At 36.0% G+C, this 72,089-nt stretch overlaps 3 protein-coding genes across 3 annotated transcripts; all 3 read left to right on the top strand.

Annotated features, from left to right (window-relative positions):
- Window positions 1–25,763: 25,763 nt before the first annotated feature.
- LOC311299453 (E3 ubiquitin-protein ligase TRIM39-like) lies at window positions 25,764–32,555 on the top strand. The gene is made up of 8 exons (XM_084423026.1): window positions 25,764–25,895; window positions 26,632–26,710; window positions 29,190–29,761; window positions 29,876–29,971; window positions 30,285–30,518; window positions 30,610–30,748; window positions 31,557–31,592; window positions 31,745–32,555. The coding sequence occupies exons 2-8, from the start codon at window positions 26,644–26,646 to the stop codon at window positions 32,290–32,292; spliced, it is 1,692 nt and encodes a 563-aa protein (XP_084279152.1). The 5' UTR covers window positions 25,764–25,895; window positions 26,632–26,643; the 3' UTR covers window positions 32,293–32,555.
- Window positions 32,556–48,059: 15,504 nt separating this feature from the next.
- On the top strand, window positions 48,060–52,210 carry LOC311299461 (E3 ubiquitin-protein ligase TRIM39-like). Its single transcript, XM_084423034.1, has 7 exons — window positions 48,060–48,262; window positions 48,833–49,404; window positions 49,515–49,610; window positions 49,926–50,159; window positions 50,251–50,389; window positions 51,197–51,232; window positions 51,385–52,210. Exons 2-7 carry the CDS (start codon window positions 48,835–48,837, stop codon window positions 51,930–51,932), a joined length of 1,623 nt encoding a protein of 540 aa, XP_084279160.1. The 5' UTR covers window positions 48,060–48,262; window positions 48,833–48,834; the 3' UTR covers window positions 51,933–52,210.
- Window positions 52,211–66,102: 13,892 nt separating this feature from the next.
- LOC311299459 (E3 ubiquitin-protein ligase TRIM39-like) lies at window positions 66,103–71,730 on the top strand. The gene is made up of 7 exons (XM_084423032.1): window positions 66,103–66,229; window positions 66,808–67,379; window positions 67,492–67,587; window positions 67,901–68,134; window positions 68,226–68,364; window positions 70,730–70,765; window positions 70,918–71,730. Exons 2-7 carry the CDS (start codon window positions 66,810–66,812, stop codon window positions 71,463–71,465), a joined length of 1,623 nt encoding a protein of 540 aa, XP_084279158.1. The 5' UTR covers window positions 66,103–66,229; window positions 66,808–66,809; the 3' UTR covers window positions 71,466–71,730.
- The last annotated feature ends 359 nt before the right edge of the window (window positions 71,731–72,089 follow it).

The raw sequence follows: 72,089 nt of genomic DNA, 5'->3' as shown, positions 1-72,089 counted from the left end.
TATCTATCTATCTATCTATCTATCTATCTATATTTCTTTCATTCTTTCTAACTAATCTATCTATCTTTCTTTCTTTCATTCTTTCTAACTAATCTATCTATCTTTCTTTCATTCTTTCTAACTCATCTATCTATCTATCTTTCCTTCATTCTTTCTAACTTATCTATCTATCTATCTATCTATCTATCTATCTATCTATCTATCTATCTATCTATCTATCTATCTATCATTCTTTCTAACTAATCTATCTATCTTTCTTTCATTCTTTCTAACTAATCTATCTATCTTTCCTTCATTCTTTCTGACTTATCTATCTATCTATCTATCTATCTATCTATCTATCTATCTATCTATCTATCTATCTATCTATCTATCTATCTATCTATCTTTCATTCTTTCTAACTAATCTATCTATCTATCTATCTATCTATCTATCTATCTATCTATCTATCTATCTATCTATCTATCTATCTATCTATCTATCTATCTATCTTTCTTTCTTTCATTCTTTCTAACTAATCTATCTATCTATCTATCTATCTATCTATCTATCTATCTATCTATCTATCTATCTATCTTTCTTTCATTCTTTCTACCTAATTTATCTATCTATCTTTCTTTCATTCTTTCTATCTATCTATCTATCTATCTATCTATCTATCTATCTATCTATCTATCTATCTATCTATCTATCTATCTTTCTTTCATTCTTTCTAACTAATCTATCTATCTATCTATCTATCTATCTATCTATCTATCTATCTATCTATCTATCTATCTATCTATCTATCTTTCATTCTTTCTAACTAATCTATCTATCTATCTATCTATCTATCTTTCTTTCATTCTTTCTACCTAATTTATCTATCTATCTATCTTTCTTTCATTCTATCTATCTATCTATCTATCTATCTATCTATCTATCTATCTATCTATCTATCTATCTATCTATCTATCTATCATTCTTTCTAACTAATCTTTCTAACTAATCTCTCTATCTATCTTTCTTTCATTCTTTCTAACTAATCTATCTATCTTTCTTTCTTTCATTCTTTCTAACTAATCAATCTATCTTTCTTTCTTTCATTCTTTCTAACTAATCTATCTATCTTTCTTTCTAACTAATCTATCTATCTTTCTTTCATTCTTTCTAACTAATCTATCTATCTTTCTTTCATTCTTTCTAACTTTATCTCTCTATCTATCTATCTATCTATCTATCTATCTATCTATCTATCTATCTATCTATCTATCTATCTATCTATCTATCTATCTATCTATCTTTCATTCTTTCTAACTAATCTATCTATCTATCTATCTATCTATCTATCTATCTATCTATCTATCTATCTATCTTTCTTTCATTCTTTCTAACTAATCTATCTATCTTTCTTTCATTATTTCTAACTAATCTATCTATCTATCTCTTTCTTTCATTCTAACTAATCTATCTATCTTTCTTTCATTCTTTCTAACTAATCTATCTATATTTCATTCTTTCTAACTAATCTATCTATCTGTCTATCTTTCATTCTAACTAATCTATCTTTCTTTCATTCTTTCTAACTAATCTATCTTTCTTTCTTTAATTCTTTCTAACTAATTTATCTATCTTTCTTTCTAACTAATCTTTCTTTCATTCTTTCTTTCTAATTAATCTATATTTCTTTCTAACTAATCTATATTTCTTTCTTTCTTATCTATCTATCTATCTATCTTTCTAACTAATCTATCTATGTAATGTTTCCTTCTAGCTAATCCTTCTTTCTTTCTAACTTATCTATCTATCTATCTTTTTCATTCTTACTAACTAATCTTTCTTTCTTTCTTTCTTTCTTTCTAAATAAGCTTTCTTTCTTTCTAACCAATCTATCTTTCTTTCTTTCTAACTAATCTTTCTTTCTTTTTTCAAACTAATCTTTCTTTCTAACTAATCTTTCTTTCTTTCTTACCAATCTATCTTTCTCTCTTTCAAACTAATATTTATTTATTTCTTTTTAACTTTTCTTTCTTTCTTTATAACTTTTCTTTCTTTATAACTAATCTATATTCTTCTAACTAATATTTCTCTTTTCATGCTTATCTTTCTTTCTTTCTTTCTTTCTTTCTTTCTAACTAATCTTTCTAACTAATCTTTCTTTCTTTTTTCAAACTAATCTTTCTTTCTAACTAACTAATCTTTCTTTCTAACTAATCTTTCTTTCATTCTTTCTTTTTTTCAAACATTTATTTCTTTCTAACTAACTAATCTTTCTTTCTAACTAATCTTTCTTTCATTCTTTCTTTCTTTTTTCAAACATTTCTTTCTTTCTAACTAACTAATCTTTCTTTCTTGTTTCTTCTAACTAATATTTCTTTCTTTCTTTCTTTCTTTCTTTCTTTCTTTCTTTCTTTCTTTCTTTCTTTCTTTCTTTCTTTCTTTTTTCTAACTAATCTTGATCTATCCATCCAACCATCCATGATCATGTTAAAACATGGTAAATCATGCTAGCAATGTGGTAAACCATACTAGAAACATGGTAAATCATGGTAAACCATGCTAGGCTTTTTCAAGCCAACTTAAAGTTTGTCTACGAACTTTACCATCTAGTTGTACTTAAAATTGATCTGATCATCATTGATAAAAATGTCAAATCAAGCTGCATTATCAGCATTAAACCTTTGTATCAGACCTTAACTTTTAAGGAACTCAGTGTCTCCATCAGTCCATCTTTCTACTGGATGAGTGTGGAAAGTCTGCAGTGAGAAACCTGTAGTAATTCTGCCATCAATAATTTTACCAAAGTACATAGTCATCATTAAGTTCTGCACTGCAAAAAAAGATGCTTTTCTTACTTTTGTCTAAAAATTCTTAAATCAAGATGCATTTACAAGTAGTAAAATGCCATACGATATTATGTCTTGTTTTCTGGGGATATAAATCAAAATTAAGTGAGTTTTTGCTTAAAACAAGCAAAATGATCTGCCAATGGGGTATGAAAAATAATCTTGTTTCTGTCTGAATTAAGATTATTTTTCTTCCACTGGTAGATAATGTTGCTTTTTTAAAACAACAAAACACTTAATTTTGATTTATATTCCCAGAAAACAAGACATAATATCTTATCAGATATCTTATCTTTCATTTGTTTTTAAAGTGAAAACATAATTTGACTTAACCTGAAATGATATTTGAAAGTTGTTGTTTTATGTATGTAACAAATATTTTATGAAAGGAAACGACAGCAGGAGCAGTTTTACAGAAGCCATTCATATGTAAAAATACATCAAACATTTAAAAACAAAGTTAAAGTATTCTTTTGAAAGCAACACAAATAGGAAGCCACCTGTTAAGTCATTATTATGTGAATATTTCATGTGAGAATTATTAAAAATGAATGGATAAAACACCAATGCATGTGCATTAAAATAATTCACTGTAAAATTCACTGTTTAATAACAACATTTTCTGTCCAGATTCTAATGCATCATTACATGATTCAATCCTGTCTCGCTGAACACACACCTCACATATTAACACTCAGTGTGTGTTTTGTTCAGATGTAAGTTTCATTGAGGAATGTTGATGTTGGAGGGAACTTAAAGGCCTGATGTTAATGCAAACACATGGAAAATTACTCAAACGTAAAATCAAAACTATGAGTCACTTTGCCATGAAACACATTCGGTTCAAATGATTTGAGTTTAAATGCATTTACCCAAATGTGTCATTCTAGTTTAAATATTTTTAACATACAGATTTAGGAGAATGTAACCTAAACCTTCATGTATATCATACATGTATAAATAATGTCAAACGTTTCATGAATGTGTGTCTATCACACAGCGGTCTGTTCTTCAGCACATCTACAGAAGCAGTTTTGAATTATTTGGCATTGCAGTTTTTGCAGAGAATCTTTGTCCCGTCGGGGAAGAATCCAGCGCCGACCAGAGACACCGAACACTCAGAACACTTAAAACACGACTGATGCCACTGACGATCCTCAAACGACACGTACTTCCCTTCTCCAAAACCTGACAAAAACATTGAAGAGTTTCATTTTGAGCAGCCGTTTCTAAAATCTCAATAACATTATCATAATTTCAAATGAACATCATTTAAATTGTTAATAAACATTGATAAGGACACTCTAAGAAAAGTCTGTAAAAATATGGATAAATGTTTTAATGAAGGAATTTTCCGTATTGATGTTTCACAGGTGTTTTACACGTATTTTGAATTCTGCATTGTGTGATTTATGGTTAATAGAAAAGTCTGTAAACTTTACTGTAAACAGAACTTTTCTGTTTTTTTTATGGATTTTTTTTTTTTACAGTGTTGTTCTGCTAAACATGATTTACTCAATGTTGTTCCAAACTGATATTGCTTACTTCTGTGTAACAAAAGAATTTCTTGAAGGTGAAAGTAAATGGAGACTGGGACTGTTGAGCTTTTTTTAAATGACAAAAAAAAAAAAAAAAAACATGGTTTATGTAACTTGTATTTTGTATGTTTAAGTCATGTTTTGCTTGACTACTTGTGTAATTTTTTTATGTGTCACTTTTAGAGCTTGACAGCCCCAGTCTCCATTCACTTTCATTAAATGAAAAAGAGCAGCATGGACATTCTGCGTAATATCTTCTTTTGTTTTCCATAGAAGAAGTCATTCGGGTTTGGACCGACATGAGGATGAGAAAATCGAAATAAATCTATGTATTATATATACAGTATATATATATATACATTTTTTAAATGGGCAATTTTTTATATTTTAACCCTTAAACAGGCAAGAGTAGAAAATGATAAGCAAAAAGTAATTTCATGTAATTTTTTATATCATCTGGACTTAAGTAAAACATATCCAAAAGAATTTTTTTAATATTTGATATATTTTGGATTTTATGAGTTGTGACTCCCAGGTCACGTTGCCTGATTAGGGTATAAAAAAAGGACCAAATCTATAACTGTAACTGCCATTGCATGTTTAAAACAATTATATCCTATACTTCTCCTGATCTAATGTTTACAAATTATATATCATTCGAAAGCTTACGAACTCAAGATTCAGCCTGTGAAAACTGTTTTGAAATCGGACCCTGCGTTACCATAAAAATGGTACTTTAACCCCTTAACTGTCACCCCCTTTTTAAGAATGGACATTAAAATGCACTATTCAAACTTAAATGGTTGTAATTCAAGAATGCTTTTGGGTATAGACCTAAGTTTGGTCTTGTTTTAAAGAAAACACTCTGCAGATTATTGCTGAAGTGAAAGCACTTAAAAAAATGAAAGTATGAAAAAGTTATGGAAGTTTAAATTTACAGTAAATCAAATATACTGTACTTAATATTCTTTTATATAAAATAACTATTTTACAAAATATTTTTTACTCTAAAATTAATATAAAATCAAAGCCATATATCTAACCATGTTTTGTTCTAAATTTGAAGTTGATATCACAAAACTTGAAGTTCCCATGAGATATTCTGTTTAGGCGTAATACCAGAAATAGCCACCGGTTGACATACATTCCATTGAATTTAATTGTATGCATTCTGCTGCAACAAATTAATTCATTTCTGTCCAAATATCACTTCTGTCACAAAATATCAAACCTTGAGACTCAGGCCTTTCTGACAATATTTTGTCAAGATTAGAAAAGGTTTTGATCATAAATTATGAAACATGATTACGCCCAAAAGGGGTGGAGCCAGAGAAAATAATTTAGACTACCGTTTCTATGGTAACGCAAGTTTGTAAGTTTGTATTCTGAGTTTGTAAGCTTTCAAATGATACCTAATTTATGATAACTACTAAAATATGTGATGTAATAAAAAAGGTGATAAAAAGATAATATTATATTTTAGAGGATAATATATATATATATATATATATAGCCTATGTTATGCTTTTTAGAGGATAATATCATTTTTTATTGACAAATACTAGATTTTATGTTTTATTATGAACTTTTAGCATGAAAACCAAAGTTTCAATTATTAAATGTGTGTGCATCGACTTTTTGTGACAAACGCCAGAACTCCTGTTATGATGTAGATTTTTTGAGGTGCACTCTTGTCATAAATCCATCTATTACTGTTCCTACATAATTCGTAACAAAAAACAGAGCTAGAATATCTATTTAGGAGTCTTAGACCTTTCCAACGATATATAGTTTGTCATGATTAGATTAGGATTTAATTATAATATAGTGAATTAAAAACTCAAAATACACAGATAGTCAAAATTATAGTTAATCCCTTTTTTATACCCTAAACAGGCAACGTGACTCAGGAGTCACATATATTTCAAAACGTGCTAAATAACAACATGAACAACATATTAATTAATTTTCTTCTTCAGCACTTTAAGACAATGTAAGAATTGATAAATTAGGAAATTCCAGACGGTCTGTTTTGGGGGTGACCAGGCCCTGAGAGAACAAAAGGACCTCTCTGGAGATTAGCATTTGAACTGGCTCTCATGCACCATCGAGACGAAAGTCTCACCCCCGAGTCATCTAATCTGCATCTCCTTCCCTCTCCCCTCACCCCCTCTCTCTCATGCTCAGGTGACTACCTGATTTCACCCAAGAAAATGTACAGTTTAATGTGAATGATTATGACAGAGTATATTCATGTTTGGTATCGTTTAAAATGTCACAGTGCGACTGGTACAATTCTCTCATCTCAGAATAAGTAAAACACAAGGTAATAAGGTTTTTGAAGGTTTATGGATAACTAGCATACAAGGAGGGGTTGATCTCTCAAGCAAATGGTCACACCCCCCCAAGAGGTACAGTGTACCTCAGAATGCAAATTTACTATTGTTAGCACATGTTTACATGTGAAAGAGGTCTGGCTATTTAATGGAGTACAGCAGGCAGATCGGGGCCTTTTCTGTACTTCAGATCGGTCCGTTAGGCTGGGAGATATAGATCTCTCAGCCTAACGTATTTCTTAATGTTGGGTTTGCATCTTCTCTCTATTCCAGAGCATTTGATGTTTTGTATCGATTATCTTTGAATTGATTATGAAATTGGCATGATACATTTACCTGACATAATAAATTGTTACATTTGATTATTCTCACTGACTTTGATATTATTTTCATTGAAGAGTTAAACGGAATAGTCAAACACTCACTCACTTTTAGTGAGGCACAGATATTATTAAAACCTTTTTCTTTATGGAGTCAGATAAATTAACGAGTAAATACATATGATTAATGTATTACAAATTTAACCACCAATACTTCGCATGAGGAAAGGACAGAGCACGTGAGACCTTCCCTGTGTTATTGGAAAACCTCCATTGGACCAATTTCACGGGCCTTACAAAGTGGTGACCTCGACGTGATCTCTAAACAGATAAAAACAGTTTCACGAGAAAACGTCCTTTCCAGCAAGTATTTGGGATTCTAAAATCAGCATGAGGTTTTGAAACATCTTCTCTTTCTTCCGCTGGTATGGTAAGTAAACCTTTTCTGCCCTTTATGGAAGTGTTGAAGAAATGTTTGCATTGTTTACTGGTCGGAATTAAAGCCCTGCTTTGTTTAGAAATGTGATGCGGCAGCCAGATGAAGATTGAAAAACCTTGTGTATTAGATTTTAAAGATCGCTTTGTTTTGCCTAAGCAACAAGAAACGAAACCTAAAGTGAGAATAACATCTCCCAAATAATTAATAACTCGATGAAGAGCTGAAAAAGTAAAGCCTAAAAAGTTTTAAAATCAGAAGCATGTTTTCTGGCCATTGTTGTGTTGGCTTTGTTTAAACACTAGCAACACTTGATGACAATGAGCAAACAAGAGAAAGACAAATCTAAGTTTGTAAACGATCGGAAAACACGTGATTTTATAAATAAAAAGGCAGATCAATGCATTGTTTATGAAAGGAAAATTTTGGGAAAACAGGATGATATGATTTACAGACTAAAAAACTCAAATATCAAGGCTAATGCTAAATGCTATTGTCCATGTTGTTTTCAAAACGCTCAAGGCTATGCTAAATGCTAAAGCCATGCTGCGCTCAAGGCTAATGCTAAATGCTATTGTCCATGTTGCTTTCAAAACGCTCAAGGCTACGCTAAATGCTAAATGCTAAAGCCATGCTGCATTCAAGGCTAATGCTAAATGCTAGAACTTTAACATTGATGGAATTAAATTAAGATATTCAATTTAATTTGGCTTATTTCAGTTCCTCTGAAAAGTAAACATCTAAAGTATTTGATATGCTATCTAGTCAAAAATTCACGAAAATTAGAAAATTTTGCTTGGTTATCACTGTTAGGTGCACTGTAAAAACAAACCTATAGAATCTACCCAATAAAATTGAGGTAACAATTTGCACTCACTTTGTTTGGGTAGATTTCAACCCAAATTTTTGAATAAAGAGTACCTACATTTAATGGCTATGACATACTAAACAAAATTAGGTAAAGTCTACCTAATAATTCTCAATACATTACACAACTAATTACTGAGTAATAATTACTCTATTGTTAGCAGGCAAAAGTCCATCTACTAAATTTGTATTAATAATAATAATAAGTCAATAGAAATAATTAAACATTACTTATTCAGAGATGGTTAAATTTACCTAAAAATGGCCAGACACAGGATATTTCATCTATTACTTTTTTATTGACCAAAAAACTAACATTTCAAACTAACAAAGGAACTACAAAAGAGCCCTCTTACATTCATATAACATACAACTTCTTCAACACTTTCCATTTAAAAATAATGGGAAGTCAGAATATACATTAAAAGCAACAGTCTTAAATCTCTCTCACATTTTGTTATTTCAAACAGATCTCATTTACCTTAATGGACTGACATGTAATATGGATAACAAAAATTAAATTTGTTATAAACTTAACACAAATTACTGTAGGTAAAAAAATAACCATTATTCATCACCAATTTTAAGCAACATACAACTTAATTTCACTCACGTGATAACACTTTACAATAAGGTTTCATTAGTTGAATGGTTATTCACCCAAAACTTTTAAATTCTGTCATCATTTAGGCTACCTTCATGTCGTTCCAAACCGTAAGACTTACGTTCACAAATAAAGATCTTTTTGATGAAATCTGAGAGATTTCTGACCCTCCATTTGCAGTCTACACAACTACTGTACCACTTTGAAGCTTCAAAAAGTTCATAAAGAGATCGTAAAACTAATCCGAATTAAGTGGTTTAGCGCAAATGTTCTGAAGAAAGACAATCACTTTATATGATGAACAGATTAAATGTAGTCTTTTATTCACATATAAACATTCATCAACTCAACATCAGTTGTGGTAAACGGAAGCTCAAACATGTTCCCTTGATGTGCGAGAATCAATGAGGTTCATTCTCGTACACGTTTGAGCTTAAGCAAGAACCAATGAGCTACTATTTGTTCGCTGAACAATGTATAATAAATTTAATATGTTTATCATAAAAAGGATCGTCTCTCTTCAGAAAATTTGAACTAAACCACTTCATTCATATGGATTCGTTTAACAATATCTTCATGAACTTTTTGAAGAGTCAATGGGGTGGTTGTAGACTCAATGGAGGGAGAGAAATCTCTCAGATTTCATTAAAAATATCTTTATTTGTGTTCTGAAGATAAAAGAAGGTCTTACAGGTTTGAAACGACATGAAGGCGAGTAATTAATGACAACTTTCATTTTTGGGTGAACTATCACTTTAACTACTTTAGTTAACATGAACGAAGAATGAACAACACTTCTACTTCATTTATTAATCTTAGTTCATGTTAATTTCAGCATTTATCAATTAATTATTATTATAAAAAGTTGTTAACATTATAATGCACTGTGAACTAATATGAACAATGAACGACTGTAGATTAGTAAAGATTAATACTGTATTGCTCATTAATAGTCCATCTTAATTAATGCATTAACTAATGTTAACAAATGAAACCTTATTGTAAAGTTTTACCACTTACGTTATAAAACTTCTTCAACACTTCCCATTCAAAATAAACGCCTTCATGGGATGAAACAGTCTGTGGCTGAACTTTCTTCTTGCACGGTCTTCAAATGTTTTCATAAAGATCTTTCTGTGGAAGAAAAAGAAAGTAAGAAATGTTTTAATTATACATTTTTGATTATAGATTTAATCCAGACATAAATTAACTGCATTTAGGCTTAAATCACTGTAAGCTGCATCTTGCTTAAAAAAACAACAACAACACTGCTATTGCATGATGCATAATTACATCTGCACGATGCAAAATCAAAAGAGGAGAGCAGCAGTTAAAGCTAGGTGATATGCTAGCATAATATGTGAACAATTTTGTGTACGTTAAATGAGGATATGGATAACGAATTAAGCACATCGCGAACCCAAGCGAAAACATGCACAAATTGCCCAAATATATTAAAATAACTATATTAAGTAATTTGTAAAATAATGCCTATTATTAACACAAAACCGTTTTTGACATAAGTGAAAGAACCCAACATAAATGCACATCATATCTCCGTAAAAAATAACAATAATAAAAGTACTTTATGATTTGATCCCTTCTAACACAGAGATCATCATATAAATGCAAGGAAACCTTAAAATTAATTATCCAGCAAACCACAAACAGTTTTACTCTGCCTTGATCGCCTAACGTTACCCTGTCATCAGGACGTCAACTCGTCAACGTCTCTCTCTGTCAAACACACAGATGCAATGCGCGCTGCTCTTTGTTCACTAATTTTAGCCATGTACATAACACTAATATTCTACTCATGAATGTAGATTTTTACTCGCATTTGCAGGTGTATATGACCCTGGAACTACGCGAAATCGACCATCCTCAGCTATGGTTGTGGCGCCGCGCCGACAAGATAACAGAAGCGAGCACATTACAAATCTTTTGGTAGGCTACAGTAAATCTTACCATTAAATAAGTTAACATATGCGTTATGTTATATCAACACGATAAACAACAACAATAACAAAACTTACCTTGAGCTCAAAGCTTCGTGGTCCCGCTAGAAGACGTTGAATTTGAATTCCGTGATTCCCGCCTGGACGTTGAAGTTGGCGCATGTGCAATTTGCGACCACTGAACCAATAAATTGGGGTATGTTTTACTCATTATTTTAAGGTTGCCGATATTACTGTTAAAAAATAGGTAGTGTAGTTAGAATGTACCCATTTTAATATATTTTTCTTGCTAACTAATATACTTAAGTAAAATATATATGATTTGCACAGGTTGAATTTAACACCCTCCTGCATAATTTTTTACAGTGTGGTTGGGGATATGGCGAGACTGTAAAAACGATGGCAGAGTAATCTCTAAAATATATCCAACACAACTGACAGGAGCTGTTAGATGTGGCGAGTCTGTAAAAACGATGGCAGAATAAACTTCTAAAACATTGTAACACGCTGGGGTAATACAAGTATAAAAAGGCGTCGTTATAACTAGCTATGATCGCGCGCATCCTGATTTTGACTGTCAAGCTGTTCAAATATTTGAGGATACTATTCTGAGCGATGAATAATTCTGTTAATTTTCAAATTTGTTTGTGCTACAACATGCACATAGGCTAATTTAAAGTTTATTCTTTAAACACAGGATTACTTTACTGTAAGTGTAGTTGAAACACTTAGGCAAAGGTGATATAGATGTTGTATTCTATTGCTTTGCTGTGAGTGTATTTGGAACACTTAGGTAAAAGGTTGTTGATGTTGTATTCTAGGCCATGGTGTCCTGTGTATTTAACTGAATTAAACACGCGTGTCTATGCTGAATTTGGTGGCTATAGTGTGACTCACAATGAATTTGCAGAGAACTAAATATTGTTACGTTTGAACTCATTCTGGATTGCTCTGCAATTATTTTTCCCAAATAGATTACCGGATTCGTATATTTCCACAAGTTTGCGCCAGACATTAGTGACGACTAATACTGGATATCAGATTCAAGTGTACTTGAATGAGTGGGGACGAGTTAATTTCCGTCCTGAATCAGCTAATGCTGTTTGATCAACCTGGATTCGGGTGCGTTCCATAACCTCTGTTCTAATTAATGTTCTTTTAGATAAGTGTACGTGGATATCCCACGGGCTTGACTAAACCAAAGCCATTTTAAGAAAAGTAGTTGATCGGCTAACGTCTTTTAATGGTGGTCTTGACCTCTACTAATTGAAACGATTGAATTAAGTTCCTGAGGTGGCATTCAAGGGGGCTATTTAAGTGTCTGTTATTTTGTACGTGTGAATACGGCAGATTCCAGATATTTAGCCAATTACCTCTGTTTTGGTAAGCCAGACTGGCGAGATTGTGTCGTGCATCCTTAGGAGAAGGACTGCAAAGCGATATAGTTTCCTAATTTATAAAAAGAAAATATAAGTAAGAGCAAATAGAATAATCAAACATTAAAATGGCCATTAAAAAGACTAAATGAGAAGAAAAGGTATTTGAAACCTAGCAAAGAAAAAAGAGAAACAGCAAATGTACATCTTATCAGCCCTGAGCCAGAAAAGCCTTTTTCATATTCAAATGTATTGACATGAGAACAAGTAGAGATTTGACCATGCGTTAAGTTGTTCCAGAGACTCTTCAGAGACTGAAAACAATATAATTTGACTTGTATTGTTAAAAGAATATAATTATATTATAACCTGAATTATAATAAACATTATATTACACTTACAGAGTAGGATAATAATTGGAGAAGTGTGACTTTCGTCATTAAAACTGAATTTCTGAAACAGAATTTCATTTGTGTGCTACCCAGTGCCAAAAGCGGAGGGTATGCCTTTATTTTTCACCGTTAGAAAACACGGCTAGAATTGTGGCACAGGTATAGCAAACCAAATTGCGCAACAACTAAATGTAATCTAATCAGAGAAGTAAATTTACAAGGAGGGTACCACAGTTTTTTGCAGCGTCAAAAAATATCTGCACTAACTAAAATGTGTGAACGACACCATAACAGATCTGGCTGTAGTGAGAGAAAGCAATGAGCATTGCAACATGCAGCGGACTGAAGGCTGAACTGGAAAAGCAGCTTCAGGGTGTCAAAACACACTGAAACAACAGCAACAATTCAGACTTGGTCAATGAAACTCGGTTTCATGTGACATCTGGAATTAAAATTGCAACTTACATGATAATGGAACAAGTAAAAGAATTCACACGTCTGAATTTAATGTTTTTTGAAATATTGGAATTATCTGTGGTTCGCTCTCCTCTGTTTTCTGTCTCAGGCTTAGGCTACTTCTGCAAAATGGTGGAGCCCACCTGGAGCAAATCCAGGACAGCGGAATTGTTCGAACATAACCTGAGACTCGGGAGATGGGTGAAAAGATATTATAAAAGGCCTTTTCACACGTCACACTATCACATTAACTGCATAAATATGGCCTCCCAGTTTAGAACTGGATCGAAATTTGCAACACAATTGTTATAGATTATATTCCACCCATCTCCTAGACATGAACACTGAACACACCCCTCCATCACTATACCCTCACAGCATCATCACCTGGGGTAGATGGTCTATCCAGGCTGAACACTGCACATCAGACGAAGATGTGTCATCTTCACACTACAGATCCAGATAGCTTCACACACACAGGGTGGAGCTGATCTCATGATCATTGTCTAACAGAGACACAGAGAATAGCATACGCTATTCACAACAAACTGCCAACTAATGTAACACACATGGACAACTGAATGGCTACAGTCACAAATCAGACAAATTCTAAGGCAGACCTGCCATTAAATTTCAACTCCATGATTGTTGGTGGGAGTTGGAAGATCAGAGGGCCCCTGATTCTGATTTCTCAACTTACCACTAATAACAGAAACATAATTAAAATGGATAAATCTGAAGTGAGACCGCTTCAATTAATAACAAAAATTTACAATTTAAACCGTCTCGACTGCGACTTAGCCATATCTCTCTTCCTCTCTCTCTCTCCTCTCTCTCTCTCTTCATCCTCCTCTCTCTCCTTCTCTCTCTCTCTTCTCTCTCTCTCTCTCTCTCTCTCTCTCGATCTCTCTCTCTCATCTCTCTCTCTCTCTCTCTCTCTCTCTCTCTCCTCTCTCTCTCTCTCTCTCTCTCTCTCTCTCTCTCTCTCTCTCTCCTCTCTTCTCTCTCTCTCTCTCTCTCTCTCTCTCTCTCTCACTCTCTCTCTCTCTCTCTCTCTCTCTCTCCTCTCTCTCTCTCTCTCTCTCTCATCCTCTCTCTCTCTCTCTCTCTCTCTCTCTCTCTCTCTCTCTCTCTCTCTCTCTCTCTCTCTCTCTCTCTCTCTCTCACACTCTCTCTCACCAACACAAACACACATACACACACACACACACACACAACACTGTTGCAATGAATTAACAATCTCCATTCTTATATGCCTAAACATGTTCCAAGTTACTTCTTAGATCTGCATATGTGGCTTGCATTGGAAGATTCATGAACAAACAAAGTGATTATTATATATATATATATATACGTGCACTTCAACTGTTATTACAAGATTTATTGATGCATACCATTGATTTTATTATTTAGGTTACACCGACCTCTTGCTGCATTTCCTTTGAATAATTCAGATCAAGAATATTTAAATTCCACTACCATTTAATATCACAGTGGTAGTGAAGAATTGGATATTTAAAACAAGACCATCCTATTTGAACCTTGAGAAACACTTGAGACCAGATGTACCATTCGCACTCGCTGACATGAACATGATATTTATATTAGACATGATATGATTTTGTTTTGTTGCATTATGTGTTCCCATGCATTTCCATACGACTTCAAGTTCATAAGTGCTCAATCGTGAAGTGGACATTTAAGATGCTTTTCAGGTGTCTCAGGCTTTTCACACAAAGCAGTGTGAACTAAGGAGAAGCCCTTCATCCACTGAGGTCTGCCCAGACAACCGCACGCTGGAGGTGACAGGATTGGTCAAGAAGGGTCAGATCATCATCGTGGAGAAGGTGCCAGAGAAGCAGAAGTTTCTCCATGGAGGAGTGACACATCAACTGAACAAGTCACAAAGGTCCAGATTGACTCTGCTCACGTCCCAGGATTACAGGAAGAGAACCTGAATGCATTCATCCACCTGCTGGACTCAAGCAACATACACCTGGTGAGACCAGGTGTTCTGCAGGTGAACACAGCCCTCTGCAAGCTCATTTGAATTTGACCCACGGAGTCAAGGAGGGAAAACTGTAAGAATTGATAAATTAGGAAATTCCAGACGGTCTGTTTTGGGGGTGACCAGGCCCTGAGAGAACAAAAGGACCTCTCTGGAGATTAGCATTTGAACTGGCTCTCATGCACCATCGAGACGAAAGTCTCACCCCCGAGTCATCTAATCTGCATCTCCTTCCCTCTCCCCTCACCCCCTCTCTCTCATGCTCAGGTGACTACCTGATTTCACCCAAGAAAATGTACAGTTTAATGTGAATGATTATGACAGAGTATATTCATGTTTGGTATCGTTTAAAATGTCACAGTGCGACTGGTACAATTCTCTCATCTCAGAATAAGTAAAACACAAGGTAATAAGGTTTTTGAAGGTTTATGGATAACTAGCATACAAGGAGGGGTTGATCTCTCAAGCAAATGGTCACACCCCCCCAAGAGGTACAGTGTACCTCAGAATGCAAATTTACTATTGTTAGCACATGTTTACATGTGAAAGAGGTCTGGCTATTTAATGGAGTACAGCAGGCAGATCGGGGCCTTTTCTGTACTTCAGATCGGTCCGTTAGGCTGGGAGATATAGATCTCTCAGCCTAACGTATTTCTTAATGTTGGGTTTGCATCTTCTCTCTATTCCAGAGCATTTGATGTTTTGTATCGATTATCTTTGAATTGATTATGAAATTGGCATGATACATTTACCTGACATAATAAATTGTTACATTTGATTATTCTCACTGACTTTGATATTATTTTCATTGAAGAGTTAAACGGAATAGTCAAACACTCACTCACTTTTAGCACAGATATTATTAAAACCTTTTTCTTTATGGAGTCAGATAAATTAACGAGTAAATACATATGATTAATGTATTACAAATTTAACCACCAATACTTCGCATGAGGAAAGGACAGAGCACGTGAGACCTTCCCTGTGTTATTGGAAAACCTCCATTGGACCAATTTCACGGGCCTTACAACAATGTTCACAATTAATGTTAGCAGTATTATTATTATTTTTCCAGAAGAAAAGTAAGTTTAATATATATTTACTTTCCTCAAAATCTGAATGTCCTGCACCACCGGTAGCCATGTTGGATTTAGGTCAGGCTGACTAATTTATCACAAAAAACTCGAAGCAAATCATGTGACCAGCATACTCAAGACAGACCAGGCTGTGATAAATGATACAAGGATTTGATGAAAAAATCATTCTTAGGCCCCAAAAAAGACAATAAAAACTATGTGACTCGTGAGTCACGTTGCCTGTTTTAGGGTTAAAATCTCTTTTTTTTTTTGATATGTGCTTTTTTTTTGTTGAATGTCATACTCGACACAATTTTATGGCTACTAGTATGATTAGTGAGAATATGAAGCTCATAGTTGGAGGAAAAAAAACACCTCAATTTTATTCAAAGGTCCAAACTGAGAAAAAACATGCAATTTGTTGTTGCTGATATTTATATGCCCCATAAATTGATTAAATTCTAATTGTTTGCAATGTAAATCATTGAGATCTATATAACAATATAGCAGACTTCAATGCATGTAAAAATCAGTTGTCACTCTATATCCCAATAATGTCTTAGTTAGATGATATTTAAATGCTTAGTTTTATGATCAGATCTCTGTAGTTTTTATTGTGGGAGGCAAAACATATAATGCAAAATAATGATGACTGAGAGATGAACAAATAAATGTAACAAATAAAAGTTGCTTTCCAGTTTATCTTGAAATATTAATAACAATATAAACGTTATTCTTACATTTACATAAAAACAATCAAGATTTCACAGCAAAAAGACACGTGAATCACAACCTGAAGGGGGACGTTTAAGTTAAATTTACACTAAAAGGCCTTTTACTTACTAAAAATGTATAAACTATCACTCATACAATAGATGGCATGTAGTAGATCGTGTACAAGTTTTCAGCAAAGTTTTGATAATATTTTAGAAATGTGCGTATCAAATATGATACACTAGGCTTTGGGTTAAAACAGTCTGATAATATTGATATTTGAGTCAGATATTATATTCTCATAGGTCATGACCCGGTGGATGAGAGACTCTTGAGTCCCGATGAACAAGCAGAACTTTATTCACACACACTCAACAGCCTCCAAACACACGACCCTGTTTATGTGCCAACTGTCTCTTGTTTCTGACAGTGTTTCTGTTCTCAGCTGAAGGAACTGCTAATGAAGAGCGCTCTTGTTATAAGGACACATTAACACACACTGACCTGTGATGGGTTTGTCGCAGGCGGCACATGTTTGGGCGTACAGGTTACTGAAGCACTTCACACAGAACGGCCAGCTGGACTTTACAACCCGAACACAAGAAACATTCTTTATGCCAGGGCTCGTCTCTGTACGTAACGCCACCCTGAACCAAGATCTGGAAGAGACGAGACCAAACACACTGTCATTCACTGCGTACAACTTAACGAGGTTAGAAATGAAATAAAAGCAGTTAATACTCAGTATTTAGATTAATCTTCAGATGTGTGTAGTTTACACTCTTAAAAGTAAAGTTTCCAAAGGGGGTTTTCACAGTGAAAATAAGAACATTTCAGTGAACAATTTTGAAAGCAAGACTTTTTTAACAATAATAAATATCACCATACTTCCTGTGTTGATTGAATACATTAATAATTCCAAACATTTTTGTACGTTTTTGGAAATATTATGTTTAAATATGCAAATGAGGCATTTTCTAATTAACTATGCACTCATTTGCATAAACTCCAAAACAAAAATCTGAATATTAGATGAAGTCATGATCAAAATTCTTGTTTCATTTTGTTGACATATTAGAACTGTAATGTTTGGTATATGTAAGTGCTACTGAACTGGAGAAAAAACTAATTTTAAGAAAGCAACCTTTAAAGAAATGAATTGTAATTGAAATCTAGAGATGTAAATAGATAAAGTACCATAAAGTAAACACTTAAAAGTGTATAATGGTATAATAGTATAAATGTATAATAGTCTTTCCACTAGTCTGAAACAACACGTTATGAAAAGCCAAATAGAACAAAATCTCAAAATTGAGCAGTGCATGAAAAAAAATGTAGCCTTAAAAGTAGGCTACATTTCTTTCTTTATGTGAAGAATATTCAAATCATAATAAAAATTATATATTTTTGTCTTTTATCAGCAGTTTCTCGGCAGGAGAATGTCCAAATGTAATGTAATTTATATTTTCAAAAAAAATTGAAAAGTGTTCTATCAAATGATACCTACCCAGATAGCATGTAACCATTGAAACACTGTTGAGTCAGTGTTGATGCGTCAACGCTGATTACATTGAAATGACGTTAGAAAGTGATGTTGCTTTAGCGTCACTCTTGCACCCTCAGTTAATATTGAAATAATGTTCAGATTTCAACCACAAATCAATAGTGTTAATATTGCTTCAACATTAAAAAGTGATGTTTTTGCATCACTCTTGCACCCTCAGTTAATGGTGAAGCAATGTTGAGATTTCAACCAAAAATCAACGGTAATAGTATTGATTCAACATTACAAAGTGATGTTTTATCAACATCACTTTTGCACCCTCAGTTAATGTTGAAACTGTTGAACAAAAAAATCAATAATGTTACTGAATCAACATTACACTATGATTGATTCTACATCACCGATGCTTATTCAATACTGAAATTAACAAAAATAATCAATGGTAATATTGAATCAATATTACACTATGATGTTGAATCTACATCACTGCTGTTGAATCAACACTGAAATTAACTCAAATAAATCGATGGTAATATTGTTGAATCAACGTTACACTATGATGTTGAATCTACACTGAAATTAACAGAAATAATCTTTGGTAATATGGTTTGATCAATGTTACAATGTGATGTTGATTCTAAACACATTTTGTTGAAACACTGAAAATACAACTGAAAAGGAACGTCAAACAATGTTGCCATCTGATGTAGCAAGTTAATGTTGAAACAACATTAATATTTCAACTACACTTCAATGATGCGTCAACAAATTCCTGACCATTTAAAAATTTGGCAAAAACCTTTTAAAATATAAATGACACCTTTCCAGCAGTTGAGTTAATTTATTTTATTCAATCAATCAATGACAAAAATATATTAAAAGATCATTCTTTAAAAAAAGAAACCTTTAAAAATAAAATTGGCTTCAGAAGTCTGATGTCATAACTACAGGTGGTCCAACGGTTCAGGTTTTTAAAAATCTGTCTTACATCAGACTACTGCCTCTTTTCCTTTGAGTTCCTTTGGGTTCTCTGATATCTGAAAAAGAAAGCATGATGTTACTCGAGAACCAGTCAATTCAGTTGCCACATTCAAGAATGTTAATATACTAAACACAATATGATTCACTTTTTTAAAAAAGTTGCTGAACACAAAAAAAATCTAACTATGATTAAAGTATCGTTAAATTCTGATTATACCATTTATTTTTCTAAAATCTATTAATGCTTCAATATCAAAAGAAATCACTATGGCAGGGGTGTCCGATTTTATCTCCAGCCCTAATTAAACACACCTGAGGCAGCTAATCAAGCTAATCAAGGTCATTAGAATCAATGAACACTTGCAGGCAGAATGATGACAGAATTTTCATTTCGGGCTGAACTATCCCTTTAAAGCTGCAGATTCACCTTATGTAGACCTTAATCTCTTTAAATATCACAAAATAGCCATGTCAGTCACTTTCTTAATAAACACAAGATGTTTTTGTTATTGTGTTTCAGTGGAAACAAGCTAAACTGAATGGAAATCAATTACATTTCTCAAATTTATTACAGATTCAGGAATATGAATGATTACCTGATTAAGCAGTGATGAGGCACAGGATATGTTTTCTCTCTAATGAGGAAGAGTTACACTACTGAGAAGTGCGCATGCAAAACCAAAATGGGCGTTTACCAATCAGTGGCCAATTTCAAACTACAGTAAATGTTTTTCAACCATTTTTCAACAGACTTGCTAAACCGTCCCACCCCTAAACCAAGCCCCCAGTGGATTAGAGCAAATCAGGTAAAGCGGTTGAAAATGCCCATTGTGGTTTGAAACGCCCCACTGATAGAGAAACACCCACTAGTGTTCTGCAGAGATACATGCCTGAATGATCTTGTGCTCATCAACTACAAATCACTGTTAGTTCAATGTCACGGTCTCCACCCATGTGTGCTGTTGGCTTACATCAAAATTTCAATGCTGATCCAACACACTGAAATGTCAATCTCAACCAAAATTATGGTTTGGATCAAAACTCAACATTGTATCAATGTCCCCATGCTATCTGTGCGATTTATTTCAACACTTTACTTACTTTGAAAATAAATGTATGTTAGTAGATTTAGTAACAATAAATAAAATGCAAGTAAAAAGCATGCTAAAAGCAGAAATACATTATATGCACCATTGTTTGAAACTCAGAGAGTTCATGCATGTCAAACACACAAGACTTCCGTATAGGACGCACCTTGTGTTTTCTCTCTAATAAGGAAGCATTAAAGGGTTAGTTCACCCAAAAATGAAAATTCTGTCAGTAATTACTCACCCTCATGTTGTTCCAACCATGTAAGTCTTTCGTTCATCTTCGGAACACAAATTAAGATATTTTTGATGAAATCTGACAGAATTTTGACTCCTCCATAGGCTTCCAGTGTGACCGAAACTCACCGGCCCAGAATAGTTATTAAAACATCGTTAAAATAGTCCAAGTAACTACAGTGGCACTACATTAAGTTTATCATGCGACGAGAATACTTTTTGTGCGCAAAAACAAACAAAAATAACGACTTTATTCCACTTTTCATTTCCTTCTCTCTGGGCCTCGTAGTGTGTTTGCGCTGCGCGTCTGTGTTGCACGTCATCACGCAACACACACATGACCGGCGTCGGCCAATAGTGAGCCTACGTGGTGACGTGTAACACAGACGCGCTGCGCAAAAACACTACGCAAACCAACTAGACATCCAGAGAGAAGGAAATGAATAGTGGAATAAAGTCGTTATTTTTGTTTGTTTTTGCGCACAAAAAGTATTCTCGTCGCTTGATATACTTAAGATTGAGCCACTGGAGTCACTTGGACTATATTAACGATCTCTTTAATAACTTTTCTGGGCCAGCAAGTTTCGGTCACACTGGAAGCCTATGGAGGAGTGAAACATGGCTCAGATTTCATCAAAAATATCTTAATTTGTGTTCCGAAGATGAACGAAGGTCTTACGCGGTTGGAACAACATGAGGGTGAGTAATTACTGACAGAATTTTCATTTTTGGGTGAACTAACCCTTTAATTAACTACTGAGAAGTCCACATGCAAAACCAAAATGGCCGTATACCAATTAGTGCCAATTTTCAAACTACAATTGGTGTTTTTCAAGCATTTTTCAAAAGACTTGCTAAAATCATGAGGGCCCACCCCTAAACCAAACCCCCAGTGTATTAGAGCAAATGAGGTAACACCATTGAAAGTGCCCATCGTGAACTGAAACGCCCCACTGATTGGGTAACACCCAGTAGTGTTTTGCACAGATACATGCCTGCAAGATCTTGTGCTCATAAACTAAGACTCACTGTTAGTTCAATGTCACTGTCTTCACCCATGTGTGCTGTTCCCTTTCATCAACATTTCAATGCTGATCCAACACACTTTAAACATTGAAATTCTGATGTCAACCAAAATGATGGTTTGGATCAAAACTCAACATTGAATCAATGTTACCATGCTGTATGGGTACCTTTTGACTCTCCTTGCTATAGTTTTGGAGTTATGAGTCTTTACTTTTGTGTGTGTCACTCAGACAAAACAACTCTAAAAATGCCTTTATGTTTTTGCTGTTAGATCATAATTGCTGTTCCCTTCTGAAGTTTTATTACCATTTATAGAATTAAACTGAACAAAATACCAATTAATTGCAAAATGTCTGTATAAAGTTTTGAATTATCACTATCCATCCCTTATTTTGTTTGATTTTTTAATGATCAAATACTGAGTAACAAAAATGCTTGCATTGTGTTCCCTTTCTAACCAAATGTTATTGTTTGATTGTAATCATAATGCAAAACCTGATACTTATCTAACAAAAATATCTAAATCTTGACAAAAAGTAGTCTTTTAGAATGTCTAAATATATATCTAAATAAAATAAAAACGAATAAAATGGGGAAATCATGTCTAAAAAACAAAACAAACAAAAAAACAATGCGAATCAAAAAGCCTCTCTATGTATTTATACAGGATCTACAGTACAGCCTACAGGCGGTTACACGACATTACACAAGTTTTTATTTTGTAACGCCACTGGATGGCGCTTTTCTCACTTCAAAAACTCTATCTTAATGAGAAATGTTGCATTTATTGAAAATAATAATAATAATAATAATAAAATAAAACAAAAAATATAATTCTAATGGAAAAAATAGCTCATAAAAATTGTATAATTATTGCATAGTACCATTAGCCTGGACAGGGCAGGCCTTGTGGGGCTGCGGGCCCCTGGGCTTGAGTTTATGTTTGGGCTCTACTTACGCAACAAACATCATTATGGAGTATAGCACAAATTACACAAACATTTAAATATGCTTTGAGTTTCCTAGAACAATTATGCAATATGCCTATAGTCAAAGTTTAGTGGTAGGCTAATGTTAAATAGTTATTAAAATTATAATACAATATAATGCAGGATGTGCTCTATCGGTTGAGAGAAGATCAAAACTCTAATAATAAAGCCAAGAGATGAACAGTATTTTAAAATTCATTGTCATATCGGTGTCCTCTTACGTCAGATTCTTAAATTTAGTCAACAAATTCAATCAGAACAAAAGACAAGATTATTACCAAATAAAAGGAAGTCAGTTATAATTGTAATTGCATAAATTATGTTAAGAGATGCATGTTTTACAGGTTTTTTTTATTCACTTTGGTACTATTTTCACAAGTAAGGTGTATATTTTCATAACTCTTAGTGCTAATATTACAACAGATCATCAAAAGTGCACTTTTATCAAACATTTCATCATGTTTCCAATTGTGTAGTTCAATACTCAAAATCACAGAGTATCATTTTCACAACACAAAATAACTGTTTCATCTATATAAATGATTCATTCACAGTAGCCGCCATTACTATCAAACTTTTGATTTGCATCTCTTCTTGTTCAGTTTAATACATTTGTCCATTATTTAATCCAACTGATCTTAATGATTAATCAATGAATCATTTCCTATAGATTTCTATAGATACAGATTCTATAGATATAGTTTGAACTTTGTGTGCAATTTCTGATACAGATAACCAAATGTAATGAATTATTTTTACATTTTAAGTGATTTTTCTCAGATTATGACCACTATGTTCAAAGTGTGTGTGTGTGTGTGTGTGTGTGTGTGTGTGTGTGTGTGTGTGTGTGTGTGTGTGTGTGTGTGTGTGTGTGTGTGTGTGTGTGTGTGTGTGTGTGTGTGTGTGTGTGTGTGTGTGTGTGTGTGTGTGTGTGTGTGTGTGTGTGTGTGTGTGTGTGTGTGTGTGTTTTCTGGTAAACTTACATTATGGGGACAAAATGTCTCTACAAAGATGGCAATATCTGAAATCCTTGTCCTTGTAGGGACATATACTGTAAGATAACATGAGGGAAACATATTATAAATCATACTACTGTAAGTGATGTTTGTTGAAAATGTCAAAATCCAGAAAAATCCATTTTTGTAATGAGTATATTTAATACAAATAGATTTGCAATTTGGAACAAAGCAGGATAGAGTAAAGGAGAGGAAACAGGCAATGACTGTATAACATCAGATTGATCATCAGAAGAAGGGGGACAGGTGGCATCAAATATAGTACATTATGTGATACTCTAAACTGATTACCATGGTAGAGTTACCACATTACTGTAACTCACCCTTCATCTGTAAAGGTCAACTACAGTATACAGTCATAATGCACAGTGAAAACATTTACTGTATTGCCAGCAAACTCTGTTCTAGCACAAAACCTCATGACAGTTTCATAACTTCATCACAGCTTTTGATAACACACTAGATAGACACTATTACAAACACTGAGAAAACATGAGAAAAAGATGAATAAAGACTGAGAGTCAATGTTCAGAAATGACTTATTATAAATATGTTTTGAACTATGTTGTATAGCTGTGTTTTTCTGTGTTCGTAGTCAAACTCAAAAATTAGTTTCTTTTTAATTATTAAAAAATGCCATTATTTTATATGAAAAAGTTAATAATTGTATTTTATTGAGAAAATATTTTAGTTTGTCTTGTATATAGATCAGCATTATAATCTGTCATATGGTCATGTTACAATGTACCCCACCTATGGGGCATGTTGTCAAATTTCACTTCCATTCGTTCGGGGTATATCAAGAAAAAAGAATATACTGTATTATTAAAACAAAACCATATAATTGTACTAGACGTGTGAAATTAATGTGGGGAAAAATAAATACTCTGAACCATAAGCAGATTTACACAAACGGAGAAAGTCAAAAAGCGTTACTTTACCCCGCTCTCCCTACAGCGCACATCTATAGTTTTAACTATGCCTGATCTGAGGAAAACTTATAAGGAATTTCAGAGTATATGTTGTGTAATATCTGTGTGCTATTTTATTTCAAGTTTATTTTCACATTTTATTGCACTTCACTGTGTAAATTACAAAATCACTGTAAACATTAATGACACCTTATATATTTATTATTTTAATCATTCCTCTGTAATAGTTAATAATTGTTTATTTTTGTGCATTATATAGTCTATTATAAAACATTTATTCCAATAAAGTAGTTTGAAGTTAAACCAACTACATACAGTACATTGTCAATCTCTGTATCCCATATTATTCAAGCCAACTCAAAAAACCAAACTCATAACAGTGATAACTTTTATTTCAAAACAAAGATGATAATTGTGTAAAAGAAATATGTACACATACAGATAATCACATATCTGTACATCAACAGACAGACAGACAGACAGACACACACACACACACACACACACACACACACACACACACACACACACACACTTCAAATCTACTCAGCTTGAAATTCCCCTCCATCATTGAAAAAACAATCAACGAGCAACAGCCCTCAACCTCCTTATCGAAACAAAGTCCACGCAGGACTCCCCTTCGGCCATCACCCATAGGTGGACAGTCCTTGTATATTGCAGTGCAGTGCAAGCACAGAGTCAGCGAGTACGACACCCAGAACTCTTGCTTATATTGTCTGGTAATGCACTCCAGTTCATTTAGATAAAATACAGAACAAACAATATTGAATCAATTTGAAGAAAGGCATTAACATGATACAGAGTCATACAAGGAATTTCTTTTTTAAATATTTTAAACATATTATAGAAAGATGTTGACAAAGATATGTTTGAGTGTTATTGGCTTTGTCTGTAAAGAAGACTTTGTTTATGAACAACATAAATTAGTCAAACTATTTTCTCCCAATAGAGGAATCATCCTGACAAAGATTAATCTGATAGAAACATCAGTCATGATTCACCGAATACAGGGACAAATGTAAATGTGTGAATACAGGAGGAGCTCTGACATCACTGTAGTTCAGAGAGATTCAGAGAAAGTGAAACTAACTTGATCAACAACAATATGGACTCCTGAAACGATCAACCTCTTTAAACAACAGAATATTTATTGATCCGTTCAAAGAGTCTTGTGGAAACATCTGATCCTCACAGGTAAGAGATAGAAATATAAGAGAGATTGTGCTGAACAGGTTTCTAATGGAAGTGAACTGGTTTAGTAGGGTTATGTCAAACTGGAATAAGTTGAACAGAACCAGGTTTAAGCATATATAATACTCAACTACTTTAGTTGTTTACTGCACTGAAATGGTATCAGAATTGTATTAAAAGTGTGTCATTTGATTGGTTGTAAAGCAAAGTTTGGTGTTTCTGTCATTTTGTCACACGACAGAAAGACTAAAGAAACAGGAAGTAAATGACCTGCAGATTCACTGAACACAAACCTGCTAAACTGCAGATGAAAATCACTTTTATAATAAAGTAGATTAAAACTACACTTAGTCATACAAACTACACTTGATCACACAATATGGCTGTTTATTTTGTGGAGATATATATTCACAAGTATATGACCTACTTTGCACTTGCTGTTTGTGATCTAAACAGACCATAGTTCAGATTGTTCAGTGAGATTGAGTCATTGACTGAATGAGTTTCCCTCACTGTCAGTGAGATTTTAACACTTCAATATAAATATTTATTAAGTGGTCATGAGATAATATGAAGTAACCCCAAATCTGACTTTTGAGGCGAGATTTTATTTAAACCCGAGTGACCAAATACAGTGTGTAAAACAAATGCATATTTCAAGGAGCAAATGGGATTAGATCGGTCTTTTCATTGGTCATAATTTATATTGTAAAATACAATATGTTTTTTAATGTCCTAGAGGGAAAGAACAATGGCAGAATCTTCACCAACAAGAACAAGAAAAACCAGGAGACAGAGTTATGAGGATAAACGTCCATGTAAGTCAATAACCCAGAGAAAAATGAATTAGCTCAAGAATGACTTTATTCTCATATGATATTTATATTTAAAATGTACTAGTTCAAATCACATCAAACTTTATTCATAAAGCGCTTTAAAACAACTGAAGTGGACCAAAGTGCTGTACAGAAAAAATAAACAAAAACATAAAATACATACTTTATGAAAAGCATAATGCAGATAAAACAAATCAAGAGACATAAAACATATGGAAAAATAAACATACCATTAAACAGTAAAAAATAAATAAATAAATAAACAAAATGTCCACGTCAGGTGTCAAAGGTCAAGGAGAAAAGGTTGGTTTAAGAAGTGATTTAAAAGCAGAGAGTGAAAAGGCTTGTCTAATGGGCAGAGGCAGATCATTCCTCAGTTTAGGAGCTGCCACAGCAAAAGCACAGTCCATGTTGTTTTGGGCACATTCAGGAGCAGTTGATCAGCTGACCTGAGAGAACGAGTGGGGGTGTAAGGGTGTAGCAGCTCCCAAATGTAGGGTGGGGCAAGACCGTTTAGAGATTTAAAAGCAAATAAAATAATTTTAAATTGGATCCTAAAATGTACACTCTAAAAAGTTTAACTATGATTTACTAAATTTTTTGGTGAATTTGAGTAAATTTTAAAGCTGTGAAATCAATTTTTATATTTATACTGTATGAATTGAGTAAATGCATGTAAAAAAATAAATAAATAAATCTGAGTAACTGCATCTGGTACATTAACAAATCAAATTGAGTAGAAATAATTTAACATTTAAACATTTAAAAAACAATATTTATGAGTAATATTAATTGTTTTTATTTATGAGTAATATTAACTTTTTATTTCCTCTGTAAATAGTACCAGTATACATGATATTAGCCTTTATTGTCGATGAGTAGGCTACAGCAATACAGCACATTTTACACTTTTTTAACATGTATACAATATTGCCTACATGCCTACAAATGGAACATTTAAACATTCAGGTAGCCCAATTCAAGTGCAATCAACCAGTCTGTTATCCAATATCCACCGGATCAGTGCTGGTTCTCGAGCCGGAGACAGACTCGCACTCTGCGGGTAAACATCGAACTTTAGACTGCCGTCCTGCGTTTAACTCACAGCTGAAAGACACTGCGAGCGACTGACTCCATAATAACCTGCCAATAAACAAACAGTTCTGTTCTGAGAACATTTTATCATCCAAATTAATTATATTCATTATCATTAGGAATAAAGTTGTGTGTTTTATGCAAGGCGTTTCAAACACACGAAAAGACAGACGCGACTCTCGGTTAGGTGTCACATTACGAGGGCGGGGGAGGGGTGCATCGTTTTAATTGAGTAAACTTACTAAATTTCTTAAGAGTGTGTTAAATATATTAATAATATTGATTTGAATTAAGTAATATTTTTGTTTCTTGAAACAGATCAGTTTAATTCTCCATTCTCAAATATTTTGATAGAAATTTCACAAATAGCCTATAGGCCTATTAAGTGTATTATAAATAAATAATTGGTTAGTCAAATACTAAATTATTTTAGTGAAAAAAACTTAAATATAACTGTAAATTTTAGATAAAATTAACTGTTGGATTTTTAGTCAAATATTTTGGTACAGTATGTGTAACTCAAACAATCAAGTAAATAAGTTACAGTTAAGTTAATAAAGTTTAATATTACTGTAATATTTACTAAGCCTTACTATTATTTTTTAGAGTGTATGGGCAGCCAGTGAAGTGAGGCTAACATGGGCGAAATGTGCTCGTTTTTATGTGTTCCAGTTAAAAGATGCGCTGCAGCGTATTATACCATCTGGAGACGGGCTACAGAAGACCCACTAACCCCCACATACAGTGCATTACAGTAATCTAGCCGAGTGGTAACAAAGGCGTGGATTACTGTCTCAAAATGTTGCCTTAGAAGATATGGCTTTATTTTGGCCAGCTGCCTCAACTGAAAAAAGCTTGATTAAACGACTGCCCTGATCTGACTGTCGAGCTTAAGGTCAGAATCAGTTTTAACCCCTAGATTAGTGATGGTTGGCTTGGAGTTCTGGGGAAACAAATAAAGAGAAAAGAGAAGAGGGCCTAAAACTGAAGGAATGTACAGCACTACTTCACATTAGGGTTCTGATCAGCTTGTCTGGGTTCATTTTGCAGTAATTACCAGCTTGTACATGATCTCATATATATTTGAGAAATCACGTTTGATTTCGTCAAAGTTGCTCTTTACATTCAACCAACTTCATGAGGGGAATCATGAGATTCTTTTAAACTTTTTCCTTCTCTATCTGCTCTAACTCATCAGTATAATAAATCATCACCATAGTCATCATCATAATTCCAATCATTTACACAGCAGCCCTTCAAACAAAATGTCTTTAAGATCATGAGAAACTTGAATTCAGTGTTTCAAGTGTCTCCAAACATTAGACTAGTAGTGCTGGTGATTTATCTTCATCATTTCTCTCTCCAGTGATGTCTTCCTCCAGCGGTCCACTGACTGAGGAGCTTCAGTGCTCTATATGTCTGGACGTGTTCACTGATCCAGTCAGCACTCCATGTGGACACAACTTCTGCAAGACCTGTCTGAATAAGTGCTGGGACAACAGCCAGACCTGCAACTGTCCATATTGCAAAGAAACATTCAAGCACAGACCTGATCTCAAGATTAACACCACACTGCGAGAGCTCGTAGATCACTGTAAAAAGAAAAGTCCTGAGAAAAAAGCTGAAGTTCTGAAAAAAGCTGAAGTTCTGTGTGACGTCTGTGGGGAAAGAAAGCTGAAAGCCCTGAAGTCGTGTCTGGTGTGTCAGAGCTCTTACTGTGAAACTCACCTGGAGACTCATTTGAGAGTGTCAGGTTTAAAGAAACACAAACTGATCAATCCTGTGAGTAATCTGGAGGACTATATATGTCAGAAACATGAGAGACCTCTGGAGCTGTTCTGTAGAGATGATCAGACATGTGTGTGTCCGATGTGTGCTTTGAAAGACCACAAGAACCACAACACTGTTTCTTTAGAAGAGGAGAGTGAAGAGAAGAAGGTAGAAGTTACTGACAAACTGATTTTAAATGGCTCTTATCATGAGGAATCACATGTTCTTTAATATAAATTAATCAATTATGAAAACATATTGTGTCTTGTTCTCCGTCTATAGACTCAACTGATGAAGACACAGAAAGACACACAGCAGATGATCCAGGACAGAATCAAGAAGATTCAAGACGTCAAACACTCGGCAGAAGTCAGAAAAGTGAGTATAAAATTATTTAATTTAATTAATTTAAATATCATTGTTTATTGAATTGTTGTATAAAATCAATTTCACACTCACAGTCACACTGCTGGTCTGAATATCGACACGTCTGTGATTTCCTGATCACTTAGTAAAGTAATAACACATCTCTCCTCAACAAGACACATGATTTGAGGAATCATTCAGTGCAAACGCTGCAGAATGAGGGATTTTGAAAACCGCCTAAAACACTGAAGTATGAGAAATAATAACACTGATTCTTCTCTTAACAAACACCACTAATAATGTGTTGATTGTCCTGGTTGAGCAGAGAAACACAGAGAAGGAGAAAGCAGCCCGTGTGGAGCTCTTCACTGATCTCATCCGCTCCATTGAGAGATGTCAGACTGAACTGCTGGAGATGATGGAGGAGCAGCAGAAAGCAGCAGAGAAACAGGAGGAAGAGCTCATTGAAGAGCTGGAGCAGGAGATCACTGAGCTAAAGATGAGAAACACTGAGCTGGAGCAGCTCTCACACACTGAAGATCACCTCCACCTCCTACAGGTCAGTCAACATCTCTCTGATCAATGATAATGCAGTATATGACACCATAACACTCCCCATGCTGAAGGATTTCTCCTCTCTCCTGCTGTAGATTTACTCATCCCTGTGCAGCTCTAGAAACACCAGGAACTGGTCTGAGATCAGTGTGAAGACTGATGAGAGTCTGGAGACTCTGAGGAGAGCTCTGACTAAACTGCAGGACTCTCTACAGGAGAAACTCACGCTAACTGGTACAGCAATATCAAATACACCGTACAGATACATATATTTATCATCTTTTAATATCAGTAATGAAGAATGAGTCTGTTAAAGCTGAAATAAGAGAAGTGTGTGATCATGTGTTTGTCTCATTATCATCACAGTTCTTCTTGAAGAGAGCAGGTCATATTCATCTCTAATTTCAGAAAACATGCAGTAAATTCATCTTGTACTAGAAGCTTCATCACTGTAACCAGAACCTTGAGGCTTTAGTAAATCTGTCAACTCTTTTAGATGAGAAACTACAGAAAGAAACATTCATTTTCTGCCATTTTCTGTTGGTCTTTTCAGCTGTTTCATCTAAATGTTGTGATTATGTGTCAGATAAAATAAGTTTAGCAGAAGAAAATCAAATCAATATAGACATCATGAATTTAAGATGCAAATTTGTTCTTTTTTAGAGGAATATTTCTGACCTGTAGTTCAAACAGCTTTGCAGTGCTGGGCTTTCATTTTCATTTTCTTAAAGGTTATTTTTTATAGTGTTGTCTTTAGTGAATAACCAGAACATTAATCCACTCCAAAACTGAGACGAATAACATTAGGCATAAAAATATCTACAATAAAAATTTCATAAAATATTCTCAAAGATGTTCTAAAAAGGAGGAATATTTCGAGCTCAAACACAATAGGAGTTCAGGGATTCTCTAAATATCAGCAGAGAAACATTGATCAGATTAAAAGTGATCTTTTACACAATTCTTTAAATATAACCTTAAACCTTGTCTATAATTCACACATAAACATGTCAAAGATCTGATGGTGTTTTATTGTCATTAGTCTCTACAGAACTGAAGAGGAGACAGCAGTATGCAGGTACAGTGTGCTGTCTGCACTACACTAGATTACATTCAGATACTCACAGCTTCATCACTGACCGACAGTATGATTAAACACTGATTACATATTACACACATCATCACTAAATATCTGTATCAAGTTGTGATTCATATTCTCTGTTTTCTCAGTGGATGTGACTCTGGATCCTGATACAGCTCATCCTAATCTCATCCTGTCTGATGATGGAAAACAAGTGAGAGATGGAGACATTTGGAAGAAACTCCCAGACAAACCAGAGAGATTTGATAGATATATAAATGTCCTGGGAAAGGAGGGATTCTCCTCAGGGAGATTTTATTTTGAGGTGCAGGTGAAGGGAAAGACTGACTGGGATTTAGGAGTGGCCAGAGAATCCATTGACAGGAAGGGAAAGATCACACCGAGTCCCAGTAATGGAGGGTGGACTGTGGTTCTGAGGAATGGGAATGAATATAAAGCCTGTGCTGATCCTCCTGTCTCTCTGTGTGTGAGTGTGAAGCCGCAGCGGGTCGGTGTGTTTGTGGATTATGAGGAGGGTCTGGTCTCCTTTTATGATGTGGAGTCCAGCTCTCATCTCTACTCTTTCACTGATCAGTCTTTCACTGGGAAACTCTATCCATTTTTTAGCCCGTATCTAAACAATAAAGGTAAAAACTCAACTCCACTGATCATCACACCTGTCAAATACAATAAATGAATTTACAGCCTAATATGGAATAAACAATGAAAATTATTTATATAATTACAAATCTAAACATGTTTTGCTATATTTTCATAATTAGTTTTTCATTGTTAAGATCTATAATTCTAGCTAAAATTGCTAATTATATTGTGAAAATATAATGATTGTTTAACAATTTTATTTTTAACTTTTCATAATTATCCATGCCATTGTTTTCCTGACAAAGTGAAAGTGCCTGTAATTTTTTTTTACATTAAAATAAACCAAACCAAACTATGATAACATGATGCATTATATCAAAGCTGTTTCTACCATTAATTACAGATCTGTGATAATACTGTGGTAAATCAGATGGTAATACCTCAATATATATCATAGAACTGTATGATTACCATATTCATACACAACACTATGGATCTTCAAAGTATACCTAAAAAACACCATGATATTATGATCATGGTAATAACAAAATATTAAAAAAATATATTAAAAAGGAGTAGACGAAAAGAAAAAAACATTGTAGGTCTATTACCAAGTTGACATGTCTAATGTTTACGCCATGGTAAAACTAGGTATGTTTAACCATAAGAATAGAATAGAATAGAATAGAATAGAATAGAATAGACCAATTTCAACACACATCAGATTAATTTAAATGTCATTTTTATTGAAACAGTTATATACATCTTCAAATAAAATATAGGATCTGATGGTGCTGATATGAAGTAGAGATACAAATATGAAACCTTATAAAAATATGTTCCTTCTTCCAGGACATATTAGAGATTATTCTATTAAAGATGCCTATTTATATTGCTGTTTATGTTTAATGCATTTTGATCTGTATGAATATTGAGGACAGCTTCTTTTTTTACAGTAGATAGTGATAAAATAAGGTCATCCTTTTGAAGAAAAAAAATATACATAGAAAGCTAGTCACATATTCTGGTCTTTTCACATTGTTCTGTGTGCTGAGAGAAAGAGTAGAAAACTTTATTATCTCTTTAAAGTAAACCAGTCACAGTAAAGAAACTCATACTGGTTTGGGTCGAGTAAATGATGACAGAATTATTATTTTTGTGTGAACTATCACTTTAAGATTCATGAGGTCTCTGTGCTACAGCATTACTGTAGTTAATGTTCACTAGGTGGCGCTATATAGTTTCATATCAGAAAATATAATGAGGTTCATACAGTCGTGGAAAACCTGGAAATATCATGTTATTTATTTTATTTTACTTGTTTAGTGATTTGTTTTTAGTTAACTTGGTTAAAAAATGTTCTTTGTGAGTGCTATGTCTGGTAAATAATTTTTGATCGTGCATCTTTAGTCCTAATTATGATTAATAATGATGCCTGCACCACTCAATAATAGATGATATTGGATCCACATTTTAATGCACTGTTTGTGTATTGAGTGTGTGTTGCAGTATTTAACACATGATGGATCGAGTGATTGTTTACAGTAGTTCTGATGGTTTTAACAGAGACGGCAGGACAAATGTTCTGTCCACTGAGGTTTAGGACACAAGATGAAACCAAAGACCCCAGAGAACGGCTTTAATGGGACCCGGAGTCTCTCCTGGGACAAAGACACAATTTTCATATTTCCATAAACAGAGTCAACTGCATCTAACGGAAGAGTCATGAGAATTTCTTAAACCAATGGCTGCAGATTATGTTTATAAAGGGGTTTGGAAAGATTATTTCTGCTTTGTGATGTTTTTAATCCTCATATTTCTGTTTCTGGACCTTTTTATGTAAAGTAGGTCTATTTGTACTGATAATGTATAAGGCTGTCATTAACAAAATGTCAAACCAAGCTGCATTATCACAGACCTTAAATTTTAAGGAACTCAGTGTCTCCATCAGTCCATCTTTCCACTGGATGTGGAGTCTGGACACACACAAGATTTAAAATCGAGCGAAACTAGAAGCAGTTAGAATGAACTTCACATGAAGGGTTTATTCATGCTTAGAGATGTTAGGGTGGAGTTATATATGCAGGATTTCCATAACATTTACATATTTTATCAGACATTTTGTCACAGAATGTATGGTACATGTGTAGTTTAAAAAATAAAAATAGAAAACATAATTTGAATTAACCTCAAATGATAATTGAAAGTTGTTGTTTTATTTATGTAACATTTATGAAAGGAAACACAACACATTTTAACAGAAGCCATTCATATGCAAAAATACATCAAATATTTAAAAACAAAGATTTTTCTTTTGAAAGAAACACAAATAGGAAGCCACCTGTTAAATCATTATTAATATGTGAATATTTATAATAATAATAATAATAATAATATATGTGAGAATTATTAAAAAATGAATGGATAAAACACCAATGCATGTGCATTAAAATAGTGCACTGTAAAATTCACTGTACAAACAACATTTTCTGTCCAGATTCTAATGCATCATTACATGATTCAATCCTGTCTCGCTGAACACACACCTCACATATTAACACTCAGTGTGTGTTTTGTTCAGATGTAAGTTTCATTGAGGAATGTTGATGTTGGAGGGAATTTAAAGGCCTGATGTTAATGCAAACACATGGAAAATTACTCAAACGTAAAATCAAAACTATGCAAAAGTACAGCAATGATGAGAACAATAAAATCTCACTTTGGCATGAAACAAAATTAAATTATTTGTTTGTTATAGTTCAAATTATTTGAGTTTATCATTTAAACCAGAAAGTGCATTTACCCAATCAAATGTGTCGTTCTAGTTTAGATATTTTTAACATACAGATTTGGGAGAATGTAACACCTAAACTTTACATGTATAAATGATGTCAAACGTTTCATGAATGTGTGTCTATTACACAGCGCTCTGTTCTTCAGCACATCTACAGAAGCAGTTTTGAATTATTTGGCATTGCAGTTTTTGCAGAGAATCTTTGTCCCGTCGGGGAAGAATCCAGCGCCGACCAGAGACACCGAACACTCAGAACACTTAAAACACGACTGATGCCACTGACGATCCTCAAACGGCACGTACTTCCCTTCTCCAAAACCTGACAAAAACATTGAGAGAGTTTCATTTTGAGCGGTGGTTTTTTAAATTAATTTAGAACAACATTAACAACATTAACATCATTTCAAATGAACATCATTTTAATTTAATTTAACATCATAAAATTTTAGGGTTGGTGATGTCACTAACCCGGGAGGAGTGTTGTGTAGTCCCTACCAGCCGTTTGTTGTAGTCTTTAAAAAGTGATTTATTTAAAAGCAAATCTCTCCCTTTGCTTTGAATTTTGAGCATTGTAACTTTGCAGATGTTGTTTATGCTCAAACAGCAACATTACACACTAACTAAAGTTAAAAAAGTGAAATCATATTCAACCACCCGTTTAATTTCAATATTTACTCTCCATTTCCAGCCATGTGCAAAGCATGCTGGGATCTTACAATGGTGTCCATAAATAAAACCGCCTAATTGAGCTAATTCTCTTAAAATAAATAGGTAGCCTTTTTTCCTTAATTTTATCATCTTAATCAGTTGTTTCTTAAAAGTGTGTTTCCTTAAAAAAAGATGAAAATGTATCTCTTGGTTCTATTAGTGAAATGTTATCAGTTTTTCTATACAACACTGAACCACAATTTTCTTAATAAAATATACACAATATTTTTATTTTTTATTTTTTTAATGAAAATTACTAGACCCTTGATTTATTTTTTACAGTGTATACCAGTGTGTTTTCTGTTTTTTTTTTTTTTTTATGGATTATTTTAACAGCGTTATTCTGCAAATGATGATTTACTCAATGTTGTTCCAAACTTATATTGCTTACTTCTGTGTAACAAAAGAAGTTCTTGAAAATAGCCAAAGACACTACGTAGTTCCACAGAAAGTTTTTTATTACTCCACACTCTCTATTTCCCCGCAAAAACCCCCAGGAAGCACAACAAGTCTCGCCGACTCTCGCGATAATACATTCTCGTAAACTCTCGCGATAATACATTCCCTCGCACATGAAGTTAACAATCTCCCTCTCTTCTTTAAATAAAAAAAAAATGAAGGAGTGACTTTGACATATAAAACATTGTCACCAAATACAAACGATTTTCAGAACACAGTAACATTTAAGTGAGCTTGAGTATTTAAACGAGGAAGCACCTTTCTTCGTCAAACAGTCAGCAAGTTGTGACTTGGCTTCTGACCAACGCACTTCTTTGATTTTGTTAGCATGTAGGAGCTCTTTGACACCGCTTACTTCTAATCTTAGTCTCTTTTCTGTGACCTGTTTTGTAGACTTAAGAGCGTCAAACAGGGAATGGTTATCAGTGACACAAATAAGGGGGAGAGCATTAAGATCAGCTTTACCTGTGGTAAGCTCAGAGTAGAGCACAGCCAAGAACATAGCATTGTCAATACCATCTGACATGGCAAGGGTTTCTCCTGCCAGCGTGCTTCTTACCACACGTCTGATTTTCTTAGATTGCCAAAACAGTGGAGAGAACTTTCCTGTTTTTTCCATGAGGGCAATTAAAACCCCTCCCTGTGTACCTCCATCTGGAAGATTGCCTAGTGAAGCATCACTGAAGACCACCAAACTCAAATCATCACTGTTGCCCAAGTGTTGAAACTTAAGTGTGACCTTCTCTGACTTAAGTTTACGGATCACTTTGTTCACTTCATGTATGGACTGAACAGTAGCATTCTTAATGTTGGATGCTAGGCTACATGTGTCAAACATAACATCTGGTCTTGTTTGTTTAGCAACCCACAGAATCTGTCCTATTTTGGACCTGAGTTGTTCTCTTTCTTTCTCGTTTAGTGGAGCCTCTCTCTGTACAGCACGTGCTGCCTGTAAGTGAACTAGTTGTAAGTTTTCAATGTAACTGTTCTGATGCACCACCCACAGTAGCAATGTCCATCCCCACGTATGAAAAACTCTCATGCTCTTCACGACCCACGTGAAATGCAGATTTAAGTACAGGGATGACATTAGTTACAAAGTGCTCTGAACCTGCCCAAAAGAAATCATCCACATGGCATGCCAGTACTCCTGTCACCTCAGACTGCTCATTCTGCCAATAAAACACTGCAGGATCAACCCGTGACATTTTACCACCACTGTTCAGCATGAGTTCTTTGACCTTGTTGTACCAGTAGAGGGAAGCGTCTGCAAGTCCATACACACATTTCTTTAGTTTCCACAACGCATTGTCCACGCCTGCTTCTGGTGGAGGACGAATGTAAATGTCTCTTGAGAGTTCCATTCCCTGCAAAAAGACAGACTTAATATCCATAGAATTTACTTTCCATTTGTTTTGACAAATAACAGCTAACAGCAGCCTGAGTGACTCTGATGCACATGTGGGAGAATCTTTTTGTAATTCACGAATATTGACTTCTTCAAAACCTCTCGCCACAAGGCGAGCTTTGGGAACAATACCATTAGAAGTCTCCTTCAACGTACAGACCCATCTAGTAGAAATACATTTTTGACCCTTGTCTGTGACCTCTTCGTAAACATTATTATTTTGCCAGTTTTCAATCTCTTGCTGTTTAGCAGCATCAAAAGAGATGTCTTTTGTAATGAGTACATCAGCATCAGTGTTTTCACATTCAGTGAGAAGATCATCAACATGTGACATGTCTAAAGCTTCCTTTTGACCCTCGCTGCCATTTGGTTCAAGATACTGCATATTGTACCAGTTTTTATATTGCCCTTTTGCTTTTCCTGCTCTGCCTAAAACTCTGGCAGTGTGCTTAGTACCATCCTCTCTGTTTGTAAATGTCACTGTCTGACCTGTTCTCAGTTTGACACCAGTGGAACCCACTGTATTAGTAACATCACTCTCTGTCTCATTAGTTTGTCTCACATCTTCTCTATCATCTGTTTCTGTGTTTTCAGGGATTTGCACGTCTCCATTAACACTCATTTCATCATCTGAATTCTCTGACACATCCGTGTGTATTACGTTTTCATTTTCTTTACTATTTTCAGGAATATCAGGTAGTACAGGTTTATCCTCATCCTGTGTATTGACTTTATTCAGCCTGGACTGGTGTACTCTGACAAGAATCCCACCATGTCTGATAAACACTACAGAGCCATCCTGACCGATAACTACAGCAGGGCCTTTCCACTCTGTACTGTCTGCTTGTTTGTAGTAGACTCTGTCTCCTGTCTCATACTTTTCATCTGTAGGCCTGCTTTCGTAAAGCTCTTCTTATTCTTTCTGAGCATCCCACCTCTGTGAATGCTCTTCTGGAAGCATGCAATGCTGCTAGGTGCTGTCCTACTCTAGTACTCATAGAAGTGCCCTCTAGAGCAGGCAGTTTATCAACCAAAACGGAGGGAAGATTAGGACTGTGACCAAACACAAGCTGGTGTGGACTATAACCATGCACATTGATCATACTGTTTTTGGCCATTAGAGCCCAGTCCAGAGCAGTCTGCCAGCCACACCCGTTTTCCTTTTTCACCTTCAGGAGGATCTCAGTCAGTGTCATGTTGTGTCTCTCCAGCAGCCCGTTGCTCCAAGGACTGTATCCTGCTGTAGTCTTCATCTCAGTGTTGAATTTTTCTGCCATCTCTCTTATCTCCTCATTGTTGAACTCGCCACCGTTGTCTGTGTATATTCGTTTGGGGGCACCATGAACACTTATCCACGAGTGAATGAAGGAGTTGACGATCTCCGAGGCTTTCTTTGTTCTCACAATGTTTCCAGCACTGAAGCGTGTGAAGTGGTCGATGATGTGGAGGTACCATACGCCAGGTTCCAGCTCATGCAGATCCATTGCCACCGTCTCATTGTACTCTGAGGCTAAAGGCAAACCAACAGCAGGCCTGGGCTTGGTCCTGCTATATCTTTGACATACCTCACAGTCACGGATGATCTCTTGCAGAATAACTGGACAGTCTTTGTCAGTATTTCCAGAGTTGAGGATGAGGATTTCAAGGATTTCACTTTCATTGGTAACCGCTTCAGTATTACCATCTCTAATGTCAACACAATAGTGTCCCGAACTAGTGAACTCAAGAGGCACTGGTTGCTTGAACATGACAACTCTGTCATTCTCCATGTCTAAAACAGTTCCTGCTCTCTTTAGAGACATTTTGCTCAGCAGTAAAGGAATATCAACAGGAACAACTTCCGTTTCAATGTGACATTTTGTTAGTCCGATCTTAGCGGGAAAATTCACCTTTCTGTTGGAGTGTACCACCTGACCGTCACCAAATCTGAAAGGTCTGCTGCTTGAAGATTCTGTTTGCAGCAGTTTGTTTATTTGACTTTGGCTCAGGTCTTTCATGTAACTATCCAGCCACTTCTCACCACAAACAGTACGTGTGCATGCAGTGTCAATGATAGCTGATCCCAGTGATTCAGTTAGGAAGATCTCAGAGTCCGTCATGACTTTTGTAAACAGTGTAATGTTACACTCTTCCACATTTTCATCTTCTGCTACCTTTACTTCATTTCTCCGGTGAGGACAGTCTTTGGCCCAATGGTACGTGCTCTGACAAATGACGCATTTTGTTCTCTTACCATATTTGTCGAGTGGGTTTGTACCTTGCTGTGGCTGCCGCTGTCTGCTCTGCGAAGGGCCATTGTTCCGTCTGAATTTGTCCGGTGGCCTCTGCTCCGTGAAAAACGCCGCATCTTGAGTCTCGCTGCCGCCGCTTGCTCCACTGGTTTTTCCTCCGAAAATCCGCTTCAACGCTGACTTCATGGATGCGAATGTCAAATCCGTGCACGCTGTAAGTGCTAGCTGCCTACTCTTCTCCTCGAGACAAGCCGTGTCCAGGAGTTTAAACGCTAACACAGCGTCAGGCAGGGTCATGTTGTACTTCTTCATGCGGTTGTATCTCTGCTCAAAGTCTATGATGTAGTCCATCATGGACACCGCACTGTCTTTGGAAATCGAGTCGAAATGAGAGTATGCTTCATAAGCGCGGTCTTTTTCTTCTCTCAAGAATACCGCGTCCAGCTTAGCTAGCAAGGTTTCCATACCGTCATCTTTGTTTAGATCGTTCGCGGGTATTTCCAAAGCGGTCTCTCTGGCTCGCCCCTCGAGCCCCAGCACCACCGCGAGTGCCTGCTTCTTCTTTTCTAAGTCCGTAACAAGTCTCCAAATACTAACTTCATTTTTCCAGCACTCGTATGGTCGGGCTTCGTCAAGCTTAGGCGGTACTCTGTAGTTGGAAACCATCCTCTGCTACCATTGAATATAGCCAAAGACACTACGTAGTTCCACAGAAAGTTTTTTATTACTCCACACTCTCTATTTCCCCGCAAAAACCCCCAGGAAGCACAACAAGTCTCGCCGACTCTCGCGATAATACATTCTCGTAAACTCTTGCGATAATACATTCCCTCGCACATGAAGTTAACAGTTCTTATAGACACAATGAAAGTGAATGGAGACTGGGGCTGTTGAGCTCCTTAAATGACTAAAAAAGCAACATAGAAATGGTTTATACAACTTGTATGTTTAAGTTACATACAAGTTGTATAAACTTAAACAACGCAAGAACAATTACAGCGCTTTGCAACTATAGGACAGGAAGAGTTAAATAAACTTATCATTGCATCTAAACCAACAACGTGTTTATTAGATCCAATACCAACTAAACTACTGAAACAAGTGTTACCTGTAGTGGAAGAGCCTCTTCTCAATATTATTAACTCGTCTTTATCCTTAGGTCATGTTCCAAGAATATTCAAGTTGGCAGTTATAAAACCTCTTATTAAGAAACCACAATTAGATCATAATAACCTAGCAAATTACAGACCCATTTCAAATCTTCCATTTATGTCTAAAATACTAGAAAAAGTTGTGTCCGCTCAACTGTGCTCTTTCTTGCAAGAAAATGATATCTATGAAAAGTTTCAGTCAGGATTCAGACCGCACCATAGCACAGAAACTGCGCTCGTTAAAATCACAAATGATTTACTTTTAGCTTCTGACCAAGGCTGTATCTCAATACTAGTTTTACTTGATCTTAGTGCTGCGTTCGATACTATAGATCACACAATACTCTTAGACCGACTACAAAACTACACTGGTGTTCAGGGACAGGCATTAAACTGGTTTAGATCGTACTTATCAGACCGTTACCATTTTGTCTGCGTAAATGGGGAAAAATCGAAGATAACGTCAGTAAACTACGGTGTACCGCAAGGATCTGTGTTAGGCCCTCTGCTATTCTCAATATATATGCTGCCACTTGGTAATATTATAAGAAAACATGGAATTAATTTCCACTGTTATGCTGATGACACTCAATTATATATTTCATCACGACCAGATGAAAACGCTAAATTATCTAAATTAACAGAGTGTGTTAAAGATATAAAATACTGGATGACATGTAATTTTCTGCTATTAAATTCAGATAAAACGGAGGTATTACTTATTAGTCCAAAAAACTGCCCACAAAACCTCTTACAATACAACTTTAATTTAGAAGGGTGTCCTGTTACTTTATCCTCTACAGTAAAAGACCTGGGTGTTATATTAGACCGCAACTTGTCTTTTGAAAATCATATTTCATATGTTTCAAGAACAGCCTTTTTCCACCTCAGAAACATTGCTAAGCTACGTAACATGCTATCTGTTTCTGATGCAGAAAAGTTAGTTCATGCATTCATGACCTCGAGACTAGATTACTGTAATGCTTTATTAGCTGGTTGTCCTGCATCCTCAATAAACAAGCTACAGTTAGTCCAAAATGCCGCCGCTAGAGTTCTTACTAGATCAAGAAAATACGATCATATAACACCAATTCTATCATCTCTACATTGGTTACCTATTAAGTTCCGTATCAATTACAAAGTATTGCTACTGACCTATAAAGCCCTAAATGGTTTAGCTCCCGTGTATTTAACGGAACTTCTATCGCCCTACAATCCATCGCGCTCTTTAAGATCACTAAATTCGAGGCTTCTGGTCATTCCTAGGATATCTAAGTCCACTAAAGGAGGGAGAGCTTTTTCACATTTAGCTCCTAAACTGTGGAATGGCCTTCCTGATATTGTTCGAGGCTCAGACTCGCTGTCCCAGTTTAAAACTAGATTAAAGACGCATCTCTTCAGCCAGGCATTCACATAATACTTACATTTTATACTACAGTTGAATCAGATTGAATGCATTAATATTGCGAACAGCAGCTACGCTAATTATTTCCCATATGCTTTTCTGTTGTTATCTCGGGACGCTAGTCCCGAGGTAAATACAGATCGTCAGCTCCAGTTTGTATCCAGCCTCTCATGGAAACTACAGATTCTCCAACACCCGTGCAGAGACGACTCGGCGCCTATGAAGAGACGACTCGGCGCGGGCGATGTTTATGCCCTAAATCAATACATGATTAACTAACTGTATTTCTCTATGTACATTTCTGAAATGCACTTTCTGTAAAGCTGCTTTGAAACAATATGTATTGTGAAAAGCGCTATACAAATAAATTTGAATTGAATTGAATTGAATTGAAGTTATCTGAAGTCATGTTTTGCTTGACTACTTGCCTTTTTCACTGAAATGGTTGAATAGTGAATCTGCTGACTGACTAACTCACTCATAACAGTCCATTGCCGCACGGACGTAACTATTTACTACTACGTATTTACTGAAATCTTTCAACAATCCCCACCAACACACAGACTGACAGCCTGTTTTGTCACAATTTATATGTTTAATATCTAATAAACTTGTTTCATGCACTTAATCAAGTATTTTGGAACAAACATTGTTATCAAAGTGTCACATCAATCATCCAGTTGTTTTTAGGGTAAATACTACTTTGGTAAATAAAGCTAGAATCATTCTGTTGGATGTACACTACTGTTCAAAAGTTCAAAAGTATCTTCTGCTCACCAAGCCTGCATTGATTTTATCCAAAATACAGTAAAAACAGTAATATTATGAAATATTATTACAATTTAAAATAATAATACAATCAAATATAATTCATTTCTGTGATTAAAGCTGAATTTTTACCCTCATTACTCCAGTCTTCATCACATGATCCTTCATAAATCATTCTATTATGACAATTTGATGCTCAACAAACATTTATGATTATTATCAATGTGGATTTTTTTTTTTTTTATCAATCGAAAGTAAAAAAAAAAAATGTTATCTGAAATATAAACTTTTTGTAGCATTATACACTAGGCTACCATTCAAAAGCTTGCGGTTAGTAAGAATTTATAATAAAAAAATGTTGGGAAAGAAATTAATACTTTTATTAATTAAGGTTGCATTAAATTGATCAAAAGTGACAGTAAATACATTTATAATGTAACAAAAGATTCTATTTCAAATAAATGCTGTTCTTTTGAACTTTCTATTCATCAAAGAATCCTGAAAAATGAAATGTATTACAGTTTACTCACAAATATGAACTGTTTCCAGCATTCAACAATCAATCAAATCATCATATTAGAATGATTTCTGAAGGATCATGTGACACTGAAGCTTTGATCACAGAAATAAATTACATTTTACTATATATTCACATATAACAGTATCACAGTATTATAGTATATATTACTGTTTTTTTTTTTATCAAATCAATGCAGATTTGAGCAGAAGAGACTTCTTTTAAAAACATTTTTAAAATCGTATCGATCTCAACTTCTGAACAGTAGTGTATATTTCATTTTATTATGTATATTTATTTAAAAGAAAATATTGAAACCAAAACATGGCATTGTCTAGTGTGCAGGCAAAGATGACCTCCACATGCTTTTACGGGTCTTCAAGTAACTTATAGTGCCCTGGTATATTTGCCATAATTGCCCTTTTGGGTCTGCTGTTTCACCCTCTAAATCTAACATTACTTTAGTAAGTAATTTAAAAGAAGAATAGTTTATCTCTCTTTGATATATAACATTGGACTGAATATGTATATGTATATGTGTACAGTATGTACGGCTATATATATATTGATATTTGAGTTAGATATTATATTCTCATAGGTCATGACCCGGTGGATGAGAGACTCTTGAGTCCCTGATGAACAAGCAGAAGTTTATTCAAACACACTCAACAGCCTCCAAACACACGACCCTGTTTATGTGCCAACTGTCTCTTGTTTCTGACAGTGTTTCTGTTCTCAGCTGAAGGAACTGCTAATGAAGAGCGCTCTTGTTATAAGGACACATTAACACACACTGACCTGTGATGGGTTTGTCGCAGGCGGCACATTTTTGGGCGTACAGGTTACTGAAGCACTTCACACAGAACGGATCTTCACCCTGCGTTGTGAAAGGCTGTCCGGCCAGCTGGACTTTACAACCCGAACACAAGAAACATTCTTTATGCCAGGGCTCGTCTCTGTACGTAACGCCACCCTGAACCAAGATCTGGAAGAGACGAGACCAAACACACTGTCATTCACTGCATACAACTTAACGAGGTTAGAAATGAAATAAAAGCAAAAATACTCAGTATTTAGATTAATCTTCAGATGTGTGTAGTTTACACTCTTAAAAGTAAAGTTTCCAAAGGGTTTTTTTTTTCCAAAGGGAAACTTTGCCAAAGAAACTTTCAGTGAACAATTTTGAAGGCAAGACACATAAATAGAGTAAAAAATTAACTATAATAAATATCACTTTCCTTTCTGTGTTGATGGAATACATTAAGAATTCCAAACATTTTTGTACGTTTTCAGAAATATTATGTTGTTATGTATGTAAATGAGGCATTTATCTAATTAGCTATTCGCTCATTTGCATAAACTCCAAAACAAAAATCTGAATATTGGATGAAGTCAGGTGCAAAATTCTTGTTTCATTTGGTTGACATATTATAAATCAAAGGTTTTTAGAGAGAGGATTTAGGATTTCTCTTTTTATCACTCCATAAATCAGCAAATACTGTCAACAAATAAGTTTTCACCATGTTTTTAGGAATAAATTGTATAATATTAGGCAAGTGATATATGAACAAACCTCTCAGTAAAAACCTTCAGAATATATATATGAATAAAACTTTAATGTTTGGTGTATGTAAGTGATGCTGAACTGGAGAAAAAACTCATTTAAAAAAAGCAAACTTTAAAGATATGAATTGTAATCGAAATCTAGAGATGTACATAAAGTAGTCTACAATTAAAAGTGTATTTTGGATGTTTTCTTTCCACTACCTGACGGAAGATGTCATCAAAAATATTTCACTATTGTAAATTAATGTTAAATAGAGAAAAACATTTTACATTAAAGTAACTTGTACCGTATTCTACTTGGTTGGACCTTGTTATTGAAACACAAAATAACCAATACAATCTCAAGCACCAAAAGCAGCCCATACTAATCATCGAAGTTCTCTTTATCTGGAAAGTATGCTCTCTTCATTTATTTATAGCCTACATGGTTGCTATGTAAAAAAATGTTTGCTGTAATTTCATAATTTCAAAGACGTTCAGTTATTGTGCTTAATTTTATGCCATCTATGTATCTTCTTGACAAAAAAAAAAACTTTTATGTTTATTGTTTTGAATAGAGGTTGATGATACAGTAAAATCCGTTGGTGTAGCTATATATTGTCTTGCCTTGCCTCAAGGTTGTGTGTCATCACCTGTACTTTTCGCTTTGTATACAAATGATTGCAGGAGCACACATAAGAATAATAGTATTATAAAATATGCTGACGATATTGTTATTCTGAGTCTCTTACACAAGGATATGGACTTATCATCCTACCATAGTGAAATAGATCAATTTATTCAGTGGTGTGACAGGAACTGTCTTGTGTTAAATGTACAAAAAACCCAAGAAATGGTCCTTGACCCAAGAAATGTATCTGAACATAAGTCTGTGATCATTAAAGACACAGTGATACATCAAGTTACATCTTATAGATACCTGGGGTTTTACATGGACAATGTTCTTTGTTGGAAGACACACATTGACAGTCTGTGCACACGACTACAACAGAGGCTGTACTTTTTAAGAAGATTACGACTGTATGGGGTGGGCAGTGACATTTTACTTGTTTTTTACCGAGCCACACTTGAAAGTCTTATTCGTTATGGAATTATAGTCTGGTTCGGAAATTTGTCTGTTCAGTTGAAAAGCAAATTGATCCATATCCATAAAACAGCCATGAAAGTCATAGGATTAAAACAATATGAACCCATACAGACTCTATACGAAGAGGCAATGATGAGGAAAGCAACGAGTATTAGTACTGACTCTGAACATCCTCTTTTTAGTGAATACCAGCCGCTGCCATCGAGAAAGAGACTGAGAATGCCAATATGCAAGAATGAAGCTTTCATTTGTTCCTGCCTCAGTAAAACTGCTGAATATGACCCGGAGCAATGCACCTTTACACGTTAGCAGTAGCAATTAAATGCGTTAAGTATTTTACTTATCTTGTATTTTATTTATTTTATATACATTGGTGTGCTGTGTATACATTGTTGTGTTGTGTATTGTGCTGTGTGTTGTACTGTAGCACTTTGCCCAGGACAAATTTCCCCTCGGGGACAAATAAAGTTTATCCTTATCCTAATCCTTATATTGCAAATTGGGAAAATTCAACAATTTGAACATGGAGCCACATTATATCTATGGGACTGAACAATATAGGGCCTTTAAAATGAAGATTACAAAATAAAATTTTATTAAGAATGAGAGAAGGATATTAAGATATATTTGTTACTTTTAGAGTTACAGGCACACAAACTATGGAAAAATACTATTTATGACACTCAGTAATGTTCAATTATGATAGAAAAAAATAACAAGATACATTTCTAGTTTCAACGTTATTTGTTCTTCAGAAAATGTGCGACCATTGAAAATGTGTACTAATTTACTCATGGAGCCAGATTAACATCCCTATTAATTGGGACTTAAAATGAACCATATTCGGCCTTAAAAAGTAAGAAACCAAAATAAAAGTTTGTTAATAATTAGAATCTAAAAGGATATTAAGATTTTTTTTTTTAATGAGTTGCAGGCATGCAAATTTCGAGCAAAAAACAAAAAGTAGTGCTTTTTCCCATTTTAAATTTTTTACGTTGGTATACTGTAGCTATAATGCAACAAAGATGGCTAAAGTCAACCGATTTAGCTAAATAGACCTAACAATCTCTGTGTAAAAGTAAAATAATTATGAGATTATTAAGTCATTTTAACCCCCCTGTAATCTGACTCCAAATCTCAGGTGAAAATTGTGGCTTTTGTGAAATATGAAATTCTGGCTTTCTTCCCTCATTTATGTTTGTCTTTCTTCGAAATATTTTTTTTTAACAAAATAAAAAATGTGCGCTGGGAAAGTTTCTGAAATGTGGCTGCTTTTTCCATGAAATTACCCAAATGTGTTTGTCTGAGAACCTTTTATACATCTTTTGTACACATATTTACCTGCAAATTCTGAAATGATACGCACTGTGTGGTACAGTACAAATATTTTGATTGTCCCTTATTCCGTCCCTTATTTTCCTATAAAGAACCACGATTGTCCTTTATTTTCCTTTCCATAAGTTGGCAGCCCTAAAACTGCTCAATATTAAAGCATTTCAGACTTTTTGTAAAGCTGCTTTGATGTGAAATGAGCGCTATACGAATACATTTTGACAGTATAACTTCATCTAACTTGATTCGTGTAAATTCATCAAAACATTATCCAATTGATCGTTACTGAAATCGCCATGGTTATCACTTGATATTTCTGTAGTATGGCTAAACAGCATAGAAGATAATTCATAAATTCGTACATAAAGGAATGCGCATGCTCATGCCTCAAGCGTCTACGCCAATAAGATTGCTGTATTATAAACCAATAAAATCGGGTGTGGGCGGCCTTAATGTGTCGACCCGCCCCAATCGTCCACTCTGGGGAACTCGGAGCTCTGACTTCACTGTAGTTCAGAGAGAGATTCAGAGAAAGTGAAACTAACTTGATCAACAACAATATGGACGCCTGAAACGATCAACCTCTTTAAACTATTGATCCGTTCAAAGAGTCTTGTGGACACATCTGATCCTCACAGGTAAGAGATAGAAATATAAGAGAGATTGTGCTGAACAGGTTTCTAATGGAAGTGAACTGGTTTAGCAGGTTTATGTCAAACTGGAATAAGTTGAACTGAACCAGGTTTAAGCATGTCAAATACTCAACTACTTTAGTTGTTTACTGCACTGAAATGGTATCAGAATTGTATTTAATTATGCCATTTGATTGGTTGTGATACAAAGATGGGCGTTTCTGTCATTTTGTCACAAATACATAACTACTAAAATTACCTGCAGATTCACTGAACACAAACCTGCTAAACTGCAGATGAAAATCACATTTAGCCTACATTAAACATTATTAAGATAAAAATTACTCTTGGCCATATAATATATTTTATGGAGAGCTTTATATAGTTGTTGTAAATATACGAGACCGGTGCGTCGCGTGCAGGTGTCGCTCATTATCAATCACGCCACCGGCCTCGTCCTGCTAACCACAATATCTTTTAAGATTATAAGAAACTTAAATTGAGTGTGTGTATCAAGTGTGTCCAAACTTTAGACTAGAAGTGCAGGTGATTTATCTTCATCATTTCTCTCTCCAGCGATGTCTTCCTCCAGCGGTCCACTGACTGAGGAGCTTCAGTGCTCTATATGTCTGGACGTGTTCACTGATCCAGTCAGCACTCCATGTGGACACAACTTCTGCAAGACCTGTCTGAATAAGTGCTGGGACAACAGCCAGACCTGCAACTGTCCATATTGCAAAGAAACATTCAAGCACAGACCTGATCTCAAGATTAACACCACACTCCGAGAGCTCGTAGATCACTGTAAAAAGAAAAGTCCTGAGAAAAAAGCTGAAGTTCTGAAAAAAGCTGAAGTTCTGTGTGACGTCTGTGAGGAAAGAAAGCTGAAAGCCCTGAAGTCGTGTCTGGTGTGTCAGAGCTCTTACTGTGAAACTCACCTGGAGCCTCATTTGAGAGTGGCAGGTTTAAAGAAACACAAACTGATCAATCCTGTGAGTAATCTGGAGGACTATATATGTCAGAAACATGAGAGACCTCTGGAGCTGTTCTGTAGAGATGATCAGACTATCGTGTGCCTGATGTGTGCTGTAACAGACCACAAGAACCACAACACTGTTTCTTTAGAAGAGGAGGGTGAAGAGAAGAAGGTAAAAGTTACTGACAAACTGATTTAAATGGCTCTTATGAGGAATCACATGTTCTTTAATATAAATGAATCGATTATGAAAACATATTGTGTGTTGTTCTCTGTCTGTAGACTCAACTGATGAAGACACAGAAAGACACACAGCAGATGATCCAGGACAGAATCAAGAAGATTCAAGACGTCAAACACTCAGCAGAAGTCAGAAAAGTGAGTTTAAAATAATTTAATTAGATACATTTTAATATCTATTGTTGTTTATTGAATTGTTGTATAAAAGCAATTTCACACTCACAGTCACTCTGTTGGTCTGAATATCGACACGTCTGTGATTTTCCTGATCACTTAGTAAAGTAATAACACATCTCTCCTCAACAACACACATGATTTGAGGAATCATTCAGTGCAAACGCTGCAGAATGATTTTGAAAACTGCCTAAAAACACTGAAGTATGAGAAATAATAACACTGATTCTTCCCTTAACAAACACCACTAATAATGTGTTGATTGTCCTGGTTGAGCAGAGAAACACAGAGAAGGAGAAAGCAGCCCGTGTGGAGCTCTTCACTGATCTCATCCGCTCCATTGAGAGATGTCAGACTGAACTGCTGGAGATGATGGAGGAGCAGCAGAAAGCAGCAGAGAAACAGGAGGAAGAGCTCATTGAAGAGCTGGAGCAGGAGATCACTGAGCTAAAGATGAGAAACACTGAGCTGGAGCAGCTCTCACACACTGAAGATCACCTCCACCTCCTACAGGTCAGTCAACATCTCTCTGATCAGTGATAATGCAGTGTATGACACCATAACACTCCCCATGCTGAAGGATTTCTCCTCTCTCCTGCTGTAGATTTACTCATCCCTGTGCAGCTCTAGAAACACCAGGAACTGGTCTGAGATCAGTGTGAAGACTGATGAGAGTCTGGAGACTCTGAGGAGAGCTCTGACTAAACTGCAGGACTCTCTACAGGAGAAACTCACGCTAACTGGTACAGCAATATCAAACACACCGTACAGATACATATATTTATCATCTTTTAATATCAGTAATGAAGAATGAGTCTGTTAAAGCTGAAATAAGAGAAGTGTGTGATCATGTGTTTGTGTCTCATTATCATCACAGTTCTTCTTGAAGAGAGCAGGTCATATTCATCTCTAATTTCAGAAAACATGCAGTAAATTCATCTTGTACTAGAAGCTTCATCACTGTAACCAGAACCTTGAGGCTTTAGTAAATCTGTGAACACTTTTAGATGAGAAACTACAGAAAGAAACATTAATTTTCTGCCATTTTCTGTTGGTCTTTTCAGCTGTTTCATCTAAATGTTGTGATTATGTGTCAGATAAAATCAGTTTAGCAGAAGAAAATCAAATCAATAGACATCATGAATTTAAGATGCAAATTTGTTCTTTTTTAGAGGAATATTTCTGACCTGTATCAAACAGCTTCGCAGTGCTGGGCTTTCATTTTCATTTTCTTAAAGGTTATTTTTTATAGTGTTGTCTTTGCTGAATAACCACAACATTAATCCACTCCAAAACTGAGATGAATAACATTAGGCATAAAAATATCTACAATAAAAATTTCATAAAATATTCTCAAAGATGTTCTAAAAAGGAGGAATATTTCGAGCTCAAACACAATAGGAGTTCAGGGATTCTCTAAATATCAGCAGAGAAACATTGATCAGATTAAACGTGATCTTTTACACAATTCTTTAAATATAACCTTAAATCTTGTCTATAATTCCACACATAAACATGTCAAAGATCTGATGGTGTTTTATTGTCATTAGTCTCTACAGAACTGAAGAGGAGACAGCAGTATGCAGGTACAGTGTGCTGTCTGCACTACACTAGATTACATTCAGATACTCACAGCTTCATCACTGACCAACAGTATGATTAAACACTGATTACATATTACAAACATCATCACTAAATATCTGTATTAAGTTGTGATTCATATTCTCTGTTTTCTCAGTGGATGTGACTCTGGATCCTGATACAGCTAATCCATATCTCATCCTGTCTGATGATGGAAAACAAGTGAGATGTGGAGACATTGAGCAGAAACTCCCAGACAAACCAGAGAGATTTGATCTATGTGTAAATGTCCTGGGAAAGGAGGGATTCTCCTCAGGGAGATTTTATTTTGAGGTGCAGGTGAAGGGAAAGACTGACTGGGATTTAGGAGTGGCCAGAGAATCCATTAACAGGAAGGGAAAGATCACAGCGAGACCCAGTGATGGATACTGGATTGTGGGTCTGAGGAATGAGAATGAATATAAAGCCGGTGCTGGTCCTCGTGTCTCTCTGTGTGTGAGAGTGAAGCCGCAGCGGGTCGGTGTGTTTGTGGATTATGAGGAGGGTCTGCTCTCCTTTTATGATGTGGAGTCCAGCTCTCATCTCTACTCTTTCACTGATCAGTCTTTCACTGGGAAACTCTATCCATTTTTTAGCCCGTATCTAAACAATAAAGGTAAAAACTCAACTCCACTGATCATCACACCTGTCAAATACAATAAATGAATTTACAGCCTAATATGGAATAAACAATGAAAATTATTTATATAATTACAAATCTAAACATGTTTTGCTATATTTTCATAATTAGTTTTTCATTGTTAAGATCTATAATTCTAGCTAAAATTGCTAATTATATTGTGAAAATATAATGATTGTTTAACAATTTTATTTTTAACTTTTCATAATTATCCATGCCATTGTTTTCCTGACAAAGTGAAAGTGCCTGTAATTTTTTTTTACATTAAAATAAACCAAACCAAACTATGATAACATGATACATTATATCAAAGCTGTTTCTACCATTAATTACAGATCTGTGATAATACTGTGGTAAATCAGATGGTAATACCTCAATATATATCATAGAACTGTATGATTACCATATTCATACACAACACTATGGATCTTCAAAGTATACCTAAAAAATACCATGATATTATGATCATGGTAATAACAAAATATTTTAAAAAATTAAAAAAGGAGAAGAAGAAGAAACGAAAAAAACATTGTAGGTCTATTACCCAGGTGACATGTCTAATGTTTACCCCATGGTAAAACTAGGTATGTTTAACCATAAGAATAGAATAGAATAGAATAGAAAATAGAATAGAATAGAATAGAATAGAATAGAATAGAATAGAATAGAATAATAGACCAATTTCAACACACATCAGATTAATTTAAATGTCATTTTTTATTGATACAGTTAAATACATCTTCAAATAAAATATAGGACTGTTAAATATCTGATGGTGCTGATATGAAGTAGATATACAAATATGAAACCTTATAAAAATATGTTCCTTCTTCCAGGACATATTAGAGATTATTCTATTAAAGATGTCTATTTATATTGCAGTTTATGTTTAATGCATTTTGATCTGTATGAAAATTGAGCACAGCTTTTTACAGTAGATAGTGATAAAATAAGGTCATCCTTTTGAAGAAAAAAATATACATAGAAAGCTAGTCACATATTCTGGTCTTTTCACATTGTTCTGTGTCCTGAGAGAAAGAGTAGAAAACTTTATCTCTTTAAAGTAAACCAGTCACAGTAAAGAAACTCTTACAGGTTTGGGGCGAGTAAATGATGACAGAATTATTATTTTTGTGTGAACTATCACTTTAAGATTATCCGAGGTCTCTGTGCTACAGCATTACTGTAGATAATGTTCACTAGGTGGCGCTATATAGTTTCATATCAGAAAATATAATGAGGTTCATACAGTCATGGAAAACCTGGAAATATCATGTTATTTATTTTATTTTATTTGTTTAGTGATTTGTTTTTAGTTTACTTGGTTAAAAAAAGTTCTTTGTGAGTGCTATGTCTGGTAAATAATTTTTTATCATGCATCTTTAGTCCTAATTATGATTAATAATGATGCCTGCACCACTCAATAATAGATGATATTGGATCCACATTTTAATGCGCTGTTGTATTGAGTGTGTGTTGCAGTATTTAACACATGATGGATCGAGTGATTGTTTAGTTCTGATGGTTTTAACAGAGACGGCAGGACAAATGTTCTGTCCACTGAGGTTTAGGACACAAGATGAAACCAAAGACCCCAGAGAACGGCTTTAATGGGACCCGGAGTCTCTCCTGGGACAAAGACACAATTTTCATATTTCCATAAACAGAGTCACTGCATCTAACGGAAGAGTCATGAGAATTTCTTAAACCAACGGTTACAGATTATGTTTATAAAGGGGTTTGGAAAGATTATTTAGGGTTAGGGTGGAGTTATATATGCAGGATTTCCATAACATTTACATATTTTATCAGACATTTTGTCACAGAAATGTATGGTACATGTGTAGTAAAAAAAAAAAAAAAAAATAGAAAACATAATTTGACTTAACCTCAAATGATAATTGAAAGTTGTTGTTTTATTTATGTAACATTTATGAAAGGAAACACAACACATTTTAACAGAAGCCATTCATATGCAAAAATACATCAAATATTTAAAAACAAAGTTTTTTTCTTTTGAAAGCAACACAAATAGGAAGCCACCTGTTAAATCATTATTAATATGTGAATATTTATTATAATAATAATAATAATATATGTGAGAATTATTAAAAAATGAATGGATAAAACACCAATGCATGTGCATTAAAATAGTGCACTGTAAAATTTACTGTTTAATACAAACAACATTTTCTGTCCAGATTCTAATGCATCATTACATGATTCAATCCTGTCTCGCTGAACACACACCTCACATATTAACACTCAGTGTGTGTTTTGTTCAGATGTAAGTTTCATTGAGGAATGTTGATGTTGGAGGGAATTTAAAGGCCTGATATTAATGCAAACACATGGAAAATTACTCAAACGTAAAATCAAAACTATGCAAAAGTACAGCAATGATGAGAACAATAAAATCTCAGGAAACTGAGTCACTTTGGCATGAAACAAAATTAAATTATTTGTTTGTTATAGTTCAAATTATTTGAGTTTATCATTTAAACCAGAAAGTGCATTTACCCAATCAAATGTGTTCTAGTTTAGATATTTTTAACATACAGATTTGGGAGAATGTAACACCTAAACTTTACATGTATAAATGATGTCAAACGTTTCATAAATGTGTTTCTATTACACAGCGGTCAGTTCTTCAGCACATCTACAGAAGCAGTTTTGAATTATTTGGCATTGCAGTTTTGCAGAGAATCTTTGTCCCGTCGGGGAAGAATCCAGCGCCGACCAGAGACACCGAACACTCAGAACACTTAAAACACGACTGATGCCACTGACGATCCTCAAACGACACGTACTTCCCTTCTCCAAAACCTGACAAAAACATCGAGAGGAGTTTCATTTTGAGCGGTGGTTTCTTAAATTAATTTAGAACAACATTAACAACATTAACATCATTTCAAATGAACATCATTTTAATTTAATTTAACATTAAATTTTAGGGTTGGTGATGTCACTAACCCGGGAGGAGTGTTGTGTAGTCCCTACCAGCCGTTTGTTGTAGTCTTTAAAAAGTGATTTATTTAAAAGCAAATCTCTCCCTTTGCTTTGAATTTTGAGCATTGTAACTTTGCAGATGTTGTTTATGCTCAAACAGCAACATTACACACTAACTAAAGTTAAAAAAAGTGAAATCATATTCAACCACCTGTTTAATTTCAATATTTACTCTCCATTTCCAGCCATGTGCAAAGCATGCTGGGATCTTACAATGGTGTCCATAAATAAAACCGCCTAATTTAGCTAATTCTCTTAAAATAAATTTTTCCTTAATTTTATCATCTTAATCGGTTGTTTCTTAAAAGTGTGTTTCCTTAAAAAAATATGAAAATGTATCTCTTGGTTCTATTAGTGAAATGTTATCAGTTTTTCTATACAACACTGAACCACAATTTTCTTAATAAAATATACACAATATTTTTATTTTTTATTTTTTTTATGAAAATTACTAGACCCTTGATTTATTTTTTACAGTGTATACCAGTGTGTTTTTTTTTTTTTTTTTTTATGGATTATTTTAACAGCATTATTCTGCAAATGATGATTTACTCAATGTTGTTCCAAACTTATATTGCTTACTTCTGTGTAACAAAAGAAGTTCTTGAAAATAGCCAAAGACACTACGTAGTTCCACAGAAAGTTTTTTATTACTCCACACTCTCTATTTCCCCACAAAAACCCCCAGGAAGCACAACAAGTCTCGCCGACTCTCGCGATAATACATTCTCGTAAACTCTCGCGATAATACATTCCCTCGCACATGAAGTTAACAATCTCCCTCTCTTCTTTAAATAATAAAAGGAGTGACTTTGACATATAAAACATTGTCACCAAATACAAACGATTTTCAGAACACAGTAACATTTAAGTGAGCTTGAGTATTTAAACAAAAAAACTGTACCAAGATAAATGCTCAATAGTCCAGATATTACAGTTTCCATACACCCTCATACAGCGCTTTAAGAAGCATAAGTGAGGAAGCACCTTTCTTCGTCAAACAGTCAGCAAGTTGTGACTTGGCTTCTGACCAACGCACTTCTTTGATTTTGTTAGCATGTAGGAGCTCTTTGACACCGCTTACTTCTAATCTTAGTCTCTTTTCTGTGACCTGTTTTGTAGACTTAAGAGCGTCAAACAGGGAATGGTTATCAGTGACACAAATAAGGGGGAGAGCATTAAGATCAGCTTTACCTGTGGTAAGCTCAGAGTAGAGCACAGCCAAGAACATAGCATTGTCAATACCATCTGACATGGCAAGGGTTTCTCCTGACAGCGTGCTTCTTACCACACGTCTGATTTTCTTAGATTGCCAAAACAGTGGAGAGAACTTTCCTGTTTTTTCCATGAGGGCAATTAAAACCCCTCCCTGTGTACCTCCATCTGGAAGATTGCCTAGTGAAGCATCACTGAAGACCACCAAACTCAAATCATCACTGTTGCCCAAGTGTTGAAACTTAAGTGTGACCTTCCCTGACTTAAGTTTACGGATCACTTTGTTCACTTCATGTATGGACTGAACAGTAGCATTCTTAATGTTGGATGCTAGACTACATGTGTCAAACATAACATCTGGTCTTGTTTGTTTAGCAACCCACAGAATCTGTCCTATTTTGGACCTGAGTTGTTCTCTTTCTTTCTCGTTTAGTGGAGCCTCTCTCTGTACAGCACGTGCTGCCTGTAAGTGAACTGGTTGTAAGTTTTCAATGTAACTGTTCTGATGCACCACCCACAGTAGCAATGTCCATCCCCACATATGAAAAACTCTCATGCTCTTCACGACCCACGTGAAATGCAGATTTAAGTACAGGGATGACATTAGTTACAAAGTGCCCTAACCTGCCCAAAAAAAATCATCCACATGGCATGCCAGTACTCCTGTCACCTCAGACTGCTCATTCTGCCAATAAAACACTGCAGGATCAACCCGTGACATTTTACCACCACTGTTCAGCATGAGTTCTTTTACCTTGTTGTACCAGTAGAGGGAAGCGTCTGCAAGTCCATACACACATTTCTTTAGTTTCCACAACGCATTGTCCACGCCTGCTTCTGGTGGAGGACGAATGTAAATGTCTCTTGAGAGTTCCATTCCCTGCAAAAAGACAGACTTAATATCCATAGAATTTACTTTCCATTTGTTTTGACAAATAACAGCTAACAGCAGCCTGAGTGACTCTGATGCACATGTGGGAGAATCTTTTTGTAATTCACGAATATTGACTTCTTCAAAACCTCTCGCCACAAGGCGAGCTTTGGGAACAATACCATTAGAAGTCTCCTTCAACGTACAGACCCATCTAGTAGAAATACATTTTTGACCCTTGTCTGTGACCTCTTCGTAAACATTATTATTTTGCCAGTTTTCAATCTCTTGCTGTTTAGCAGCATCAAAAGAGATGTCTTTGGTAATGAGTACATCAGCATCAGTGTTTTCACATTCAGTGAGAAGATCATCAACATGTGACATGTCTAAAGCTTCCTTTTGACCCTCGCTGCCATTTGGTTCAAGATACTGCATATTGTACCAGTTTTTATATTGCCCTTTTGCTTTTCCTGCTCTGCCTAAAACTCTGGCAGTGTGCTTAGTACCATCCTCTCTGTTTGTAAATGTCACTGTCTGACCTGTTCTCAGTTTGACACCAGTGGAACCCACTGTATTAGTAACATCACTCTCTGTCTCATTAGTTTGTCTCACGTCTTCTCTATCATCTGTTTCTGTGTTTTCAGGGATTTGCACGTCTCCATTAACACTCATTTCATCATCTGAATTCTCTGACACATCCGTGTGTATTACGTTTTCATTTTCTTTACTATTTTCAGGAATATCAGGTAGTACAGGTTTATCCTCATCCTGTGTATTGACTTTATTCAGCCTGGACTGGTGTACTCTGACAAGAATCCCACCATGTCTGATAAACACTACAGAGCCATCCTGACCGATAACTACAGCAGGGCCTTTCCACTCTGTACTGTCAGCTCGTTTGTAGTACACTCTGTCTCCTGTCTCATACTTTTCATCTGTAGACCTGCTTTCGTAAAGCTCTTCTTATTCTTTCTGAGCATTCCACCTCTGTGAATGCTCTTCTGGAAGCATGCAATGCTGCTAGGTGCTGTCCTACTCTAGTACTCATAGAAGTGCCCTCTAGAGCAGGCAGTTTATCAACCAAAACGGAGGGAAGATTAGGACTGTGACCAAACACAAGCTGGTGTGGACTATAACCATGCACATTGATCATACTGTTTTTGGCCATTAGAGCCCAGTCTAGAGCAGTCTGCCAGCCACACCCGTTTTCCTTTTTCACCTTCAGGAGGATCTCAGTCAGTGTCATGTTGTGTCTCTCCAGCAGCCCGTTGCTCCAAGGACTGTATCCTGCTGTAGTCTTGATCTCAGTGTTGAATTTTTCTGCCATCTCTCTTATCTCCTCATTGTTGAACTCGCCACCGTTGTCTGTGTATATTCGTTTGGGGGCACCATGAACACTTATCCACGAGTGAATGAAGGAGTTGACGATCTCCGAGGCTTTCTTTGTTCTCACAATGTTTCCAGCACTGAAGCGTGTGAAGTGGTCGATGATGTGGAGGTACCATACGCCAGGTTCCAGCTCATGCAGATCCATTGCCACCGTCTCATTGTACTCTGAGGCTAAAGGCAAACCAACAGCAGGCCTGGGCTTGGTCCTGCTATATCTTTGACATACCTCACAGTCACGGATGATCTCTTGCAGAATAACTGGACAGTCTTTGTCAGTATTTCCAGAGTTGAGGATGAGGATTTCAAGGATTTCACTTTCATTGGTAACCGCTTCAGTATTACCATCTCTAATGTCAACACAATAGTGTCCCGAACTAGTGAACTCAAGAGGCACTGGTTGCTTGAACATGACAACTCTGTCATTCTCCATGTCTAAAACAGTTCCTGCTCTCTTTAGAGACATTTTGCTCAGCAGTAAAGGAATATCAACAGGAACAACTTCCGTTTCAATGTGACATTTTGTTAGTCCGATCTTAGCGGGAAGCTTCACCTTTCTGTTGGAGTGTACCACCTGACCGTCACCAAATCTGAAAGGTCTGCTGCTTGAAGATTCTGTTTGCAGCAGTTTGTTTATTTGACTTTGGCTCAGGTCTTTCATGTAACTATCCAGCCACTTCTCACCACAAACAGTACGTGTGCATGCAGTGTCAATGATAGCTGATCCCAGTGATTCAGTTAGGAAGATCTCAGAGTCCGTCATGACTTTTGTAAACAGTGTAATGTTACACTCTTCCACATTTTCATCTTCTGCTAGCTTTACTTCATTTCTCCGGTGAGGACAGTCTTTGGCCCAATGGTACGCGCTCTGACAAATGACGCATTTTGTTCTCTTACCATATTTGTCGAGTGGGTTTGTACCTTGCTGTGGCTGCCGCTGTCTACTCTGCGACGGGCCATTGTTCCTTCTGAATTTGTCCGGTGGCCTCTGCTCCGTGAAAAACGCCGCATCTTGAGTCTCGCTGCCGCCGCTTGCTCCACTGGTTTTTCCTCCGAAAATCCGCTTCAACGCTGACTTCATGGATGCGAATGTCAAATCCGTGCACGCTGTAAGTGCTAGCTGCCTACTCTTCTCCTCGAGACAAGCCGTGTCCAGGAGTTTAAACGCTAACACAGCGTCAGGCAGGGTCATGTTGTACTTCTTCATGCGGTTGTATCTCTGCTCAAAGTCTATGATGTAGTCCATCATGGACACCGCACTGTCTTTGGAAATCGAGTCGAAATGAGAGTATGCTTCATAAGCGCTGTCTTTTTCTTCTCTCAAGAATACCGCGTCCAGCTTAGCTAGCAAGGTTTCCATACCGTCATCTTTGTTTAGATCGTTCGCGGGTATTTCCAAAGCGGTCTCTCTGGCTCGCCCCTCGAGCTCCAGCACCACCGCGAGTGCCTGCTTCTTCTTTTCTAAGTCCGTAACAAGTCTCCAAATACTAACTTCATTTTTCCAGCACTCGTATGGTCGGGCTTCGTCAAGCTTAGGCGGTACTCTGTAGTTGGAAACCATCCTCTGCTACCATTGAAAATAGCCAAAGACACTACGTAGTTCCACAGAAAGTTTTTTATTACTCCACACTCTCTATTTCCCCGCAAAAACCCCCATAGTCGAGTCCCAAAATAGATAAATAGCCCTGGATAAGATGCAGTAGGCATTTTTGAGGAAAAGTACTTCAAGTGTTGTTTCTATATGATTTTTAGGTGCTGAATCCATTTCTGCCGTATAACAAGTTGTAAACATCACTGTTTTGGCATAAACAATAAAAACAAAATGGCTGAAAAAAAAAAAAAACGTTTTAATGCATTTATTGCAGTTTAAACATTAAACATTGTAACTAAACTATGCATTCTCAGAATATTTAAACATGTAAACAATGAAAAAACAACATTAACATGAAAGGGACAGTTTTTAATGGCTGCTGGAATTATGCCAAGGTACCAAGGTACACTGGGAAGCATATATCAGTGGAAATATGCAATTATGCCCAGCCCGAAGGGGGGAACTTGGAATACACATGACCCCAGGGGGCTGCATATTGAGAATCACTGGGGTGTCCAGCCGCAGGTGGAATATTTCAAACCCAGGGGTGGCAAGGTGGCTTGCCGAGGGAAAGACACATGCTCAGAGAGGCTTACAGTGGACTACACACGTGGGGGTCGCCCAGAGGCCGTGTTAGGTGTCGCCCAGCCTGCAGCTCTACAGATGTCTGTTAGCGAGGCGCCATGCGCTAGAGCCCAAGAGGATGCCACACTCCGGGTGGAGTGGGCCGTCACACCAAGGGGGCATGGTCGACCTTGCTGCTGGTAAGCCAAAGCAATGGCGTCCACTATCCAGTGAGACAACCTTTGCTTGGAGAGAGCCTTTCCCTTCAGCTTCCCACCATGACACACAAAGAGCTGGTCTGAAATCCTGAAACACTGCGTTCTGTCTACGTAAGCATGGAGGGTGCGTACTGGACAGAGCAGTGCCAAGGCTGGGTCTGCCTCCTCCGAGGGCAGCGCTTGCAGGTTCACCACCTGGTCTCGAAAGGGTGTGGTGGGAACCTTGGGCACATATCCAGGCCGGGGTCTCAGGATCACGTAAGAGTTAGCCGGTCCAAATTCCAGGCACGCTTCGTCAACCGAAAATGCCTGCAGGTCCCCTACCCTCTTGATGGAGGCCAATGCAACCAGGAGCACTGTCTTCATTGACAGGAACTTAAGCTCCACTGATTGCAGAGGCTCAAAGGGAGCACTCTGCAGAGCAGTTAAAACCACTGAGAGGTCCCAAGAGGGAACGAGAGGAGGGCGAGGAGGATTCAGTCTCCTCGCTCCTCTCAGGAAACTGATGATCAGGTCGTGCTTTCCAATGGACTTACCATCAACTGCATCATGATGTGTGGCAATGGCGGCACCATACACTTTCAGGGTGGAGGGAGACAGCCTTCACTCCAACCCTTCTTGCAGGAAGGAAAGCACGACACTGATCGGGCCTTTCGTGGGTTCTTGAAGTTTAGAAGAACACCAGCTGACGAAGAGGTTCCACTTCAACGCATAGGCATGTCTCGTGGACGATGCTCTAGCAGAAGTGATGGTAGCCACCACCGCTGGTGGTAGGGTACTCAAACCTGCCTCGTCCCATCCAGGAACCACACATGGAGATTTCAAAGATCGGGACGAGGGTGCCATAGGGTGCCCCGTCCCTGAGAAAGCAGGTTCTTTCTCAGAGGAATTGGCCAGGGAGGTGCTGTCGCGAGGAGTACTAGTTCTTGGAACCAGGTGCGGTTGTGCCAATACGGGGCAACCAAAATTACCTGCTCCTCGTCCTCCCTGATCTTGCGCAAAGTCTGCGCAAGAAGGCTCACTGGGGGAAACGCATACTTGCAGAGGCCCCGCGGCCAGCTGTGCGCCAGTGCATCCGTGCCGAGCGTGCCCTCGGTCAGAGAATAAAACAGGTCGCAGTGGGACGAGTCGTGGGAGGCAAACAAATCTACCTGTGCGTCCCCGAACTGATCCCAAATCAGCTGAAGCGACTGGGGATGGAGTCTCCATTCTCCAGCGAGAGGCCGAAACCGAGACAGATCGGCTGCACGGTTCAGGTCTCCCGGGATATAAATGGCTCGAAGCGACCTCAGATGCTTCTGACTCCATATGAGGAGGTGACGGGCGAGTTGCGACATACGACGGGAGCGCAGACCACCTTGTCGGTTGATGTACGCTACTGTGGCGGTATTGTCTGATCGGACTAATACGTGCTGACCCCTGAGCAACGCACAGAAGCGGTGCAGGGCGAGACGTACAGCCTGCAACTCGAGGCAATTGACATGCCAAAGGCGCTGGGGTCTTGTCCAGGAGCCCGCGGCAGCATATCCATTGCACATGGCGCCCCAGCCCATTGTGGAGGCATCTGTTGATATAACAACATGCCAGGAAACTCGTTCTATGGGCACTCCAGCCCATAACTGAACTGACGAAGGCAAGTTAGCAGTGACTGCGCGCGCTCGCTCGTAAGCTGCGCGCACATGGCGACCGAGTCGATTTCCATACCGAGAAAAGAGATCCTCTGCACGGAGCAGAGTTTGCTCTTCTCCCAGTTGACCCGAAGGCCCAGACAAGCTAGGTGCCGGAGCACTAGGTCCCTGTGTTCGCAAACCTTGTCTCGAGAGTGAGCTAGGATCAGCCAGTCGTCGAGAGGAACAAGGGCTGCCTCGACAACCTTCGTGAAGACGCGAGGAGACAGGGCTAGCCCGAAAGGGAGAACCGCGTACTGGTATGCCTGCCCCTCGAATTATATATATATATATATATATATATATATATATACTGGTATGCCTCATTTGCATATGTAAACATGACATTTCAGAAAACTTGTAATACAAAAAATGTCTGTCTCTATGTAAGTGAAAAACTGGAAAGGTTTTATGGTGATATCAATAACTTAAAAATGTTACCCTATCCACCTGTAGTGTTTCGGCTGTGAATAATGCACCTATTGTTTCAATAACAATTACAAGAAAATGGGACCCTTATTTCAATGTTATACGGTGGATCCTTATTCAGGAGACATTGAACTTTCTAAAAATGTGGTATAACAACTTTTCCTCAAAAATGCCTACAGGGTTACACAATCTTGAAGATTCGGACCTGACTACCAGGAAGCACAACAAGTCTCGCCGACTCTCGCAATAATACATTCTCGTAAACTCTTGCGATAATACATTCCCTCGCACATGAAGTTAACAGTTCTTATAGACACAATGAAAGTGAATGGAGACTGGGGCTGTTGAGCTCCTTAAATTACTAAAAAAGCAACATAGAAATGGTTTATACAACTTGTATGTTTAAGTTATCTGAAGTCATGTTTTGCTTGACTACTTGCCTTTTTCACTGAAATGATTGAATAGTGAATCTGCTGACTGACTAACTCACTCATAACAGTCCTTTGCCGCACGGACATAACTACGTATTTACTGAAATCTTTCAACAATCCCCACCAACACATAGACTGACAGCCTGTTTTGTCACAATTTATATGTTTAATATCTAATAAACTTGTTTCATGCACTTAATCAAGTATTTTGGAACAAACATTGTTATCAAAGTGTCACATCAATCATCCAGTTGTTTTTAGGGTAAATACTACTTTGGTAAATAAAGCTAGAATCATTCTGTTGGATGTACACTACTGTTCAAAAGTTCAAAAGTATCTTCTGCTCACCAAGCCTGCATTGATTTTATCCAAAATACAGTAAAAACAGTAATATTATGAAATATTATTACAATTTAAAATAAATGAAATGTATTACAGTTTACTCACAAATATGAACTGTTTCCAGCATTCAACAATCAATCAAATCATCATATTAGAATGATTTCTGAAGGATCATGTGACACTGAAGACTGGAGTAATGATGCTGAAAATTCAGCTTTGATCACAGAATTCACATATAACAGTATCACAGTATTATAGTATATATTACTGTTTTTTTTTTTTATCAAATCAATGCAGATTTGAGCAGAAGAGACTTCTTTTAAAAACATTATTAAAATCTTATCGATCTCAACTTCTGAACAGTAGTGTATATTTCATTTTATTATGTATATTTATTTAAAAGAAAATATTGAAACCAAAACATGGCATTGTCTAGTGTGCAGGCAAAGATGACCTCCACATGCTTTTACGGGTCTTCAAGTAACTTATAGTGCCCTGGTATATTTGCCATAATTGCCCTTTTGGGTCTGCTGCTTCACCCTCTAAATCTAACATTACTTTAGTAAGTAATTTAAAAGAATAATAGTTTATCTCTCTTTGTTATATAACATTGGACTGAATATGTATATGTATATGTGTATGTACGGCTATATATATATTGATATTTGAGTTAGATATTATATTCTATATTGCATGACCCGGTGGATGAGAGACTCTTGAGTCCCCGATGAACAAGCAGAACTTTATTCAAACACACTCAACAGCCTCCAAACACACGACCCTGTTTATGTGACAACTGTCTCTTGTTTCTGACAGTGTTTCTGTTCTCTGCTGAAGGAACTGCTAATGAAGAGCGCTCTTGTTATAAGGACACATTAACACACACTGACCTGTGATGGGTTTGTCGCAGGCGGCACATGTTTGGGCGTACAGGTTACTGAAGCACTTCACACAGAACGGATCTTCACCCTGCGTTGTGAAAGGCTGTCCGGCCAGCTGGACTTTACAACCCGAACACAAGAAACATTCTTTATGCCAGGGCTCGTCTCTGTACGTAACGCCACCCTGAACCAAGATCTGGAAGAGACGAGACCAAACACACTGTCATTCACTGCGTACAACTTAACGACGTTAGAAATGAAATAAAAGCATTTAATACTCAGTATTTAGATTAATCTTCAGATGTGTAGTTTACACTCTTAAAAATAAAGTTTCCAAAGGGTTTTTTTTTCTTTCAGTGAACAATTTTGAAGGCAAGACACATAAATAGAGTAAAAAATTAACTATATTCCTTTCTGTGTTGATGGAATACATTAAGAATTCCAAACATTTTTGTACGTTTTCAGAAATATTATGTTGTTATGTATGTAAATGAGGCATTTATCTAATTAGCTATTCACTCATTTGCATAAACTCCAAAACAAAAATCTGAATATTGGATGAAGTCAGGTGCAAAATTCTTGTTTCATTTGGTTGACATATTATAAATCAAAGGTTTTTAGAGAGAGGATTGAGGATTTCTCTTTTTATCACTCAAATCAGCAAATACTGCCAACAAATAAGTTTTCACCATGTTTTTAGGAATAAATTGTATAATATTAGGCAAGTGATATATGAACAAACCTCTCAGTAAAAACCTTCAGAATATATATATGAATAAAACTGTAATGTTTGGTGTATGTAAGTGATGCTGAACTGGAGAAAAAACTCATTTAAAAAAAGCAAACTTTAAAGATATGAATTGTAATCGAAATCTATGTAAATAAAGTAGTCTACAATTAAAAGTGTATTTTGGATGTTTTCTTTCCACTACCTGACGGAAGATGTCATCAAAAATATTTCACTATTGTAAGTTAATGTTAAATAGACAAACATTTTACATTAAAGTAACTTGTACCGTATTCTACTTGGTTGGACCTTGTTATTGAAACACAAAATAACCAATACAATCTCAAGCACCAAAAGCAGCCCATACTAATCATCGAAGTTCTCTTTATCTGGAAAGTATGCTCTCTTCATGTATTTATAACCTACATGGTTGCAAAAACATTTAGGCCTAGTTGCCATAAGTTGGCAACCCTAAAACTGCTCAATATTAAAGCTTACAATATGACTTTTTGTAAAGCTGCTTTGAAACGATGTGAAATGAGCGCTTTACGAATACATTTTGACAGTAACTTCATCTAACTTGATTCGTGTAAATTCATCAAAACATTATCCAATTGATCGTTACTGAAATCGTCATATCACTTAATATTTCTGTAGTAGCCTACTACGGCTAAACAGCATAGACGAAAATTCATAAATTCGTACATAAAGGAATGCGCATGCTCATGCCTAAAGCGTCTACGCCAATAAGATTGCTGTATTATAATCCAATAAAATCGGGTGTGGGCGGCCTTAATGTGTCGACCCGCCCCAATCGTCCACTCTGGGGAACTCGGAGCTCTGACATCACTGTAGCTCAGAGAGAGATTCAGAGAAAGTGAAACTAACTTGATCAACAACAATATGGACGCCTGAAACGATCAACCTCTTTAAACAACAGAATATTTATTGATCCGTTCAAAGAGTCTTGTGGACACATCTGATCCTCACAGGTAAGAGATAGAAATATAAGAGAGATTGTGCTGAACAGGTTTCTAATGGAAGTGAACTGGTTTAGTAGGTTTATGTCAAACTGGAATAAGTTGAACAGATCCAGGTTTAAGCATGTCAAATACCCAACTATTTTAGTTGTTTACTGCACTGAAATGGGATCAGAATTGTATTTAATTATGCCATTTGATTGTTTGTGAAACAAAGATTGGCGTTTCTGTCATTTTGTCACAAATACATAACTACTAAAATGACCTGCAGATTCACTGAACACAAACCTGCTAAACTGCAGATGAAAATCACATTTAGCCTACATTAAACATTATTAAGATAAAAATGACTCTTGGCCATATAATATATTTTATGGAGAGCGTTATATAGGCTAGTTGTTGTAAATATACCAGACCGGTGCGTCGCGCGCAGGTGTCGCTCATTATCAATCACGCCACCGGCCTCGTCCTGCTCGCCACAATATCTTTTAAGATTATAAGAAACTTAAATTTAGTGTGTGTATCAAGTGTGTCCAAACTTTAGACTAGTAGTAGTGCAGGTGATTTATCTTCATCATTTCTCTCTCCAGCGATGTCTTCCTCCAGTGGTCCACTGACTGAGGAGCTTCAGTGCTCTATATGTCTGGACGTGTTCACTGATCCAGTCACCACTCCATGTGGACACAACTTCTGCAAGACCTGTCTGAATAAGTGCTGGGACAACAGCCAGACCTGCAACTGTCCATATTGTAAAGAAACATTCAAGCACAGACCTGATCTCAAGATTAACACCACACTCCGAGAAGTTGTAGATCACTATAAAAAGAAAAGTCCTGAGAAAAAAGGTGAAGTTCTGAAAAAAGCTGAAGTTCTGTGTGACGTCTGTGAGGAAAGAAAGCTGAAAGCCCTGAAGTCGTGTCTGGTGTGTCAGAGCTCTTACTGTGAAACTCACCTGGAGACTCATCTGAGAGTGGCAGGTTTAAAGAAACACAAACTAATCAATCCTGTGAGTAATCTGGAGGACTATATATGTCAGAAACATGAGAGACCTCTGGAGCTGTTCTGTAGAGATGATCAGACTATCGTGTGTCTGTTCTGCACTGAAGGAGAACACAAGAACCACAACACTGTTTCTTTAGAAGAGGAGAGTGAAGAGAAGAAGGTAGAAGTTACTGACAAAACTAATTTTAAATGGCTCTCATGAGGAATCACAGGTTCTTTAATATAAATGAATCGATTATGAAAACATATTGTGTGTTGTTCTCTGTCTATAGACTCAACTGATGAAGACACAGAAAGACACACAGCAGATGATCCAGGACAGAATCAAGAAGATTCAAGACGTCAAACACTCAGCAGAAGTCAGAAAAGTGAGTCTAAAATTATTTAATTTAATTAATTTAAATATCATTGTTTATTGAATTGTTGTATAAAATCAATTTCACACTCACAGTCACACTGCTGGTCTGAATATCGACACGTCTGTGATTTTCCTGATCACTTAGTAAAGTAATAACACATCTCCTCAACAACACACATGATTTGAGGAATCATTCAGTGCAAACGCTGCAGAATGAGGGATTTTGAAAACCGCCTAAAAACACTGAAATATGAGAAATAATAACACTGATTCTTCTCTTAACAAACTCCACTAATAATGTGTTGATTGTCCTGGTTGAGCAGAGAAACACAGAGAAGGAGAAAGCAGCCCGTGTGGAGCTCTTCACTGATCTCATCCGCTCCATTGAGAGATGTCAGACTGAACTGCTGGAGATGATGGAGGAGCAGCAGAAAGCAGCAGAAAAACAGGAGGAAGAGCTCATTGAAGAGCTGGAGCAGGAGATCACTGAGCTAAAGATGAGAAACACTGAGCTGGAGCAGCTCTCACACACTGAAGATCACCTCCACCTCCTACAGGTCAGTCAACATCTCTCTGATCAATGATAATGCAGTATATGACACCATAACACTCCCCATGCTGAAGGATTTCTCCTCTCTCCTGCTGTAGATTTACTCATCCCTGTGCAGCTCTAGAAACACCAGGAACTGGTCTGAGATCAGTGTGAAGACTGATGAGAGTCTGGAGACTCTGAGGAGAGCTCTGACTAAACTGCAGGACTCTCTACAGGAGAAACTCACGCAAACTGGTACAGCAATATCAAACACACCGTACAGATACATATATTTATCATCTTTTAACCCTTTAAGTGTCACCCCCCTTTTTTTAAATATACATGAAAATTCACATTTCGACTTTAAATGGTTGTAATTAAAGAATGCTTTGGAGTATAGACGTAAAATTGGTCTTGTTTTAAAGAAGACATTTGGCAGATTTTTGTTGAAGTGAAATAAATTAAGAAAGTGAAACAAAAAAAAAGTTATAGAAGTTTGAGTTTATGAAAATGTACAATGTAAAAAATTTAATTATTCATATTTTATATAAAATATATATTTTTAAAACCTGGCCGACTCTAAAACTGCTAGAAAATCAAAGCCAAAAATCTGAATAAGTTGTGTTTCAAATTTTAGGTTGATATCTCAAAAAATGAGCTTTCAGTGAGATTTTGTTTGGGCGCAGTACCAAACATTTTCACTAGGTGACAACCGGACTCCATTACTGCCCATATAAGGGCGCCTCCATTTCCATATGCGTTATTAAAAACATTTTAATATCTTTTTTTCTAAAATAATTTAATGGATGATATCTTTTGAACTCTTGGCATGAAAACAAACTGAGGTTTCAACCATTCTTTCATGATTTTTCATGTTCATTGCTATTTCAAAATAAAGGTCTGAACACACCTTAGGAATATGAAAATATTGTTGTTGCAAATTGATAAATTACAGCTCCTCTCTAATTTATTTTGAAAATCATTCACTTAATATTAGGGATGCACCGATGCATCGGCTGAACATCGGTAACGGACGATATTTGCCTCGTTAACTGCCATCGGCCATCAGGAAATAAAAATGACATTCGCCGATGTCACATGGGCGTCAGTTTGGTTTGATATGCTGGGGACAGAGACGCATTCGGAAGTGCATTTTCAGAAGTGCTGGGTACAATGATGTATTTATTTATTTTTTTTCTATGAGAAAACTCCTTTTTTCGAGAAAAGAACGACCATGGTGTGTAGCAGAAGAAGCGGCGGAGTATGCACGATCCGCGAGTGCTGAAGACGTTCTGCACGGCTTTGATGGGTGCGCAGGAGGACACAAATGGGCGGCGACCGCTTCTTCCAGTGGCGGGAGCTTTTCCCTCAGCGCCGTCAACAGATAGAGCGTTAACTGTACACACCGCCGCCGACTTGAGCTGCAAATGAACATGTTTTTTTTGTTGGGTCAGACAATGATTACCAAATTTCTCTCTCATATTGCTCCTCATAACAACTGAAAAAGAACTTATAAATAAGGTTATAACTGTCAACCAGAAAGTGACATTAAAGGTTTTTTTTGTTTCATAAATTGGTCTGATTGAATTTGTGCTCATTCTAGGATAGTGTGATCAAGAGCCGAAAGACTTGTATGTTTCCGTGGCACAAAAGAAGGAATAAATAACAAAAAGAAAAAACATCGGCATCGGCATCGGCCATCGGCCAAGTTGTTATGTTAAACATCGGTATCGGTATCGGCCCAGAATTTCCCAATCGGTGCATCCCTACTAAATATGAAAACTAGAGTTTGTAAGCTTTCAAATGATATATAGTTTGTCAAGATTAGTTTATGTTTATTATAGGATATTACTGTTTTAAATATGTAATGATTTTGGGCCCACCGGTGGGCCGGTGACACTGTTAAAGCTGAAATAAGAGAAGTGTGTGATCATGTGTTTGTCTCATTATCATCACAGTTCTTCTTGAAGAGAGCAGGTCATATTCATCTCTAATTTCAGAAAACATGCAGTAAATTCATCTTGTACTAGAAGCTTCATCACTGTAACCAGAACCTTGAGGCTTTAGTAAATCTGTGAACACTTTTAGATGAGAAACTACAGAAAGAAACATTAATTTTCAGTCTTTTCAGCTGTTTCATCTTAATGTTGTGATTATGTGTCAGATAAAATCAGTTCAGCAGAAGAAAATCAAATGGATAGACATCATGAATATAAGATGCAAATTTGTTCTTTTTTAAAGGAATATTTCTGACCTGTAGTTCTAACAGTTTTGCAGTGCTGGGCTTTCATTTTCATTTTCTTAAAGATTGTTTTTTATAGTGTTGTCTTTAGTGAATAACCACAACATTAATCCACTCCAAAACTGAGATGAATAACATTAGGCATAAAAATATCTACAATAAAAATTTCATAAAATATTCCCAAAGATGTTCTAAAAAGGAGGAATATTTCGAGCTCAAACACAATAGGAGTTCAGGGATTCTCTAAATATCAGCAGAGAAACATTGATCAGATAAAACATGATGTTGTACAACAATTCTTTAAATATAACCTTAAATGTTGTCTATAATTCCACACATAAACATGTCAAAGATCTGATGATGTTTTATTGTCATTAGTCTCTACAGAACTGAAGAGGAGACAGCAGTATGCAGGTACAGTGTGCTGTCTGCACTACACTAGATTACATTCAGATACTCACAGCTTCATCACTGACCGACAGTATGATTAAACACTGATTACATATTACAAACATCAGCACTAAATATCTGTATGAAGTTGTGATTCGTATTCTCTGTTTTCTCAGTGGATGTGACTCTGGATCCTGATACAGCTCATCCATATCTCATCCTGTCTGATGATGGAAAACAAGTGAGATGTGGAGACATTAGACAGAAACTCCCAGACAAACCACAGAGATTTGATATATATATAAATGTCATAGGAAAGGAGGGATTCTCCTCAGGGAGATTTTATTTTGAGGTGCAGGTGAAGGGAAATACTGAATGGACTTTAGGAGTGGCCAGAGAATCCATTGACAGGAAGGGACAGACCACAGCGAGACCCAGTGATGGATACTGGACTGTGATTCTGAGGAATGAGAATGAATATAAAGCCTGTGATGATCCTCCTGTCTCTCTGTGTGTGAGAGTGAAGCCGCAGCGGGTCGGTGTGTTTGTGGATTATGAGGAGGGTCTGGTCTCCTTTTATGATGTGGAGTCCAGCTCTCATATCTACTCTTTCACTGATCAGTCTTTCACTGGGAAACTCTATCCATTTTTTAGCCCGTGCCCTAATGATGGAGGTAAAAACTCAACTCCACTGATCATCACACCTGTCAAACACAATCAATGAATTTACAGCCTAATATGAAATAAACAATGAAAATGATGTATATAATTACAAATCTAAACATGTTTTGCTATATTTTCATAATTAGTTTTTCATTGTTAAGATCTATAATTCTAGCTAAAATTGCTAATTATATTGTGAAAATATAATGATTGTTTAACAATTTTATTTTTAACTTTTCATAATTATCCATGTCATTGTTTTCCTGACAAAATGAAAGTGCCTGTAATTTTTTTTTACATTAAAATAAACCAAACCAAACTATGATAACATGATACATTATATCAAAGCTGTTTCTACCATTAATTACAGATCTGTGATAATACTGTGGTAAATCAGATGGTAATACCTCAATATATATCATAGAACTGTATGATTACCATATTCATACACAACACTATGGATCTTCAAAGTATACCTAAAAAACACCATGATATTATGATCATGGTAATAACAAAATATTAAAAAAATATATTAAAAAGGAGTAGACGAAAAGAAAAAAACATTGTAGGTCTATTACCAAGTTGACATGTCTAATGTTTACGCCATGGTAAAACTAGGTATGTTTAACCATAAGAATAGAATAGAATAGAATAGAATAGAATAGAATAGAATAGAATAGAATAG

This window comes from Rutilus rutilus (genome assembly GCF_951802725.1).
Source record: "Rutilus rutilus genome assembly, chromosome: 11".
NCBI lineage: Eukaryota > Metazoa > Chordata > Actinopteri > Cypriniformes > Leuciscidae > Rutilus > Rutilus rutilus.
This window is presented reverse-complemented; position numbering and strand designations above follow the sequence as displayed.

Excerpts from the sequence above, each read along its gene's own strand:
- LOC311299453 (XM_084423026.1), top strand. The coding sequence starts at position 26,644 with ATGGCAGAATCTTCACCAACAAGAACAAGAAAAACCAGGAGACAGAGT. Across the intron at positions 29,972-30,284 it reads ACTCGGCAGAAGTCAGAAAA|AGAAACACAGAGAAGGAGAA; the intron begins GTGAGTATAAAA and ends CTGGTTGAGCAG. Across the intron at positions 31,593-31,744 it reads GAGGAGACAGCAGTATGCAG|TGGATGTGACTCTGGATCCT; the intron begins GTACAGTGTGCT and ends CTGTTTTCTCAG.
- LOC311299461 (XM_084423034.1), top strand. The coding sequence starts at position 48,835 with ATGTCTTCCTCCAGCGGTCCACTGACTGAGGAGCTTCAGTGCTCTATA. Across the intron at positions 49,405-49,514 it reads AGGAGGGTGAAGAGAAGAAG|ACTCAACTGATGAAGACACA; the intron begins GTAAAAGTTACT and ends CTCTGTCTGTAG. Across the intron at positions 50,390-51,196 it reads GGAGAAACTCACGCTAACTG|TCTCTACAGAACTGAAGAGG; the intron begins GTACAGCAATAT and ends TATTGTCATTAG.
- LOC311299459 (XM_084423032.1), top strand. The coding sequence starts at position 66,810 with ATGTCTTCCTCCAGTGGTCCACTGACTGAGGAGCTTCAGTGCTCTATA. Across the intron at positions 68,135-68,225 it reads ATCACCTCCACCTCCTACAG|ATTTACTCATCCCTGTGCAG; the intron begins GTCAGTCAACAT and ends CTCCTGCTGTAG. Across the intron at positions 68,365-70,729 it reads GGAGAAACTCACGCAAACTG|TCTCTACAGAACTGAAGAGG; the intron begins GTACAGCAATAT and ends TATTGTCATTAG.